The sequence below is a fragment of the Lolium perenne genome, chromosome 7 (assembly GCF_019359855.2).
Source record: "Lolium perenne isolate Kyuss_39 chromosome 7, Kyuss_2.0, whole genome shotgun sequence".
NCBI lineage: Eukaryota > Viridiplantae > Streptophyta > Magnoliopsida > Poales > Poaceae > Lolium > Lolium perenne.
In genome coordinates this window covers 25871651-25932598 of record NC_067250.2, presented here as the reverse complement: position 1 = coordinate 25932598, position 60948 = coordinate 25871651, and the positions used below count along the sequence as shown (strand labels likewise).

Here is a 60948-nt window from a genome sequence, read left to right as displayed (position 1 = left end):
ATATAGCATTTTGGGTAGTAGTGCTAGTATCCACATGAGGCTCACAAGGTGTTGCCTTCGATATGATAGTCTCATGAGCTAACTTTAGCCTATCATGGGAGGCTAGAAGATCCTTATGGGAGCTAGAAAGCTTTCCATGATTTTCTTCCAATTTCCCATAATTGCTAGTTAGCAATTCAAGTTGAGCCCTTAGCTCAACATTCTCCTTCAAGATAGATGCTTCACAAGAAGTAGAGTTAGTAGCACAAGCATCATCACAAGACATATTAAGAAGAGAAGGTAACATAGCATGCTTTTTTAAATATGAAGCTTGTAGTTGCTCATATGACTTGGTGAGGATAGAGTGTTCGCTCTCCAAGGCCTTGTGGGCCTTGTCTAGATCATCTAGATCCTTAACAAGTTTATCATGGCCAACACCAACTTTGAACTTTTCATTTTTAAGCAATTTTAATTTAGCTTTAGCATGGTCTCTTTCTTTAGTGAGTTTAGCAAATATTTCATTTTGAGACACCTCAAGGGTTTGAAGTTGCTCCTCAAGAGAGGCTACGGTCTCTTGTTCTTCTTCAAGATCATTCTTTAAAGATGCTACATCATCGGCATACTCTCGTTCAAGAGCACCCTTTTTATCAATGGTGTTCTCATGCATCCAAATAAGTTTTTGGCTCTCAATAGCGGTAGTCAAGATTTCAAAGAAGTGAGAGCTAGCAATTTTATCTTTGTAAAGAACCTTGAATACACTCTCACCTTTATCGCGTAGAGAGACAACCCAATCCTCTTCTTCATATTCATCCTCATTCTTATCACCACGAGACATATTAGGTTCCATGGTAGGAGGTACTGTGGAACCCTTGGCCATAAGGCATATATGAGGACCGTGAAATAAAGATGAGGAGTTACTTGAGGCTCCTTTCAAGATCTTGTCTTGACCAATAGAATCTTTGGTTTCCTCTACATTGTTAGACACACAACAACTAGAGGAAATAGAATCATTTTTATCATGGCCACAAGACAATGCAAGCATATCATCATTAGATTTTTTCAAGCAACTTACACATGATATGCAAGGACTATCAACACAAGCATGTAAATCATTTCTAGTGCTAGATGTGTTTAAGTCCAAAGATGAACCATTGCAATGAGATATAGATGAAGGATCATCAATAGTAAGCTCAATACCAACATTGCAATTTCCATCACCACTCACCATATCATTACCTTGTGTCTTGAAACACTTTGGTGAAGTGGATGAAGATGAGAACTCATCACGGCCGGAAGTGGAAGCAATACAATCATCCTCAATGATATTGGACACATCATATTTATCTCGAAGCTTTGTCCATAATTCATGAGCGCTCCCAAAAGGCATGATTGAAGAAGTAACTACATTGCTCACAACAATGGAAAACACATGAGAAGCAAGAGCATCGAGACAAGAGTTTTCTTCTCCTCATAAGATAAATTTTGGGGATCCTTAGGAGAAGAAAAACCCATGTCAAGAAATCGCTCCATGTTCGGGAAATACCCCGCAAAATATTAAGCACATAAATTTTCCATAGATCATAATTCGTGCCATCAAATATAAACAAGTTATTGTGATCTAATCCCCTAACCGACATCTTTACTCTCAAGGCGGTGAAGCCTAAGAATGAGAGACCTTGCTCGATACCAATTGAAAGGACACGGATGTCGCCTAGAGGGGGGTGAATAGGCGATTTAAAACTTTTACGAGATGGGCTTAACAAATGCGGAATAAAACTAGCGTTTACTTTGTCAAGCCCAAAGCATATATACTATGGTTCACCTATGTGCACCAACAACTTATTCTAAGCAAGAGTTCACCTATGTGCACCAACAACTTATGCTAAGCAATACAAGCAAGTATGTGATAGCAAGATATATATAACTTCAAGCACGATGGCTATCACAAGGTAAGGTGCATAAGTAAAGAGCTCGGGTATAGAGATAACCGAGGCACGCGGGAGACGATGATTTATCCCGGAGTTCACACTCTTGCGAGTGCTAATCTCCGGTGGAGAGGTGCGGTTGCTTAGTGCTCCCGAACGCCGCAAGAGGCTCACCTTGAGGTGTGGTTGCTCGATGCACACCAACGCCACAAAGGCCTCACCCCAAGATGCGGTACTCACACCACACACCGAACGCCACGAAGGCGCCTCACCTAAATCTCCGGTGACCCTCGCCACAAAGGCCTAGGTCACGGTTCCACTAAGGGATTTCCTTCGAGGCGGAAACCGGGCCTTACACAAAGATTGGGGCACACATCCACAACTTAATTGGAGGCTCCCAACAAATCGCCACAAAGGCCTAGAATCCGTCTAGGGTTCCAAGAACCCAAGAGTAACAACTTCCTTGCTTTCACCTCCACGAATCACCGTGGAGAACTCAAACCGATGCACCAAATGCAATGGCAAGAACACCACAAAGATGCTCAAGTCCTTCTCTCTCAAATTCCAACAAAGCTACAAAAGCTATTGGGGGAATAAGAGAGGAAGAACAAAGGAATTCACAAAGAACACCAAGATCAAGATCTAGAGAGTTCCACTCACAAAGAGATGGATTTGATTGGTAGAAATGTAGATCTAGATCTCCTCTCTCTTTTCCCTCAAATGGGGGCAAGAATCATGGAGGGATTGAGAGATAGAGCAAGCTTCTCTAGTTCAACAATGGAGGAGAGAGAGAGTGAGAGAAGCACAGCCCAAGGAGGAAGAAGGGGGTATTTATACCCCCAAGAAAATCGAGCCGTTTGGGCAAAAACGGGGGCCGGATATTCGGCCCAAGTTGGGGCCGGATTATCCGGGGGGATAATCCGACCTCGGGGACAAAACCTGGACAAAATCCGGCCAAAAATCCGGCCCCTATCCAGAGCTGCTTTTCTTCCGGTCCTTAGACGATTTCGGGGGGCCGGATATTTCCGAAATATCCGGCCGGATATCCGGCCCGGATATTTCCAAAATATCCGGCCTAAGAAAACTAGAAACACCAAAACTAAAACGGGCATAACTTTTGCATCCGGACTCCGATTTCGATGATCTTGGGCTCGTTGAAATCACAACAACGAGCTCTACAACAATATGCATAGAAACATCATAGTCCAGCAAAGGAGGATAGAAACAAATGAAGAAAGGTTTGACCTATCTCAAAAAGACATACCTGGTAAAACCTCCAATCTTGAAAATGCAACAAGTTGCCCATGGAAAAACCATTCTCAATGAACTAGAGCTTGTCATGAGAATAAGCACAAGCTCTAAAACATCACATGGATAAGATCCAAATAAAACCAAGAAAGATGATGAACCAAACTCGAAAACGCAACAAGTGATCTATGCGAAATCCGTTTTCGATGAACTAGAGCTTGTCATGAGAATAAGCACAAGCTCTAAAACATCACATGGATAAGGTCCAAATAACAACCAAGAAAGATGATGCAAGGATGCAAAGGTTTGAGCTCTCTCCGAACGATACGATCGAGTTACTCACTCGAGAGCCCTCTTGATAGTACGGCAACTAAACTATAAACCGGTCTCCAACTACACTATGAGACCGGTGAGAAACAAACCCTATCAAGAGCAAACCTTATACTTGCGCATTCCACTTGAGCTCGATGACGACGATCTTGACCTCAACAAGATGGAACGCCTTTCTTGCTTGTGCTTGCTTGACGAAGTCTTGTGGATTGCTCCCCCATAATCCACCATGGGAGAGCTTCTTCTTCGGCGCATCTTCACATATCCATGATCACCATATGGATGGCAAGACTCAAGCAAAGGATCTCTTCGAGATGGCTCATCTTGAACTTGCACTTCATTTCTTCATTCTTCATCATGTTGATGTCTTGAAGTAGCTTGAGGGCTCACTTCATCTTCATCTTCAAGACATACTTGACACTTGATATCCTTCATCAATTTCTTCTTATTGCAACCTTGAAGCCAACATATGGTTCAAGAATTGCCTATGGACAACTCCTACAAATATAACTCAATGCAAACATTAGTCCATAGGGATTGTCATTAATTACCAAAACCACACATGGGGGCTCCATGCACTTTCAACCTGGGCCGAGGAGTAGAAGGAGACCTCTGTCGTGTACTACCAGGCATCGTTGAGGAGGACGCCGACAAGGACAAGGACGCTGGTAGTTGCTCCATTGTTCTCCAAACCATCCGCATTGCTCTGTTTTTTGCTGCTCCCTTGCATATTATTGGTTCTTTTCTCTGAAAATCTAGAGCAATTTACTATTTTGTAGGAAAAAAATAGAAGATGTAAACCATGTGCAGCATAGAAGCTGGAATGTGAGGGACATTGAGGAAGAAAATAGGCTCATTTTAATGAGATTGAATGAATTAGATGTTGAAGTAAGGAAGATGAAGGCAGGGAAGAAAACAATGCAGATAGAACATAGGGATGAGCTTAGAAGTAGAGATAGGAGAGAGTTCTTATTTCTCATAGTTTTAGCTAGTTGTTTAGCCATCTATTTTGTTTATGCTTTGATGAACAGGGGCTTTCTTTGAGTTAACATGTATTTTTTATTTGATGAAATAAATTTCCTTCAGGTTGGCTGCTTACTCAAAGTGTGTTCATTGCAGTTGTAGTAGGAAAATAGATTGAAATGGCATCAACAATTCATCATTGTAATGTCTACCAAATCAACTTCTCATGCATTGTTCAGTACATAATCAAGCAATGTCATATGCATTGTTCAGTAAATAATCAGAAAACAACTTCAGTGATGAATTCTCATGTGCTGCTAGTTGTCATCTGTGGATGGTGCATTTTGTTTCTGCTTTGATGAACAAGGGCTTTCTTTGAGTCAACTTGTACTGTTTATTTGATGAAATAAAATTTCCTTGAGGTTGGGTGCTTACTCAAAGTGTGTTAATTGAAATTACAGTATGAAAATCAATTGAAATGGCATCAACAATTCATCATTGTAATGTCTACCAAATCAACTTCTCATGCATTATTCAGTACATAATCAAGCAATGTCATATGCATTGTTCAGTAAATAACCAGGAAACAACTTCAGTGATGAATTCTCATGTGCTGCTAGTTGTCAGCGGTGGATGGTGCATTTTGACTCAAAGGCATCTCATGTGCGTTGCCATCTGCACTGATTTCTTCATTCAAGTCTGGAAATGCATTGAGGTCAATCCCGTCATCACCAAAACACATGTAATAGACACTGCCAGGGCCTGTTGCATAGCCTCTTCTTGATCTTCCTCTGGTAGCTTGGTGTGCAGTGTTGGAGATATGCCCGAGAGGCAATAATAAATTAGTTATTGTTATATCATAGTGTTAATGATAAATGTTTACACCCCATGCTATAATTGTATTAACAGGAAACATTAATACATGTGTGTTGTGTAAACAACCAGAGTCCCTAGTAAGCCTCTCATTTAACTAGCTTGTTGATTAATAGATGATCATGGTTTCCTGATCATGAACATTGGATGTGATTAATAACAAGATCATATCATTAGGTGAATGATGTGATGGACACACACCCATAGTAAGCATAGCATGGGATGAAGTCATTAAGTTCAACTTGCTATAACCTTTCAATACATAGTTACCTAGTCCTTCGACCATGAGATCATGTAAATCACTTACACCAGAAGGATGCTTTGATTACATCAAACGCCATTGCGTAAATAGGTGGTTATAAAGATGAGATTAAGTATTCGGAAAGTATGAGTTCAGGCATATGGATCAAGAGTGGGATTTGTCCATCCCAATGACGGATAGATATACTCTGGGCCCTCTCGGTGGAATGACATCTAATTAGCTTGCAAGCACGTGACAAGGTCACAAGAGATGACATACCGCGTACACAACATACAATGGTGACATAGGTTTCTTAGTTGTTGCTACGTAACACATCGAAAATGTTCTTCCAAGTGATGACATTTTCCCGTTAAATGGGGACTATCCCAACGAAAAGATGTATGCATAACTATCTTGCCGTTAACATGCAACCGCCATTTCGATGCAACATGGATACTCTTGAAGATTCATTATTGACGATGCTTTGAGAGATGTTTTGTAAGAGCGCAAAAAGATTATCGTTTTGACACGATGGCAACACTCATTTAATTTGGTCACGCGTGTGCATATCACTTGGAAGAACTACTCCCTCCTATCCATAATAACTGTTACATTTTACTTCAAATTTAAGCTAGCAGATTAAAACCCTGACCCTTTCTATGGATCGGAGGGAGTACTATTTTTCAATTTGCAAATTAGGAGTAAAGATATTTGGAAAATTATTTCATTTTTTTCTATGTGTTTGTATACTACTTGGTACACGGTTGAATTCAAATTCTGTACCATTTTCATTGTTTGGTGAATCAACCGATGGTTTTCTTTGTGCAGTTGAAAACAACTGACGATTTTGCTTTAATAGTTCAATAACTCCAAATCTTTGATAGCGTAGTGTGTTTTGCTAGTTTAAGCTTAAGCAAATTCTGTTTATGCTCCATAATTCTATTTGTATCCACGGTTCAGGCACTCGAGCTATTCTACAATGCTAAGAAAAAACAATTCTTATCGCCCTATATGATGTTTCTTAAATCAATTTCGGTCCCACTTACTGTTGATTGTACATCTATCGTGACTTATGTCAACTATTTGGCACCGTTTTTGTTTTAAACAGGGATGCACAATTTGTAGGATGCAAGCATGCGGCATGCATAAGCCTGCGAAAACCGGAACTAATAGGCAAAATGGTTATAAAACTAATATGACTGATTTTAACAATGAAGCGGGGTGGGGTGGCTTCTTCGCGTCTATATCAGTTCAGGTCCATGTTCTGCTAAGGGGCATACTGCATGACAAAGGTTGTTAGAATTGATACAAGTTGAGCAAGCATATCAGTTACTACCTATGTTTATTTTTAGATGTTAGTAACAAATTTATGCAAATTCGAATATATGTAGACACTCTTTAGTTCATAGCTCCATTCAAATTTAGATGCACCTCTCGACATCCATTAATGGACAAGGGGGAGTAGAAGAAAAACCCTAAAACGTCTCAATTGATACAAGTCGGGCTGTCGTAAGAAAACCCTAAAACGTCTCTCCGAACGCCGACATTGTACACGCGCTTTTAAGGATAATAATAGGATAGGATCATAGAGGCAGCACGTGTAGCTTCTCCATTCCCCAAACAAAAAAGTCAGAAACATGGTGCACGAAACCTGCAGCAGCTGCAGGCTTTGCCGGTAGGCTGCAGCACGGTGCGCCGCCGACCCAACCCAACCACCCGCCGTCCGTCCGGCCCATCGCCTCAAAACGACCGCCCACAACAGAAAGGAAAGCGCGAAAAGAGAAAAAAAAAACAGCGGAACGGGCCGCACCTCTCGCGCCCCATTCCATTCCTTCCCGCCGCGTCGCGCGCCGCCTAGCCTCCTCAGTCCTCCCCTCGCCTTCGCCTCCCGGCGGCGGCTATGCTGAAGGGGCGGGAGAGCCTGGTCCGCCTCATCGGCCGGCGCCGCCGCTCACCTCTCCCCGCCTCCCTCGCCGCCGCCCTGCTCTCCTCCCCCGCTCCCTCCCACCAGGTCAATACACTCACGACTGACTGAACCCCAAACTGCTGTCCCATCCCACGCTTAACGTTTCCCCGTTTCCCCCCAGGCCGACGACGCGGTGGCGAGCGAGGCGGCTGATGCTGCCCCGTCGCCAGGAGGGGGCGCCGGCGCCGGCGCGGAGCGGGTGGCGTGCCCCGTCTGCGGCGAGTCCATCCGCGGCTCCGACTACAACGTCAACGCCCACCTCGGTCCGTACCCGCCTTCTCTGAACCTCCATACTCCTCCCGAATCAGTGGAACAACGCTCATTCTAGGTTCGCTAATCCGTGCTATTCCGGAATGACCATTGCATCCAACTCCACTAAGTCGTTGCTAAACAAATCACAAATGCGGGTAGCTACTTCCTGACTACAACACGTTCAATGTTATGTGGGCAATTGGGCATGTGGATGCTTGCGCAGTTGCACTTGACCACTCTCGCGCGTTGGCATTTACAGTCAAGTGTCGTTGTATGTATATATGTAGAGTGTCGTCTCGTTTCGTTTATGCTAATCGGTTCGTGTAAAATCTTACTTCAGTATAGTGGGATGCATATGTAGCAGGCCATGCTTACCAGTACTATAATGCTCTGAAGGCTCTCTGTTTGGACATGAACTGTGCAGATATATGCCTCACAAGAGGAGCGAAACGCAAGTTAACACAGAGCAGCCTTCTTGATTTCAGATTCAGTAAAAAACCAACGGTTGACCCTACTCTAGCCAGTTTGAACAATGACGATGAGGCGACCAATAAGGGAGTAACAGATGGAGGCATATCTAGTGACACAGCATTTTTATCCAGGAATAGTAGTGACCCTGGAAGCCCCGAGGATAGTGCTACCCCTTCATTAACTGCCTGCCTGCACGGTTCACCTGACATTTCCAAGATGCATGATACATGTATACCTTCAAACGTTGTCTCGCCAAATACCGAGAATGCTGAAAATGACGGCGCAGTCGAAAAGGACTCTCCCCACATGCTTTCAGCAGGAACAGCTTCTGCCAGTATTGATGCATGCCCCGACACTGATTCTAGCACCAAGGTAGTTGTTGCCACTGTCATAGTGGGCCGGAGGTTCCGTGAAAACATTGAACTGCAAGAAGGTGTGGGCATCACTGTTTTGAGAGATCCTCAGAATGCCAAGGACCCTGATGCTATCAAGGTTTGCATCATTTATAAAGAGGCTGTACTTTCTGTTTATTTCCCTTCCATGTAGCTGTTTTTCTTAATACCACCGACAGGTGCTTTATGCAGGGTCTGAATGTGAGCAGATGCTTGGATACTTGCCCCGAGAGCTGGCTAAAGTCTTGGCGCCTCTACTGGACAAACACTTTGTTGAGTGCGAGGTGATCCCCTATTATGTTGCAAAAGAATTGTAATGTAGCCTGCAGTTTCTACTTACTAGCCTACTAGGTCCTCGAGGATTATGTAGGCTGCCCTCTTGTTGAATAAACACATGGAGTCAATTTTACACAGAATGCAATACAGTGGAAGCTACAGAAACACCATGTTCTGCCTGGTGACCTTGATTTTTGATGAATAAACTAGCTTTGACTACTGTGGTAGATTGTCTTAGATATCTCACTCCATGCCATCTTATTCAATGCATGCTGATTCTAATGGACAGAGTTCATTAAATTTGTATAATTTGGCCACAACTTGTAAATTTGATGCTGGTGCTTAGACAGAACAACTATAAGATCATATATGCTTTGCCATTGTAGTTAGTTTTCTGCCTATTGGCTATGAACTTAATACTCTTCATACCCCAACTGTTGCAAGAAGAAGAGGTCTAAGTCATCTCCTGTTCTGCGTAAATTTCAGCAGAGCCATGTCGCTGTGTTAATGATTTTAAGGTGGTGGTAATGGTCTGTCTCTGTAATTTAATATTTTTTTTCAGCAGCCATCTCAGTGAGTATCCTCAGTCCTGTTAAGGGTGTTTCTCTCAAACCAGGCACACACTGCCGCTGTTTTAATCAGGATTCCAACAAAGTTCATATACAAGCTAAAATTATCTTCTAATCCAAATAGAACCCTACTCTACCCATAAATAAAGGTGCAGTTAGGATAAAGGTTTGTAGGACTGGGAGGTATATTGCCTAACTAAACACCTCAAAAGGACCAACCCAACTTCATATCCATTTATAATTAGTGCAAGCAACACTTCCGGTCACTAGAAGACTGGAAGCCCACTCTAACTGTGAAAGTAGTTTTTTTCTGCGAAAACGCAAACCACGAAAGGACCTCAAACCAGACCTTCCTGGAGAAGGAACATCCGGTGAGAATGCGTGCCATAGTCTCCTCGGACTGGTCGCAAAGCAGGCATCTAGGTGCATGTGGTAAACCACGTCGCGCCAGCCGCTCACTCGTCCAACACCTGTCGAGGCAGGCCAACCAGATAAAGAACCTCACCCTAGGCAGCACCCAGGATTTCCAGTTTAACTTCCACGACCCTGATAGAGTCGCCCCCTGAAAGAGAGCGTTGTAGGTGACGTCGGTGTCATCTTTGCTGATGACATCAATCTTGGCGGCAGTATTTTTTGAAGTAATTTTTTTCATCCTGTTTGCTATAGGAAGGCCCACAAGGTTTCTACTCCAACTACGAATCGGTCTTTGAGTAAATTTTTTTATAGCTATTTTTCTGTACAAAGTCAATAACCATCAAACTTCTGATGCTTATTTTTCTATTTTTGTTAGGGAGTTGTGGCTGGTTTGCCTGAACAAAAGCTTGACAATGTGCCCATCCATCTAACTTGCGAGAAATGTAAAGATGACAATGAGGGATACGAAGATCTGAGATACCGACAATCCTTGTGGGAAAATTTTCTTGGTGTTGTTAGAAATGGAAATTTACAGCGACCTAGCAGTGCAAGATATCAGGAAAATTTTAATACCATGCTAACGGATGTTATGGCCAACCATACACACCTTTTCAGTGATAAGGAAACATCATTTCTAGGTTTATTTCCTTCCCATAACATCTTTATGTTTCTTAATCAAGAAGTCCTAATGATCAGTTTATGTTTTGACATTCAATAGGTTCTTTTAACTCTCTATCTAATGATGGCCAAAGACTTTTTGTGAGGATTTACAGTCGAAAAGGTTAGCTTCCGGTGTCTATTGATAGTTGAATTGTTCATTTTGCTTCTTTTATGTTCCATGTGTATTTTAGAATTTTAGTGCTAGAGATGTAAGTTTAGTGCACGTATTACTTTGGTAGGTTGAACAAAATGGAGCCACTCATTGTGCAAATATAACTTAAAGTGATTAACTGAATTTCTTGCAGGGCCATGGTTTCGAGTGAGGAGTATCTCGTATCGTGAAATATCAGATGTGGAGCATGCAGCCATGGAGTTAAAGTGTAATAACCTTTACCTACTCATTTTTGGAACTGTCATGTTAGTATTGTTTAGCTATTTCAATTGGAAGCTGCTTCTTTTAAAGTGGCAGGTTATATAGAGATGCTTTCTTGCACCGATGTTCCATCTGAATACGATATTGAAGAGATTCTCGATGTGCTAAGTGTTCCAGAAATGAAAGAAATGCTAAAGGAGCTCCCTAAGGTTTCAATCTTACCTTCAACCCCTTTCTTGTTATGCACAAGTATGCAGTTTGCCTTTTACTACCCCAGCGTATTGCCGTTTAGAATCACAGTTTGTTCATATGTTGCTACCATGGACAGTTACACACACTACTTTAGAATTTATAGTAGTGCATTTATTTATTACTAGTATGCAATATATCAGTTATCAGTGCCAATTTGGTAGCGGTGCTGTTGATCTATGTTGCATTAACTTATTGTGATGCACCTATATCACATAATAATATGGCACATCCATGATAATGCATATCCTGCAAAATGGCCTAGGCATATGATCTGGCAATAATTGAATATCACCCGTTTATCCATAATATTTGCTGACTAAAGCTCAAAGCAAATGATTTGGGCATACAACTATAGTTTTTCCATTAAAATACCCTACAACTTGTAAGCACGCTAAGTGGTAGCATATAATGTACAGAAATGAGCGATAGATATTTAAAAATATGTAATCTTGGTCAGATTGTTGGAGGAAAATCCCAAGATAATGGATAAGCATCGTAATGTTAATTGTAATCACCACCAAACCTTATTTCAGGTGTACTCGAGGCATGGTTAACAGAGCGTGCCTCTGAAATGCAAGAATACAAGCATCACATCCAAAAAAGTCTCTTTGGCTCCTGAGCACCAGTGATCCTGTCGTTCTCAAAAAAATCGAAAAAAATATCTATGAGTTTCAAAAAATCTGGCTGCAGCCAAGTTCACCCTGCAAAAGTGGCAAATATCAGTTTGAGATACTTTGTATTATGGGCTACACGAAAATTAAAAAAATCTGATAACTTTTGGAGATTTGAAAATGGGAATTGATCACTATACTCAGATCCATTTTTTTGTTGCTCAAAATACGAAGTATTTCAAATTGATATTTTGTAAGCTTATGGGATACATCATGGGCTACAACCAGTTATTTTTCAGATTTTTTTGAAACTCGTAAATATTATTTTGATTTATTTGAAGTAACAGGATCACTGATGCGTGTAGTTGACACGTCCGTTGGAAACCCCAAGAGGAAGGTATGATGCGCACAGCGGCAAGTTTCCCTCAGTAAGAAACCAAGGTTTAATCGAACCAGTAGGAGTCAAGAAGCACGTTGAAGGTTGATGGCGGCGGGATGTAGTGCGGCGCAACACCAGAGATTCCGGCGCCAACGTGGAACCTGCACAACACAACCAAAGTACTTTGCCCCAACGAAATAGTGAGGTTGTCAATCTCACCGGCTTGCTGTAACAAAGGATTAACCGTATTGTGTGGAAGATGATTGTTTCCAGAAAACAGTAAAACAAGTATTGCAGTAAATTGTATTTCAGTATAGAGAATTGGACCGGGGTCCACAGTTCACTAGAGGTGTCTCTCCCATAAGATAAACAGCATGTTGGGTGAACAAATTACAGTTGGGCAATTGACAAATAAAGAGGGCATGACCATGCACATACATATTATGATGAGTATAGTGAGATTTAATTGGGCATTACGACAAAGTACATAGACCGCTATCCAGCATGCATCTATGCCTAAAAAGTCCACCTTCAGGTTATCATCCGAACCCCCTCCAGTATTAAGTTGCTAACAACAGACAATTGCATTAAGTATTGCGCGTAATGTAATCAGTGACTACATCCTCGAACATAGCACCAATGTTTTATCCCTAGTGGCAACGACACATCCATAATCTTAGAGATTTCTGTCACTTCCCAGTTCACGGAGACATGAACCCACTATCGAGCATAAATACTCCCTCTTGGAGTTACAAGCATCTACTTGGCCAGAGCATCTACTAGTAACGGAGAGCATGCAAGATCATAAACAACACATAGATATAAATTGATAATCAACATAACAAGTATTCTCTATTCGTCGGGTCCCAAGAAGCGCACCATTTAGTCTTAGAGATAGATGATGTTGTGCATGTTCGGCAGCTCACAAGACCCGACAATTAAGCACAATGGGGAGAAGACAACCATCTAGCTACTGCTATGGACCCATAGTCCAGGGGTAGACTGCTCACACATCACTCCGGAGGCGACCATGGCGGCGTAGAGTCCTCCGGGAGATGATTCCCCTCTTCGGCAGGGTGCCGGAGGCGATCTCCTGAATCCCCCGAGATGGGATTGGCGGCGGCGGCGTCTCTGGAAGGTTTTCCGTATCGTGGCTTTCGGTCTTTGGGGTTTCGCGACGGAGGCTTTAAGTAGGCGGAAGGAAGTCGGTGGGGGCCACACGATGGCCCCACACTACAGGTCGGCGCGGCCAAGGGCCAGGCCGCGCCGCCCTAGGGTGTGGCCACCTCGTGGCCCCACTTCGTCTCCTCTTCGGTCTTCTGGAAGCTTCGTGACAAAATAGGACCCTGGGCGTTGATTTCGTACAATTCCGAGAATATTTCGTTACTAGGATTTCTGAAACCAAAAACAGAAACAAAGAACCTAAGCACTTCAAAGATCTTGTTAATATGTTAGTTCCAGAAAATGCACGAATATGACATAAAGTGTGCATAAAACATGTAGATATCATCAATAATGTGGCATGGAACACAAGAAATTATCGATACGTCGGAGACGTATCAACATCCCCAAGCTTAGTTCTGCTCGTCCCGAGCAGGTAAAACGATAACAAAGATAATTTCTGGAGTGACATGCCATCATAACCTTAATCATACTATTTGTAAAGCATATGTAGTGAATGCAGCGATCAAAACAATGTATATGACATGAGTAAACAAGTGAATCATATAGCAAAGACTTTTCATGAATAGTACTTCAAGACAAGCATTAATAAGTCTTGCATAAGAGTTAACTCATAAAGCAATAATTCATAGTAAAAGCATTGAAGCAACACAAAGGAAGATTAAGTTTCAGCGGTTGCTTCAACTTGTAACATGTATATCTCATGGATATTGTCAACATAGAGTAATATAATAAGTGCAATATGCAAGTATGTAGGAATCAATGCACAGTTCACACAAGTGTTTGGTTCTGAGGTGGAGAGAAATAGGTGAACTGACTCAACAATAAAAGTAAAAGAATGGTCCTCCATAGAGGAAAAGCATCGATTGCTATATTTGTGCTAGAGCTTTGATTTTGAAAACAAGAAACAATTTTGTCAACGGTAGTAATAAAGCATATGTATCATGTAAATTATATCTTACAAGTTGCAAGCCTCATGCATAGTATACTAATAGTGCCCGCACCTTGTCCTAATTAGCTTGGACTACCGGATCATCGCAATGCACATGTTTTAACCAAGTGTCACAAAGGGGTACCTCCATGCCGCCTGTACAAAGGTCTAAGGAGAAAGCTCGCATTTTGGATTTCTCGCTTTTGATTATTCTCAACTTAGACATCCATACCGGGACAACATGGACAACAGATAATGGACTCCTCTTCAATGCGTAAGCATGTGGCAACAATTATTATTCTCATATGAGATTGAGGATATAAGTCCAAAACTGAAACTTCCACCATGAATCATGGCTTTAGTTAGCGTCCCAATGTTCTTCTCTAACAATATGTATGCTCCAACCATTAAGGTGGTAGATCTCTCTTACTTCAGACAAGACGGACATGCATAGCAACTCACATGATATTCAACAAAGAATAGTTGATGGCGTCCCCAGTAAACATGGTTATCGCACAACAAGCAACTTAATAAGAGATAAAGTGCATAAGTACATATTCAATACCACAATAGTTTTTAAGCTATTTGTCCCATGAGCTATATATTGCAAAGGTGAATGATGGAATTTTAAAGGTAGTACTCAAGCAATTTACTTTGGAATGGCGGAGAAATACCATGTAGTAGGTAGGTATGGTGGACACAAATGGCATAGTGGTTAGCTCAAGTATTTTGGATGCATGAGAAGTAATCCCTCTCGATACAAGGTTTAGGCTAGCAAGGCTATTTGAAACAAACACAAGGATGAAGCGGTGCAGCAAAACTCACATAAAAGACATATTGTAAACATTATAAGACTCTACACCGTCTTCCTTGTTGTTCAAACTCAATACTAGAAATTATCTAGACCTTAGAGAGACCAAATATGCAAACCAAATTTTAGCATGCTCTATGTATTTCTTCATTAATGGGTGCAAAGTATATGATGCAAGAGCTTAAACATGAGCACAACAATTGCCAAGTATCACATTATCCAAGACATTATAGCAATTACTACATGTATCATTTTCCAATTCCAACCATATAACAATTTAACGAAGAAGAAACTTCGCCATGAATATTATGAGTAGAGCCTAAGGACATACTTGTCCATATGCTACAGCGGAGCGTGTCTCTCTCCCACAAAAGGAATGCTAGGATCCATTTTATTCAAATAAAACAAAAACAAAAACAAACCGACGCTCCAAGAAAAGCACATAAGATGTGATGGAATAAAAATATAGTTTCAGGGGAGGAACCTGATAATGTTGTCGATGAAGAAGGGGATGCCAAGGCATCCCCAAGCTTAGACGCTTGAGTCTTCTTAGAATATGCAGGGGTGAACCACCGGGGCATCCCCAAGCTTAGAGCTTTCACTCTCCTTGATCATATTGCATCATACTCCTCTCTTGATCCTTGAAAACTTCCTCCACACCAAACTTAGAACAACTCATTAGAGGGTTAGTGCACAATCAAAATATACATGTTCAGAGGTGACATAATCATTCTTAACATTTCTGGACATTGCACAAAGCTACTGAAAGTCAATGGAATCGAAATATCCATCGAACATAACAAAACTGGCAATGCGAAATAAAAGGCAGAATCTGTCAAAACAGAACAGTTCGTATTGACGAATTTTATCGAGGCACCAGACTTGCTCAAATGAAAATGCTCAAATTGAATGAAAGTTGCGTACATATCTGAGGATCACTCACGTAAATTGGCATAATTTTCTGAGTTACCTACAGAGAAAACAGCCCAGATTCGTGACAGCAAAGAAATCTGTTTCTGCGCAGTAATCCAAATCTAGTATGAACTTTACTATCAACGACTTTACTTGGCACAATAAAACACTAAACTAAGATAAGGAGAGGTTGCTACAGTAGTAAACAACTTCCAAGACACAAAATAAAAACAAAGTACTGTAGTAAAAACCATGGGTTGTCTCCCATAAGCGCTTTTCTTTAACGCCTTTCAGCTAGGCGCAGAAAGTGTGTATCAAGTATTATCGAGAGACGGTGAATTTTCAGCGGGGTTTGGAGTTTTCTCAACCATGCATAGTATATTGGATACATAAGTTTTAGCGTCTCCCTTTTCATTAGTCTTAGGCTTGCTACTCTCATCAAACAAATTTTCAGGAACAAGCCAAGCATAGTTATTTTCTAGTGCATCATTCATCGCTAGGAGCTTACATGGTATTGGTGTTTTGATCTCCCCACCATCATTAATATTATTAGTGTACTTTATTCTATCCATATCCATCTTTTCAAGGAGACTAACAAAATTGGTATAAGAACCAAGCATATTATATTTAGCAAACACCTTTCTAGCCTCTCTTGCTATACCACAAAATTCTCTAAGAAGGGTTTCTAAAACAAAATCTTTCTTTTCCCCTTCTTCCATATCACCGAGTGTAAGAAACATGTGTTGGATTATAGGATTGAGATTAACAAATTTAGTTTCCATCATACGAACTAAAGCAGCAGCGGCAATTTAATAAGTAGGAGCAAGTTCTACCAAGTGTCTATCTTCAAAATCTTCAACAGATCGACATGATTGAAAAATTCTTCTATATTATTTCTCCCAATTATAGACCCACGTCCTACCGGTATGTCTTTCGTGGTAAAATTAAAAGGAAACATGATGAATCAAGTAAAGTAAATGCAAGTAACTAATTTTTTTGTGTTTTTGATATAGAGTGCAAGACAGTAAATAAAGTAAAGCTAGCAACTAATTTTTTTTGTATTTTGATTTAGTGCAGCAAACAAATTAGTAAATAAAATAAAGCAAGACAAAAACAAAGTAAAGAGATTGGGAAGTGGAGACTCCCCTTGCAGCGTGTCTTGATCTCCACTGCAAACGGCGCAGAAATTTGCTTGATGCGTGTAGTTGACACATCCGTTGGGAACCCCAAGAGGAAGGTGTGATGCGCACGGCGGCAAGTTTCCCTCGATAAGAAACCAAGGTTTAATCGAATCCGAGGGAGTCAAGAAGCACGTTGAAGGTTGATGGCGGCGGGATGTAGTGCGGCGCAACACCGGAGATTCCGGCGCCAACGTGGAACCCGCACAACACAACCAAAGTACTTTGCCCCAACGAAACAGTGAGGTTGTCAATCTCATCGGCTTGTCGTAACAAAGGATTAACCGTATTGTGTGGAAGATGATTGTTTGCGAAAAACGATAAAACAAGTATTGCGATGATTGTATTTCAAGTATAGAGAATTGGACCGGGGTCCACAGTTCACTAGAGGTGTCTCTCCCATAAGATAAACAGCATGTTGGGTGAACAAATTACAGTTGGGCAATTGACAAATAAAGAGGGCATGACCATGCACATACATATTATGATGAGTATAGTGAGATTTAATTGGGCATTACGACAAAGTACATAGACCGCTATCCAGCATGCATCTATGCCTAAAAAGTCCACCTTCAGGTTATCATCCGAACCCCCTCCAGTATTAAGTTGCTAACAACAGACAATTGCATTAAGTATTGCGCGTAATGTAATCAGTGACTACATCCTCGAACATAGCACCAATGTTTTATCCCTAGTGGCAACAAAGACATCCATAATCTTAGAGATTTGTCACTTCGATTCACGGAGACATGAACCCACTATCGAGCATAAATACTCCCTCTTGGAGTTACAAGCATCTACTTGGCCAGAGCATCTACTAGTAACGGAGAGCATGCAAGATCATAAACAACACATAGATATAAATTGATAATCAACATAACAAGTATTCTCTATTCATCGGATCCCAACAAACGCAACATATAGAATTACAGATAGATGATCTTGATCATGTTCGGCAGCTCACAAGACCCGACAATTAAGCACAATGGGGAGAAGACAACCATCTAGCTACTGCTATGGACCCATAGTCCAGGGGTAGACTACTCACACATCACTCCGGAGGCGACCATGGCGGCGTAGAGTCCTCCGGGAGATGATTCCCCTCTCCGGCAGGGTGCCGGAGGCGATCTCCTGAATCTCCCGAGATGGGATTGGCGGTGGCGGCGTCTCTGGAAGGTTTTCCGTATCGTGGCTCTCGGTACTGGGGGTTTCGCGACGGAGGCTTTAAGTAGGCGGAAGGGCAGGTCAGGGGGCCACACGAGGGCCCCACACTACAGGTCGGCGCGGCCAAGGGCCAGGCCGCGCCGCCCTAGGGTGTGGCCACCTCGTGGCCCCACTTCGTCTCCTCTTCGGTCTTCTGGAAGCTTCGTGGCAAAATAGGACCCTGGGCGTTGATTTCGTCCAATTCCGAGAATATTTCGTTACTAGGATTTCTGAAACCAAAAACAGCAGAAAACAGCAATTGGCACTTCGGCATCTTGTTAATAGGTTAGTTCCAGAAAATGCACGAATATAACATAAAGTGTGCATAAAACATGTAGATATCATCAATAATGTGGCATGGAACACAAGAAATTATCGATACGTCGGAGACGTATCAATCACTCAGGAGCGAGAAATCTCCACTCCATCACATCTCTATATTGAGAATATATCGGCGGCTCAAAATAAAATAGTAATCTGACAACTGATTGATATTTTGATCAATTACCTGCTATCGCAAGTTGTTTTCCCCTTTGTGCTGACATTCAGCTTATTTCTGAACTCGTCCTGGTTTTCTCAATGAATATTGCTTTCCTTTATTTTGCTTTCCAGGATAACACAAACTGCACTCGTCGACATGAGATGCTTAGCACTCTTCTCTCTGTATACAATAATGGAACCTGGTAACGGCTCTTTCCTTGTTTCATACTTGGCCATTATGGTCTTATAAGCAAATTAACTTTTGGATGTAGCACAACTCTACCAAAGCGAATTGTAAAATGGACGGGAACCTGTATAAAAACCTCCAATATGGCTGATGAACTTCTGTGGCGTGTTCAGGTGAATGAAAATTTTGCTTAGATGGTTATATTATTTACGGTATTGTTCCGTGCAACTACTGTTGTCATGTATGATGATCAATGCAACCATGCAGAGACTCTTTTTTCTAAATGGCGATCAAGATCTATCATCCTTTCTATTAGTGGATCTTGGTCTGGTGAAATTCCCAGACTACACCTGCAGCATCTCTCATCGTATTTTTCAAGAAAGAAATGATTTACTGGAGTATGAAGAGGTGAACTTTTCATGTCCTTATAGAAAACAGAAGCAGAACCTGCCAATCTTCAGTTATGTTTAATGTTTTATGTTTCAAATAGGCTATTCGAGTGGCACAGTTCATGGATGAATCTCTTGATAATGATAACATAGAAATGGTATCAAGATGCACTGATTTTTCTGAGAATCGACTATGCACTATGTTAAAAGACAAAGATGGCAGTTTAGCTGAATCTCCTCCATCATTCTATTCATGCTTTTCACCGACCTGGATCTATTCAAAAGTACTCACATTAGGTGTCTCTGTTTATGAACGCGAACGCAGGTAAGTTGTGATGAACTTATGGATCAACCGAACTGGTATCTGCATGAATTTAGATGTTCCATTCATATTTTGATTGAACTTGAACCCTTGGCTATACCTTTCTGGGTAGTGTTGGCACATCTTCTGGTCTGCTAGACGCATAATGAGGTGCTTTAGTTTACTTAGAGCTGTTAGATATTTAGTTGCATACACTTATGCTAGGTAGGTTGTAAAGTTTCATCTTGTATGCGAATTGTAGATTAATGTGAATTTTTGCATTGAAGCTGAGTTTTATGAATAAACCTAATTGAAATGGAGATCATCTTCTCAAGTCCTTTTCTTCTGCAAATTGATGGAATATACGAATGCATCCCCAGGAAGGATCTTTCCCTTTCCTGGTTGAAAATTATAATTTTATAATACCCCCGAGTCTACATTCACTCAGTACCTGACTTTGCTATTATTTTAGGGAACTAGATATACTGACTATATTTTACAGGTATGCAGATGCAGTAAGGACTCTAAAGATACTACTCAGTAACGTTTCTTCTGGTAGACGGCGAGGATATTGGACACTGAGGCTATCTGTTGATTTGGAGCATATGGGCCGCCCAAATGAGAGCCTTTCAACAGCTGAAGGAGGAGTAGTTGATCCATGGGTCCGTGCTGGGTCAAAGATTGCACTGCAAAAGAGAGTTCTGCGTTTAGGCAAACCTCCACGGCGCTGGAAAGTTCCTAGTTATGCTGATTCTCTTAGGAGAAATATAAAAGAGGTATATGTATATCACTTTGTGAGTAATAAACCACCCTTTACCGAAAAAAAATGTGTATCACTCTGAAGGTCCTCAATCAGGACAAAGTTCTTTATATCTGTCTACTGGATCAAGGTGATAACATGAAAATGGTAAATAATATATACATGGGATGCATCACGAATATTCTGATATTCTATTATCAGGTAAACATCGAAGGAAGGCCATTGAATTGTGAAATAGGAGCAAAGAATGTTTTTTATGGCTATGATGGTGAACGCTGTGGGGTAGAGCAATTAGCTTTGCAATATTATGCTGATGGAGGAGGTGGTTGGCAAGGTACCCATTCAGAAGGTGGGATATGGATGACAATCTTTGGCCTTCTGATGTGGGATGTAATATTTTCAGAAGTATGCGATGTTTTCCACTCTAAATTTCAGGTACATGACATATGGACCATTTTTTCTCGTTAAGAGTTGCATAACCATGTGCATTATGTTGGTGCATCTTGCAATGACTATGCTTTTGATATATTGTTTGCATGTTCAAGTTAAAAGTGATTTCAGTTTTTTTATCATGGTCTTTTACCTGGCTTCCTTACCACGATTTTGCATAGCTTGAGTCCTGTGTTCTCTTGCAGACAGCCCCTCTTGATTTTGAAACAGATGACTTCTACAAGTCAAGAAAGGACCTTATAGAATCACAGTTGGGAAAGATACAGGACGGAATGGCTGAAGAGATGCTTATCAGCTCCTGGGAACTACATCAAGGGACATCCTGCAGGGGTGTCAATTGGGACCGGCATTCTATGGCTGACCTACGAGCTGTTGTTGCGTGTGTTGGTGGCCATCGCTTAGCGTTGCTGCTCCGACATCTAGCCCTTGATTATAGGAGTTGGTCTGGTGGAATGCCTGATTTGCTGCTATGGCGTTTCCTCGATGAACGAGGTGGTGCTGAAGCTAAACTTGCGGAGGTTAAAGGACCAAAGGATCAGCTCTCTGAGCAGCAACGTGCTTGGATTTTTGTCCTGATGGATTTTGGATTTGATGTGGAGGTTTGCAAAGTGAGCTTAGTTTCTAAGCGGAGATAGCACCCCTCTATTCCTGGTGTAGCAATTTCATTATATTTATTTCTTTGGCAAAATGTATTCAAACATACCAAAAGCGGTGACATGTATAAGCAACATTGTTTTTGATATCTGCATCGATGTTTTCTGAAAGTAAAAGCTGTCTTACAATTTTCAATGTCTATTTCTTGGATATCGAAAAGCACAGAACCAAGAAATGCATTAGTTGATTTGTGATCCCAGTTTAAGTAGTTCACTTCTGGTTCAGAATGCGAAGTGGTCGATGAATTAATCCATCTCTGCTGGGCTAGTAGCCTAGTAAGGTGGCATTGCAGATCAGCAGCTGTCTGATTGAAATATTCAGAAATTGTACGCAAACCAAAAATTGAGTACACTCGTAAGCCAGAGGATACAATACAGTTGAAGGATCTGATAATGACCCTTTTTTTTTTGGGGGCGTTCATGGGGACAAAATTTCCATCTTAGATAAGTACAGTAATACACAGGCTGAGTATGATCTTGACCAGGAATCAGGTACAAGAAAACTACAACAAACAAATGAGGTATGGACAAAGTGATACTGATATTATATTCATGAGGAGTTGAGGTTCAACGAACAACAAAATCATGCCATTACAGAGGAACATTGACAAGTTTCACCACCGTGATGTATTTGAGAGACTAGCAAGTACATATTAGTCATTGCCACGATCACAGGTACATCAATATGCAACCTAGTTCTCAACTTGCAATGGGATGATCTCCGGGCCGCTTGATAATACTTCAGTCTCTTTGGCTTGAAGTCTAGATGTAGGCCATAACTAACCATGTTATAGCTGGACAAGTAGTAACCAGTGTGGCCTGGGGGTTGTCATGAGTTAACCATGCATCCTCCAGAACATTTGCTGTGCCTGATCTAACCTTTATATGAATATGCTGTTAAAAGCCTCCTCTAATGCTCTTCGCTTACCCAACTCAGCAGTCCAACCACCTGCTCGTGCCCCTCTCTCCGCACGTAGTCTCATGGTCTCCTCATCATATCCTTGTAGAGGATCTAAGGCACCACCAATTGGTTGTGGAGCGTTGCCAGTCGGACGAGGCTGATTCAACCCACCTGGAACGGCAGCAGGCGCATACTGGCCTTGAACTCCTGCCCCACCACTTATGCCCTGGGAGCTTCCAGCAGCCTGTTACAGTTTGCAAAACAAACATTGGCATTTGTAGCACAAAGAATATAAGAAACATTTTAAGATAGATTAAAATGCATCACATGAGCTTCAAGTGTTAAGTAGAACAGAGAACAACAGGGAAGCTAACAAGCTTAAGTTCTTTATGGTTGGCATGCAATGATGCAGGCAACTGAACAGAATAAAGTTATGGAAAATATAAGTAGCAACTAGAAACTCAGGCCACAAAATGAACATGATATTAACCAATCTTCCAAAACCTTAGATAGCTGAACAACCAATATCCAAAGCTGCAATACCTCCACAGAATATTTCTTTAAGGAGATAGGATGAAAAATAAAGATGAAATGCACATTCACCACCAACTGAAAAATGCTAGCAGAATATCCAGCTTAGTAAAAGTATTTCCCTTCCATCACCGAACGATCGTGATTGTCAAATATGTTATATTTCAGATAGATTAAAACTTGTCGACAACATTTGATTGCATAGATCCGAAATAATGCAAAGGTGAAAAATCTATAAGGTGGCCTCTCAGAACTTAGCATTATACTGATGCCATTTATAAATAAATAAATGTATTATACTTATGAATACTTCACAATTGTTAAGTGAATATTCCCCATAGAAGAAGGCTTGTAAGCACCCAAAGCTGATATAACATACATATGTACGAAAGATTGCTATCAACTAACCGTATCACTGGAACCAGCTTTAACAGGATTCGTTCTGCTCGCTTTTAGTGCCGCTGCGAGATCTTCAGCCTACACAAGAACCACATTGGCCAGAAAATAGCAACAGCTCCCAAGTCAGAATCTGAAAGCCTTACCAGAGGGATAGAATATAGTACAAGAATAACATACCCTTTTAGCCCGCGATAGATATATCTGCTCAGCATTTTCCTGCTGGTACCTAGAAATTTTAGCCTCAATCGCCTCGACATCGAATCCTTCGATCAGGTTAAATGCTTCAAAGGGACATGAATTTCAAACAAATAAACAAGCCTTGATCGAAACCTCTGCATTGTTACCGATGCTAGAACGAGCAGGCCTACAAACAGGTGATGGGCAACTCACTCATGTCCTCGACTTCCTCCAGGTAGTCGTTGTAATCTTTCAGCGACGGGAAATGCTCCCGCGTCTTGTTGAATCTGAGGCCGCAACCCACACAAAAGGATCAGAATTGACAGCGGGAGTTGGTTCAGAGGAAAGGAACCTGGGGAGTTCAGGGGGAGGGAGCGCGCACATGCTGGCCATCCTCCGGCGCAGGGTCATCTCCTTCGCCCATGCGTTCCCTCCGCCGCCGCCCCCCACCACCACCATCTCGCCGCCGCCGCCGCCGCCGACTGGACCGCGGGATCAGCTGCCGTGGGGTCGCGCCGTAAGTGAGCTAGGGTTCTGACCGGAGGGGGAAGAAGAAGGCGAGCGGGGCCCGTGGTTGCAATTTTGAGAAAAGAAAGGAGGATCTTTTAGCAAAATAACACGCGATAGCGTATCTGAACCGCCCAATATTGATCGAACAGCTGAAGAAGCACGTGTCACGTGTTTGTAACCTTGGATCCTCTTTGCGGTCCACGTCAGAAACAGCAATGGCGCACCCGCTGCGCCTTCTCGGCCGCATGGCCGGCGGCGGCGGCCGCCGGGGCCGCCTCCCGCCTCCTCTCGCAGCCCTCGCCCACCTCTCCGCCTCGCCGCACCGGATCCCCGACCAGCAGCTCCAGTCACCTGCTCCCCCGCTCCCTTGCCCCCCTTGCTTTCTCCCTTTCGCCGTGCCCACGCGAAGCTTTTCCTGGTACTCCCGCTCCCCATCCGTCCCCGCCGCCGACGCAGTCGCTGCGGAGGCTCCGGTTGGCGAGGGCGCAGGGGTCGAGACGAAAGGCATCTACTTGGATGATGCGAGTACCATCGATTACGGGGAGGTGCTCCCCGGCGCCGCAGGCGGTGCGGCGGATGCTGCCGTGGGAGTGGCCGTCGGTAGCGATGGAAGCGGCGTCTCCGGTTTCTGTATGGGCACGGTAGTCGACGCCATCGACGGGTTCCATAGTCTCACCGGACTACCATGGTAGGCATCCTGCGGGCGGAAGGCTTGCCAACTGCCGCCATTAATTCCAACTTAAGTAGGCTTAGTTTGGCGTTTCTCATTCGCTTACGTTGCTTCTTTGTGGTATTTGCATGTGTTGTGACTTGTTGCCGCTGAACACTAGATCCTTCATTTCTGTGAACAACCAAGATAACCGCTGATTTGATTTTCATTGCAGGTGGATAACAATCTCCGTCTCAACTGTGGCCATGCGACTTGTGATACTCCCTGCTCTGGTATTACAACTTCACAAGACTGCTAAAATTGGCCAACTATTTCGAAAATGTAAGTTCTGCCAGCTTCTCACTGCCCTTTCTTGTGCTAAAAAATGTTTGATATGCATGGGCTTGACTGTGGCCAGAGAGTGCCAGATTCAGAATACTGTTGTTCATCTTTCATGAAAAAATTCTTAAATTTCCGAATATTTTGAATATTCACAACTAGCAAATGTAATTCTATTGTATTCTTCAAGTAAAAATATTCACTTTATCTTAGCCTTTCAGAGTCTATTCTATTGTTGTATGATTGAGTTTATATTGTATTTGTTTCCTTTTTTTATGTTTATCTGTTTCTGATTTTACTCTCATATATCTCTTTTTTAAAGTGCCCCCTCCATTCCCCCCTCCTCTATCAGGAAGGAGTTATCGTGACCAATACTCGCTTTTCCAGAAGAAAAGGCGAGAGCTCGGTTGCCCCTCCTTTCTTTGGAATTTCGCCTACTTTTCAGTTCAGGTAATGATAAAATCTTCTATAATCCACACAGTTTGAGAGTAAATAACATCGCAATTCATTTTCTGAAGTATTGCTTCTATTGTTTTTTGTTCCTAATCCCCCCACCCCCCCACCCACCTACACCCACACACACCCTTTACCCTGATCTGTTGTTTGAAAAGCATTTAAAAGAGCATTCTATTCACTCTGGGTTTTTTTTTTCTCGTATATGCAGCTCCCTTGCTTTATACTGTGGATGGCAAGCATCCGGAGTATGTGCCTGAGTAATCACCCTGGATTGGATAATGTATGTTCAAGGTATCTCTATACTCAATTATCTACTATTACATTCCTTTCAGTAGTCCTAAGTTTCTTAAAAGAGGATGTTCTGTGAAGCTCTTGCCGTTGTAACCATACATTTACACCAATGTGCCTTTTTATTTTCTGTTTATGAGGCATTTGCGAGCTATCCTCATTTTAGTAGTTTTGCAGCTTAAAATTCTGTTACAGAGATGGTGTTTCACATTTACCAACATTTCTACTAATTTCAATCATGATGTAATGTATGTAAAAATAGTAAACTAAATGGAATAAGCTCTGGCATTGGCATGAACTCAGTTAATGTCTGTACCCCCTCTATCCCAAAATAGGATGCCTATAATATTTGGATAAAGTCAAACTTCTCAAAGTTTGACCAACTATATAGAAAAAAGTGTCAACATTTATAATCCCAAATTAATATTTTTAGAACCATCATGAAATATATTTTCATATTATGTGCATTTAAAATTTTAGATGTTGATATTTTTTTGTATATAGTTGCTCAAAGTTTAAAAAGTTTGGACTTTGACTGAAAACTATAGGCATCCTAATTTGGGAAGGAGGGAGTAATTCACATTCAAGGATGTAAATTTGATTAACTGAAGAGATAATCTGCATAATATATTTTTGTCATTGACTAGTTAAATTTGTTTTCAACGATTTAATATTAATTTTCTGTTGGTATTTGTTGACAATTATACAGGGCGGTATTCTGTGGTTTCATAACTTGACCGAGTTTCCACATGGTGCTTTAGGTCCTGTTTTTCCTATCTTAGTTGCTGGACTCCATTATTTGAATATTCAGGTAATCTACTGCTTTGTATCCAGTTTTTGTGTTTTCAAATTTTGTTTACCATTTTCCCAATTTTGAGTGTGTTACCGTTACCTTCATTATTTCAGTTCAGTGACTTGCTAACATTTGATCCAATAAAATATAAGTTATGTAAGACCAAATTGATATCATTAGATTCATATAATCGCAAAGAATCTTCTACTGAAATTTGAACGATCTTCTGTTCTTTTCGTTGCTATTTGGATGTGAACTAGTTTATATATTTTCGTGAATCTAGGACTTGTTGCCGGTTTGCAGTAAATTGTCTAACGGTTCTTTCTTGCCTTCCTCAGATATCCTTCCAGAAAAGCCATACCAAGGAGTTGCCTGGAGTTTTAGGCGTACTAGCAAAGGCACGTTCCTGCAACCAATGTCATATTGGATACAAGTTGCTAGCTGTCACAACTCAAATGCAAATCACTTGCATAACTGGCCTATTGCTAAGATCTTGTGTGATGAATGTGAATGATTGGCGACTCACTCGGCAATCTGGATATTTTTTGCTAGTTTGGTGCAATCTGTAGCGCTGGATAGATTTAGGCACTTGCGCAGTTTAGTTGGTCAGTACTACTAAAGAATACACTCCACACTCCCTCTGTCAGACGACATATCTTTATAGCTGTATCATGAATGCATTACCGTTACCCTTCTGGTTTAATACAGTACAAGCTATGATCCTGAGGCTGCTACCTGTAAATATGCATAAAACCTTGCTTAGGCATATGTCTGGTGCTCCAGTGCTCCTGACCTTACAATCTGCAATATGGGATTTGTTTTCTCTATTAAGAAACTTGCTCAACTAGGTCCATTTGAATGCCCATGAATTTGTTTCCATGATAATATGATCATGTGTATCTCCATTCTTCTTATGTTCTGAAAACGTTTGTTTCTTGTTTGCAGTACTACAAGATATACCTTGATATTCTGTCTATTCCTTTGTTTCTTATCGCGTATGTGGTCCCTCAGGTAAGTTCCTTCCAATTTGCTTCATTTGGTTAGAGATGATTATTATGCGCACTAGATATGGTTTCTTGCAAATTGTAGAGTTATAGTTTTTTGCTCCATTTCAGTATATAGAGGGAGGGAGGGAAGGAGGGAGTGAATTTCTGTACAGTAACATGCTCTGTATCTCCACATATTCATACTTTCTCTCTCACTAGCAAACCAGGTTGGATGAATTAAGCATCAGTGCCCCAATTTGTTTTAAGTAATCAAAGTTCTTGGAGCAGGGCCTGAAGCTAAAATTAAGAAAGATGTTGTTCTATTAAGAGTTCAATAGAAGTTATTCTTATTACCATTTAAACATAATCATGCTTCATCATCAAACAGACTGAAAGAAGAATCACAGTTTAGCGCCTTTTTTTTGGTTTCATTTAGGTCGCTGTTCAGATGATAGTGATGCATTGTATTTACCCCTCTTATTGGCAGGGAAGCCTGATCTACTGGACTACCAATGGTTTATTTAGTGTAGCTCAGGTCAGTTGAAGCTATTCACTTATGTAATGAAAGCCTTTTTTTTGTCAACTTTGGATATTCCTGCACCAGTTATTATAACTCCATGCTTACATATATGTACGGACTTGATGAATGCAAGGAAAGCTCATAAGGCCCACCACTAGTTCTTTTGCATTATTTTGTAGTAAAGGAAATAAAAATATTTGGTATGGACTAATTTTACACCTTATATAGAAAAAAGGAACATCAGTCACATATAGACGAATTCTCTCTTTCCTTCGTGCCTATTTTTTGTTAGTCCGACAGATGTTCCAGTATCAATGATTTAGGCATGTGCAGATAGTTATGATGCAGACTTTATGTTTATATTACTGTTCCGATGTTCACATTGCATATTTTGCATTGTATCTAATCTTTGAAATATAAAAATGCAGCAATTGTCCCTCAGAAATGATGTTATCCGCAAGATGTTGGGATTGCCTGATATTGGAGCTCACTCTGGTAATGCATCACCAAAATCTGTTCTTGAGGGTCAGAAGGCAATGCAGGTGAAACCCTCTGAAAGTATTTAATGTTATAGCAATTGGCTGTTGCAGTCATGCCAATCTAACTTCACTAATTTCGCATCCACTTTCATCTCAGAAAGATCAGATTATTGCATTTGTTCTTCTTGAGCATATGCCTGTTTTTCTGCTGAATTCTTGTTGTAAACCAACTTGCAGCAATGGCCCCTTGGAGGTACTCCCATGCAATCAAAATTGGGATCATCTGATAACGAGACTCCAAAGTTTATGTTTGAGAATAGTACGATAATGGAAGAAAATGTATCCGAGTCCAGTTCACCTGAGGAGCTTCTTCAAGTATGAATGAACACAATCTACAGAAATTATGTCTGAGATGTTATTTTGTCATTGATTCTGAAGCACATATCTGTATTTTTTTTATAGCAAGCATTACAATATTTGCAAACTGGCTGTCAAGATCAAGCTATTCCACTTATCAAGTAAGTTGGTATAACCTATCTATATATGGTTGCTTTCTTCAGTTGGCACGCATTTTCATCTGCAAATAGTAGAAATTGATGAACCATTTTTTGCCTACAGAACAGCGATAGAGAAAAACCCAGATCTGTTTGACTGTTTGATTGGAATGGGGCAGATGTTGTTCCAAAATAAGTTGTTTGCTGAATCCGCAGTTTGTTATGACCATGCTATACCAATGGTATGTTGTAATCTCAGATGTTCTTTTGTACTTTGAATATTATGGGTTGAGGCAATATAACACAGAGTGATATAAGATTTAATGCTCCCTGTTGTGTAGATTAAAGAACAGGATCCTCTTCTTATACTTGCATACTTTGGTGCCGGTCTTTCACGACAACAGCAGGTAGAGTAATATTCCGTTGTGACCCGTTTTTAAGCCATTACAAATAACAGTGAATAATATCAGCACCCGTCAATTCCCATTGTAGGGCGATAATGAGACGGCAATCAAACTCCTGCAAAGAATAGCGGAACTCAAGGAGCCAGAGAAGAACAAGCAATGCTATTTCCAAGGCTTTATTGTTCTAGCAAGGTAACCAGCCTCTTTGCAGGTCATTTTATCAACGTAGGCTTCTGTAGAGTGACAGCTTTAAGTAGTCTGCACACTTCTAAGTATTGGATTCAGCAGAGCGAAGCTAGAATCCTTGCCAGTTGTTTTCCATTTTGCATTGCATCTTCATGTGTCTTGAAGCCACATAAGCATGTGAGCGTGCATAAGTGCACATTGTTTAATGTTGTGTCATACTGTCAGCTCATGGAGCCAACTTGGTAATTTAGTTCAAGTCCAGGTTGATTCAGGTTGCCTTATTGTAGCTAACTTATGTAACTTAGCTTTTACTACATATTAAATTTAGCCTGTGAATCTATGGCTAACTTAGTGCTTCCACCATTTCATATTAGAGGGGGTATTTGTATTAACTGGGAAGATTAAGTTGGATTTTTTTTGAAACGGAGGCAAAAGCTTTGCCTCATCTATTAATTAAGAAGAAAGTGCTCAGTTTTTAGGAGAAAACCGGGCGAAACCTACAACAACAGGGCCAAGCCCACACATCAACCAACTAGAACCAACAACCCAAGAGCACAATGTCGCAAAGAAGACCCACTACAAGAACATGACACCCAAAAAAGAGTCCAACAATTAATCAGCTGCTGAAACTTTCCTTGTTACGGCTCTCTTCCTTCTTTGGATTAAGTTGGATTTGAAGGATCTCTTCCTTCTTTGGATTAAGTTGGATTTGAAGAAAGAAAGGTAGTGGGGAAAATACTAGACTATTCTCAGGAGAGTTTACCACCGAAGTTGCATCTCTCTCTCTCTCTCTCTCTCTCTCTCTCTCTCTCTCTCTCTCTCTCTGTCTCTGTCTCTGTCTCTCTCTCTCTCTCCATGCCATATGATGGTGTGTGGAGAAAGACTGCAGAATGTTGGAACAGGATGGCAAGACTTAATGTCAGCTTTAGTACTTACTAGTACGAGGCTATGAGCCCTCTAAAATGAAAAGGACAGCAAGAATCTTTGCACCCATTTACTATGAAATTGACTTATTTTCTCTTTTCACCTCTTCGTTTTGGTCTTCTGGAAGAGAACCCTAATTGCTACTGAAGTGGCTGATTGTTTGCTTGCAGTATACTACTGAATGAAGGTCGTAATTCCGAGGCTGCGAAATACCTGCGACTAGCTATGGCTTATGATCCTACTGCCGAGAGACTTCTGAAGGAATGTGAAGACTCAATGGAACACCAACCAAGTCAGCAGAATATCGAGCCACCAGACCAGAAAAGACCATAAGACATGTAGAACAGGGACATTATAGTGCTTTCTTTTTTTCAACATCAGCACAAGGTTTTCTTGGCAGTTTAATAGAGATCTGCTATATTTCCTAGTCAGGAAGTTTAGTTCATCCTTGGAGATTCTAAAATATACGTCAGATTTTGTTTTGTTTTGAAATCAGATAGGGGCAGTGACCCAATATATAAATCCATTGGAAGTCGTGAGGCATTGTTATTTTACCATTACGGTGTTAATCTTAGTATCTAACAACAGCAAGTATGGTTTGATCAAATTAATTCATAACTCTTTGGATCTGATTTTCATGTTGAGGAGGTATGTTGAAATTTCGTTTGGATCTTGAAATTGCAGCTGCGCATCTTCTATCTTGGAATTGCATGATGCAAGTGCACTGATCGTGTTGAATCAACTGCTAAACTATGCGCTGTATAAGTCAAAATCGCTAAAGCTTAGTTGGCCATCTTACAATTTTCTCAAGCTCGCTTCTGCGGCAACTTGATTTTTGGTGCCGTCACGCACGGGCACGGTGAGCGCTGCCTTCCACTTGGCGGCGACACCCTCCAACGCCCGGCGCGACGACCCTTCTGGCGACCAAGCGCGCGCCCCTGCTTGCTGCAGGTTGCCAGCCCGGCGCCGCGCGGCACGCCCCTTCTCCCCTTCCATGAGCTCCTTCACGGCGGCCGCGACTTCCTCGCGAGCCACCACGCCGCTGCCATCCTCTCGCGGTCGCGGTCGCAGCGCCACCCCGAGTCTCCTTTCCAGCACAACGGCGTTCATCCTCTGCTCCGCGTACAGCGGCCACGCGAGCATGGGCACGCCGTACACCGCGCTCTCTAGCGCCGAGTTCCACCCGCAGTGCGACACGAAGACCGCCGTCGCCGGGTGAGACAGCACGCGCACCTGAGGCGCCCACCCCGGCACGGCGAGGCCCCTGCCCTGGGTCCTTTCGAGGAAGCCATCGGGAAGCCACGCCAATGGGTCGTCTTCGTCGCCGCCGCTCCCATAGGCATAAGAGCAGCCGTCCAGGCTTGGCATCCGCACCACCCAAAGGAACCTGTAGCTGCTCGCCTCTAGCCCAGCGGCGAGCTCGGCTGTCTGCTCAACAGACAGCGCTCCAGCGCTTCCGAAGGAGAGGTACACCACCGACCTTGTCGGCTGGCGATCCAGCCACTGGAGCATGGGGCAGGAGCCTCCAGCTTCGTCGTCGGAGTTTGATCGGACCAACGGCCCCACGGGGAACACCGGCGGGAACGCGCCTTGCTTGAACGATTCCACGGTGGCAGCTTCCATCTCGTCGAAGGTGTTGGACAAGAAGCCGTCAGCAAGGCGGTATTCCTGGCCTGCCTTCAAGGTGTGCGCGTAAACCAACTTGCTAATGTCATGATACGGCAGCGGAAGGTCTGCGAGGGGCAGCGACAAGCCACCGGGGAACTCGAGTGGCATCGGGAGCTCGCGGTACTCGCCAGGGGCAGCGCCATCGTGGAGCTCCACCAGGCGGCGCATCAGGTAGATCAATGTTAGGCTGGTGGGGACGAAGACATAGCCCGGGACGCCGAGTTCGGCGGCGAGGGGCAGCGCCGCGGAGCACAAGAAGTCTGGCACCAGCGCGGCGAGCGGGGTGATGGAGCGAAGCAGGGTGCGGAGGCTGGGGAGGGAGCGGCGAATAAGCTCAACGAGCACGGTGAGAGGACGGGCGTCGGCGGGGAGATCGTCCATCTGGACGGCGGGGAGCGAGGCCGTGGAGACGGAGAGAGGGATGCTGGCTTCCGGGCCGGGGAGGCCATTGAAAGTAACGAGCGTGGCCGCGAAGCCGTGGTGCTCGACGAGCCGCGATGCAAGCTCGGCCAGCGGTATGAGGTGGCCGACGCCGGGGCAGGCCAGTAGTACAACGTGACACGGCGCCGTGGATGGCGTTGGAGCTCTTGTCAACGATTCCATTGCTAGCTAGCCTGGATACAATCGGTAGTGTTTCAGCACCGTGGGTAAACGTGGCAATGTGGTATGAGGCTGACGACGCCCCGGAAGCATATAGCGAAAATCTCATACCACTCATGGTTCACAAGCTATCGATCCATTGAATGGTTGACGTCAAGCATATTGCGAGCATCCGGTACCACATGCGTATGTGACTTTGATTCAAGCTGGCCATTTTCCCTATGGAGACGGGTACCCACGGGCATTTGTCCGCTAAGGGCATGTACAATGGTGATGACTCAGCTATCTGTAAATGATAGTTATAGGTGATTTTGGTGATGTGGAGGAAAGAGAATGAGGAGAGAGAGGAATGTTGTCTGTAAAGTTATAGACAGTTTGTAGACTTCTTACAGACGGCTTACAGACAATATTTTTATTGTTGTATGAAGGGTGTCTATAACTTATATTCACACATAGTTATGGCTAAAAATAGATAGCTACAGACAGACCATTGTAGACACTGACTGTCTATATATGATATGGAGTGCTATTACAGTCTAGACCATTGTACATGGCCTAAGAACCGGGGATGGGAACTGAATTCGCCCCGTGGGATCGTGGGGTGGGTACCCGGTAGTTTAACGAGGTGGGTATGGGGATCTAATTCTGCCCACGAACACTACACGGGTACCCGAAACCCTACATGTTAGTGTAATAGAAAATCTAACTTATCCCAACCGCTTCACTTATCCCTTGCCTCTAGCCGCCACAAGCCACAAAGCAATGAATTCCGAGTCTCGCACACCTTCTCCAAATCACTATGGGCACGTTTGGTAGCCTGCAGCTAATTCCTGCATCAGTGGCGCAGCGGGAAGGAGCCCCCTGCGTGTCCAAGATGGGCCATGGGCCATGGGCCATAAAAGCGACTTTGTTTGGTGGCCCGCACATAGAGTTTTCAGGGATTGTAGCAGCCTAGAACAACGCCAGTACTGTTTGGTTGCAACCCATAATCCGGTTCTGCTTGCCTCTTCCTCTCAGTGGTGAGGTTACCAGTGATCAACAGCACAAGTAAGAACACAATCATAGACGACAGAGAACTTAGAAGTGATCATTGACGATACAAGTTCACGACACAACATTTTGCAGATATGATCATAGTTCTGGACACGGCAGACATGATCATAGTTCAACACACTAGACACGAACGGGAACTAGACACGACATGGTACCATGTTAGCTTTAGACATGATGCTCGAAGACGACACACCTGGTGTCATTGCCATGGCACGAGCACCTGCTCACCACCTCAGTGCAGGTGTGGTCGAAGATGACCACACTGTACTCGAAGGAGGGCACCTTCCTGAAGGTGAGGAACTGGCTTACCTTGAGCTGATGGGCGACGATGAAGGCCGTCCATCCCTGGTCGATGAATGCGTCATTGCCTTCTCTTTTCGTAGTCATCCTCCAGTTTCATCCTATGTTGGTGGTGACGATAATGTTGGAAGGAATTTCTCCGAACCACTTGACGAAAGCTTTAGGGATCATGAGTTGGCCGAAGGTGGGATTGAAGATGATGCGGAGGAAGTGGTCCGGCCATGCCTCCTTGTGGAGGTGGCCGACCTTAGCCGGCCTTCCACGACGCTTCTTCGTCGGTCCCTCGCTGGGAACCTCAGCAGGTAACCCAAGCATGATCTTCTCAGTCTGCCAGAAGAACACAAGCCATTAGAGGTGTGCCTTATCACAAGTAGTTTAGATGAAAACGGACATTGATAACATTAGTAAGGCCTCATATATTTGGTCACACGGCACGCATAGGGAGTGGCCACAAACTAAGTGTAGTGTGCAACGACTGTGGCACACATGACTAAGTTTGAGGCCACCACCTAGGCTTCTATTATGCCTTTGTTGAATCATTGGCCAATGCACCAAACATACCAAAACGAGGCCTTATATGTAGCATCACACGGCAGGCAAAGAGATTATCCGCAAACTAAGTCTAGTGTGCCAGTAATATGGCACACATGACTAAGTTTGAGGGCAGCACCTTGCCTGCCGTTGTGCCATCGTTGAATCATTGGCCAATGCAGAACTAAAGAAGCAGAAACATGCAAAGCAGGGTATTAGAGGCCTCATACAATGAGGACATATGGAGGAGATGTTTGACTAGAACCAATGGCATGGTCATGTTAAGTCATGCCATAGGTTCTGATCAATCATCTCCTCATACTATGATCCTAGGTTATAATCATTGGCCTAGTTCAATCAAGAAACAACACAAGTAGCAGTTCAAATTGAGAACATTACGAGTGGTACTTAGGGTACATTACAAATTCTACTTAGACCATATTACAAATTCTCTTACAGTACATCTACATCACATTCATCACTCGTCACAAGTAGTCCTGATCCTCTTGAGCTTGTCCTTGATTGCAAAGTTTAGTTGAAGCGGATCGTATATGCCATACTCTAGTTTTCTCTTCTCAACCTCCAAAGCCTTTTTTCTGCCTCACATTCCTGTTTCTTAGCCCTCATCACGTGTTCTTGTGTTCTATGCAGATTCTTCAGCATAGCAACTTCGTTCTTCAAGTCCCCCCACTCCTCTTGCGTCTGAACAAACTAACGCCACTCAGCTTAATCTTTCACACAACAATCACAATATGCTAAATCTGAACACAAAAAAACCCTTCTCCTCTATGCATGCATAGTAGAATCTAGCAGCTTCACCAATCCAAAGCCCGGTCTATGAAGGATCTACCGCAATTGGAGATTAGATAACAGATCTAAGCAAATCGAGACTGTGAACAACAAGAACTGGACAAGAACAACAAGCAATGGTGAGGAACACGTTGCAAACATCAATCCGAACCCTATCCTAATGGAAACCCTAGCAGATTTAATGTGCATGTTGTCGCAAATTGCCCGAGAATGGCATGTTCTGGCAGAACGAGTACGAAGGTGAGAAGGAGAGGTCGTTACCTCCATTGTTCCGGCCGAGGACGAGCTCGAGGTCGCGGGCGAACTCGAGATGCCGATGAAGACTGCGGAGCAGGTTCCGGCCGATGTCACGGTGCTGATCGCCGACGTCTCCTCCTCCGGTACCAGTGCTCCTCCGTGCGGCGGTCCGGTGGATTGGTCGGCAGGAGGGGAACCGCCGGGTGATGTGGCAGTTTGGGGGAGGTGAGAGTGCGGTCGCGAGTGAGATGAAGGAGATGGGAGCGGTGAGGCTAATTATGGTGCGTGTTGCCGAAGGGACGTGGCGTTTCCACCTCCCTTCCCCACGTGTGCAGCCTTCTGGCCGCAACGGGCCTGGCCCCGGAGAAACTGCAATTCCGGATGTTCCTCCAGTGCCTGTCCCAGAGGTGCTTTGAAAACCGTGTAGTGCAACAATACGGATCGGCCCAGGCATCTAAACAAACCGAAAATTGCTAGCCCGATGTGAGCCAAGGGACATGCAGGATACCAAAATATGTGTGTGTTTTCCTCTACACAAAAGCTGCCGCCGGCGCAGCTCCATCAGGTTGTACCATCCCATCCACCGGCAAGAGCTAGGGAGCCGCATCCGTGACCAGCTGCCGTGCACGCGCACATCACTGTCGCCGGGAGAAGGGAGCTGCCCTTTCGCATCCAAGGAGTTGAGAGCCCACACGGTATTCGAAGGTGATGAGCAGAGAAGGTTGACTCCACGTGCGGCGACCAGCAGCGGGACACCGGCTCGTCCATTTCTTCTTCATCACCTACTTTTTTTTTGAACAAAGCAAGGCGTCGAGGACGCCAAATTTTCATTCAGCTCATATACACAGTACATCAAGCAGTACAAACCCCTGTATATCAATGTTTTGGAGAGAAAGAGCAACAGGGCATATGCCTACACATCTATGAGCTGAATTTAGACAAGAAAAGATAGGCAACGACTGTGATCGTCGAAGTGCCTGTTTTGCACAATCATGGGCTACTCCATTTAGACTCCTTTTGATGTGATAGATATCCAGAAGAAGCTGTTCTGAAGACCTCTTGTAATCTGCTATCTGCTGCCTGAGTTCCTAGGGAACCTGTGCATTTGTAACTGATGAAGCTGCAGCTGCTCTTGCAAGAATGAGGTTATCAATGAAGAAAGTTACTCCTTGTGCTTGGAGCTGAGAAGCAATTTTTGATGCAAGGAACAGTGCAGATGCTTCGGCAAGAAGTGGCGAAGAAGGTTGTGCTGTTGAGGCTTGTATCATGATGGTTTCTTCCCGATTTTGCCTAAGAAGCTGACAGTATAGCCCTATGCCTGTTCTCAGATTTTCTTGTGAACTCCTTTTCTTCCATGTCGCATCCAAGAAGATTTTGCTTCCTTGAATTTGTAGATCTGTCCTGATTGTGTTTCCTTGGCAAGTAAACTCCTCATGTACACCTGTTCTTGATTGTGACCTGTGAACCTGCATGATATCAAGCAATTCTAGATTTTGTTTAATAGCATTTGTCATATGATGAACCTGTAGAGGAGTGTTATCTTTTTTATTAAACAAACAGTCATTTCTGGATTTCCATAAGCACCACATAAAAGTAAGAATATTCTCAATCGAACCGTAAGGGTGATTCATACTAATGAGCCTGTTAAGGATTTGGGAGATGGAATCAGCAGGAGAAACAATTTGATCAATTCTTAGATTCCAAGGATGCAAGTACCAGGCTGCTCTAGCAAAAGCACAAAGGAAAAAGAGGTGCTGATCTGTTTCTTCCAAGCTACATCTGCAACATAGTTTACTGATGTGCTTACTATACTTACCAGCTCTTGATCCCGAAGAAATTGCTTTTCTTATAATTCTCCAACCAAATGTTTTTATCCTAGGAATGATGTTGCTATTTTCCCAGATTGCTTGAAGGAGTTGTTTAGTAGTAGTACTAACCTGTCTTGGCCTCGGCTCTCCTTGATCAAAAAGCTTTTCAAGGCAAGCTTTGTATGCGCTCTTGGAATTGCACTTTCCTGTTGGTGTAAGTCTCCAACAAAGACAATCTTCATCTTGAGTATTGATAATTGGAGTCTTTTTTATTGCTCCCGCCATATGTTCCTGAAATAAATTGTTAATAAGCTGCTCATTCCATCTTTTTTGCCCAGGGATCCATAACTCTTTAACTTGGCTAGGATAAGAATAATTTCCAGGTTGTATTATCAGGGAATCATAAATCTGAACCCACCCCTCACACCAGGGTGTGCTCCAAATAGAAATATGTCCCAAAGTGATTTGGTAAAAGGAATGGGCTTTAAGGATAGGTAAAACTTTAAGGATTGAGGCCCAGAAAGCTGACTTAGGAGCATTTGAATTTGGGCACCAAAAAGAGGAGTCAGGAAAGTATTTGGATTTCAGAACAAGATGGATAAATGTATGTGGTTGGTCTGCAAGTCTCCAAGCTACCATAACAATAAGCCCTTGATTGATAGCCTGCAAATTCCTAATGCCTAGCCCTCCTTCTTTTTTTAGCGTGCATATGTCCTTCCATGCCCTAAGGCATAAACTCCTGGAATTTGAATCTTGTCTGATACCTGTCCACCAGAAGTTCCTAATAACAGAGGTGAGTTTTGCAATAAATTTTTTTGAGAAGAGAATATTAGACATGTAGTAGGCCGGAATGGAAGAGAAAACAGATTTAATTAATTCCAATCTAGCTGCATGAAAAAGTTGGTCTGCTTTATAAGTTGAAAGTTTGGATTTGAATTTATCTAAAATGAAGCTATAAGCTGCAGTTCTATCTTTCCCAGGAATGATAAGAGGATGTCCAAGGTGGACAAAGTTTGAATCTATAATTGGCACAGGGAAGATATTGCGAATAATATGGGTAGTATAATTGTCAATATGCTTACTGAAGAGTATTCCCGATTTTGTCCAGTGCGGAGTTTGCCCTGATCTGTTGCAGAAGTCCTGGAGAATTTGTTTTATTTTTATCGCTTCTTGTTCCGTGGCTTGGCCGCACACCAGAAGATCGTCAGCGAACAACATAGAATGTATAGGCGGACAGTTTGGTCCTAATTTAATGCCCGCAAACTGGTTAGTAGTCATAGCTTCCTGCAGAGCGATCGACAATTCATTTATGGCAAGGACAAACAAGTATGGCGATAAAGAACATCCTTGTCGTATACCTCTGTCTCCTTTAAATTTTGCAAAAGGCTGACCATTAATTACTACAGAAAAAATAGGAGACGAGACACATGCATAAACGAGATTTATAAAATGACTATGCAACCCTTTACGTGCAAGCGCCGCGACAATGAAATTCCACTCAACTCTATCAATCGCTTTGGCAAGATCAATTTTTAACATGAAAGCTTTATTTTTCCAAGAACTAATGGCAAAAGAGTGAGTAATTTCTTGGGCAACGATGATATTATTGCTTATCCTCCTACCTTCAATGAAAGCTTGCTGAGAAGGGTGGATATAATCAGGCAAATGAGGCTTAAGTCTATTGGCAATGCATTTGGCTATGATTTTGTAAATTACATTGCAAAGACTAATAGGCCTATAATCCGCAGGAACGATAGGAACAAGTTTTTTGGGAATAAGCGCAATATGAGTGTCATTTATGTGGCTAGGCATGATACCTGTTTGGAAAAAGGATCTAACAAGTTGAATGACCTCTTGACCAATCCAGCTCCAAGTAGCAATGTAGAACTCGACGTTCAAACCATCTGGTCCAGGTGAAGCGTTTCTCTTCATGTCCTTGAGAGTATCTAAGATTTCTTTTTCATCAGGGATAGAATAAGTAGAATCATCTGGGTCATGAGGTAATTGAGTGTGCAAGAAAGGCCTGCCATTGTTAGTTTCAGAAGAAGCAAATATAGATCTGAAGTAATTAACAAAAGTATTACTGATTTTGTCCGGCATATAGTGTAAATTATTATTCTCATCTTTTACCGAGACAATAGTATTCTTTCTTCTCCGCTTAACAATAGCTCGGTGGAAAAAAGCGGTGTTTCTGTCACCATCCTTGACCCAATTCTTTTTTGCTCTTTGCATATAGGAATCAGTTAATTTATTCAAAGTTTGTTCGTACCTTATGCTGAGAGAAGCCTCCTTCGCATGATCTTGTTGGTGCTCTGGCTTCATTTGAATTGTTTTGATTTGATCCTCCAAATTGGTCAGTTCCTGTTGCAAAGGCTTTTTTTTTCTACACCAAATTTTTAATTGACCTGCAAGATGATTAGTTCTATTCGAGAAGTTTTTGTTTCTGGAAACATTCCAAGCCTTTTTTGCATATTCATTGAAATCATCTTCTTTGAGCCACCAATTTTCAAACTTAAAAGACTTTTTTATCCTTCTAACCGGACCCTCCGCAGAGAGCAAAATGGCAGCATGATCACTAAGAGAGTGAATAATAGGCATATTGTAAACATTAGAGATGGGAAAAACATCACACCAATCAGCATTAACAAGGCATCTATCCAATCTTTCATAAGTCGGTTTGGAAGAAAAACGCTTATTAGTCCAAGTGTAAGCAGGGCCACTAAACCCAAGATCAAAGAAACCACAATTTTTGACCAAGGATCTGAAAGCATACAAGCGACTGCGATTAATATTAGTGGAACTCTTGTCCATATCATACAAAAGCTCATTCATGTCTCCCATACAAAGCATAGGCAGCGAGGAATTTTCATGCACAAAAGCAGCAACTTCTTCCCAAATAGCACTAGTTTGAAGGTGGTACGGATCACCATATATACACACTAAGCCAAACTTGAGATTTCTAGTGCTACAGACTACAGTAGCTAGGATAACATTGAAGCTAGAACTATGCACAGTCACTTGAAGATTATCATTCCACATCAACCAGAGCCCGCCCGAGCGTCTTCGAGAGGGCACTACAAAGCTATTGGACATGTTAAATCTAGCATTTAGATCATTACAGGTGAATTTGGAGGATTTGATTTCGGAAACAAAGGTTACATGAGGTTTAGCAGAAGTGATCATCCGGGCAAGATATACCATTTTGTTACTGCCAAGGGTCCTGCCCATACCTTGGCAGTTCCATCCTAAGGCCCTCATGGCGCCCGAGGCGCCTTAAGGGCTGGCGCCGCTGCCTCGAGATCCATCTCCACACTTGTTCTCCCAGAGTCATCACACACAATCTGTGTAGTAGCATTGCTAGAGGAGCCCGGTTGAATTTGGCCTTGAACATTTGTCTGGCTTCCGGTTGCATCACTGCCAAAACAACCATCCACACCCACATAGTACTCACTAGCCACAGGAGGAGGTGAGAAACCTCCTTGGCGAGTGTCTTGCGTAGCCACAGAATGAGACGGTGATGGTGTGTGTAGTGGCCAGGGGTCATGGTCTGCTCGATCAGTAGAGCTGCTGAGCGCCGGCGATGGGCAGTTTGAAGCAGCATTGGGGACACCAAATATCCCCATAGTTTGGCCAGAATTTCCGCCACCAGTAATGCCCAGAGCCACTTCTTAAGGTCTGTGAATACAGCGCCAAGTGGAAGCACCAGGTTTATGGTGAGTAACCCCAGCAGCTCCTTGGCCAATTCCAACATTAGCGCCTTCTGGAACATCCCATCCTGAAGGTCTACGTCGATTCTTGCTCCTTGTAGCTGAAAGAGTGGGACTGGGACTGGGACTTGACCTTGATTTGTTGGAGTGGACTGGCCCTGCTCCGAGAATTCCTCCTCTTCCTCTTGCTTCGGTGATGCCTTGAATCGCAGCGGTGCGAGCTCCAGTTCCTCCTGCTCCTTCCAGATGTGCGGCAGCAGAGGAACCGGCTCCGATAGCCGCCTGCGATGCATGGGCGAAGACGATCTGGCCCTGCGTGCCTGCAGCTCCGCCGGGAGGGACCTACTTTGATTGGTGCTATCGACCAATAATCTGACGGCCAACAGAATGATTTGGATACCAATTTATTGGCATATGTTTCACTTTGCAATGTTTCAGTCGACTGAGTATTTATTAAGTCTAAGTCACCCACAACAAAATATTTCTCTTGCAATTTTCTAAAACAAAGTGTAATTACACTTTTCTACCAAAAAGTACAACTAAACTGAGTTGCATTTTTTCTAAATTGTACTTGTCCTTTCTCAGGTGGCAATCGACTGAGACACACATTCATTTTCTTTACGACATACACCTTATTCCATATTTCGTTTGGTAACTAGATGATAAAATTTAGAGCATCTCTAGCGGAGTCCGTAAACATGCGAACTATAAAACGTGAGTTTATGTCACTAAACTCGTGTTTACGGGTTGAAAAAGTGCCGGCGCAGATCAGATTCCGTAAAATAAAACTGCAAAAAACATATTCCTAAATATGCCACTTGACTCACATATCAGCTCTTTTATTTCCTTTTTTCCTTGCCTCCTCCTTCTTCTTCTTCCAACCACCCGGCCTGCTCCGCCCGCGTCGCCCCGGCCGCACCCCGCCCCGCCCGGCCCTGCACCGGCCTGCCCCGCCCCGGCCACGCCACGCCCCGTCCCGCCCCGGCTCCGCCCGCCCTGCTCTGCCCCGTCCTGCTCCGCCTCGGCCGCGCCCCGCCCTGGCCTACCCCGCTCCGCCCCGCGCCGGCCTGCCCTGCCCCGCCCCGGCCCTGTTCCGCCCCGCTCGCGCCACCCCACATCGTCGCGAGCTCGCCAGAATTTGGTTGGATTCCTGCGAATTTGGTTGGATTCCGGCGAGTGTACCGGCGGAAGCAGTTAGCTCAATCTGAAATTTCAGCGCGCCACGAGTAGAGGTTCGTGTTCAGTTCGCTCTTTCGGCCCCTACAAATACTGACCGAGTTGCGTTTTCAGGTCCGAACTGTAAAAAAATCGGGTCGAACGTGTTTACGGTTATTGTGCTGCACCGTTTTCTGAAGTGAACTCGTAAATCAGCAGTTATTATTCGGTTTTGGTTAGTGTATGGACTCTGCTAGACATACTCTTAGACCTCCAAAACGTGACCGATGGAGTACTGATGGAGGCAGGCTTTAATGTCTGCTCTTGGAGGACTAGATGTTTTTGCACGTGCGAGTAGATGTGCTCCTGTATTTTAAAATGAGTTTTAAATGCATTTCAAAATATTAAAAAGAATTGACAAAAAATGTTGCACATACATTTATATATTTTGTGTGCTCGCAAAGTCATTTCATGAAAACCGATATTACTTGTGTCGTACGTAGAGTGCTAAAAATAGCTCTTATTGCGATATTTTTTTATTTTTTCACAGGAGGCAAAAATTATATTTTTTCTAGAAAATTGACATGCACACCTAAAACATTGACATGTATGCGTGAAATTTTAGTTTGATTTTTTTAAAATATTTTAAAATGTTTTTCCGAGTAGCATGAGCATATGCATCAAGGATTAAAAGTGTATTTCTGACTCCTGGGTGGCTACAGTAAGCCCATTGGTGGCGGGTCTCCGAGATTGTTGTATGTATACTTGACTTGAGGTGTGCTCCGGTGTCCCCCTAACGGGGTTCGAAGCATACAAAACAAAAGGACAAACAAAAATACTCGTTGATCTGTTAGGTTCAATGTTTCTGTTAAGGTTCAGAGGTAACTATCAGTTTCAGTTAAACGAAAACAAGACATAGTCAATATTAACGTTAAGTCAAAGGGTGAGTCGCATGGACCAACGTCCAGAAATCCTCTCGTACGTAAACAGAATGCCCTGATCGGGAGCGTCGCTAACCAACTAATAGTTCGTGGTCCCCTGTTGCATGCACATATAAAAGGGGGAGCTCCGATGGCTAGCGATCTACCAGTTAGTCGCTTAGACTCGCTGCTCCCAAATATCCCTAAAGCTCTGCACCGATCACAGTCCGCGCACAAGCAACAGGAAGGTTGGAACCTTGTCGTGCTGTTCCAGGGCAGTGTAGGTGGCGGCCGGAGGGGATCAGGAGGATCTCCAGATCTTCGTTGATGTCTATGCACGCTTCTATTCTTGTAGACAATATTGGGCCTTCAAGTGCAGAGGTTTGTAGAACAACAACAAGTTTCCCTTAAGTGGATCACCCAAGGTTTATCGAACTCAGGGAGGTAGAGGTCAAAGATATCCCTCTCAAACAACCCTGCAATTACGATACAAGAAGTCTCTTGTGTTCCCAACACACCCAATACACTTGTCATTGTATAGGTGCACTAGTTCGGCGAAGAGATAGTGAAATACAAGTTATATAGATGATTATGAGTGGTAATTGCAATCTGAAATAAAAATGGCAGCAAGCAAACATGTAGCAGAACAGGTTATAAACGGTGTTTCAATGCTTGGAAACAAGGCCTAGGGATTATACTTTCACTAGTGGACACTCTCAACAATGATGTTATAATTCAATACATAAATATCATCACAACGCGTGAACCCTAAATCAATCAGCCTCCAACCACGAAAAGTTCCGTAGCTCCTCCGCCATCTCTGTTCCGGCACCCTGCCAGGACGGAGAATTGCCCCAGAGCCATCTCCATCGACTGCAACGCCATCTTCATCATCGTTGCTGACTCCCATGATGAGGAGTGAGTAGTTCTCCCCCGAGGTTGAGGGTTTTACCGGTAGCTATGTGGTCTATCTATATCTCCATGTATGATCTTTATGTGATCATGAGCATTGTAATCTAGTTGCATAAGTAGATGTTATTCTTCAACTATTGTGCTACTCAAGTGGTTTTATTATGTGATCTCCGGGGACACCTTGCCCAACGGTGTGAAGGTGACAGTGTGCACACCATGTTTGTGTCATGCTTAATTTATAGAAATACTTATGAATTGTGGTGACTAGTTAGTACCATCTTTGTATGCTCAAAGTGACAGTATGGGATGTCCATATATTGGGAATGCGAACTTTAAGGAATACTTATGCAGACCTACGCAATGAATTTGTGGTTATTATCAAACCGGAGAGTGGTTCAGAGTAGCGTACATAGTGAAGTGATAATATCTATGTATTCAATTATGGTATCATTGTTGAGAGTGTCCACTAATGAAAGTATGATCCCTACTCCTTGTTTCTAAGCATTGAAACATTGTTCACAACCAGTTCTACTACATGTTTGTTTGCTGCCATTTTTATTTCAGATTGCAATTACCACTCATAGTCATCCATATTACTTGTATTTCACTATCTCTTCGCCGAACTAGTGCACATATACACCTGACAAGTGTATTGGGTGTGTTGGGGACACAAGAGACTTCTTGTATCGTAATTGCAGGGTTGCTTGAGAGGGATATATTTGACCTCTACCTCTCTAAGTTCGATAAACCTTGGGTGATCCACTTAAGGGAAACTTGATGTTGTTCTACAAACCTTTGCACTTGGAGGCCCAACACTGTCTACAAGAATAGAAGCGTGCATTCACATCAAGCTCTTTTCTGGCGCCGTTGCCGGGGAGGTAAGGTAAAAGGTACTCACATCCTCTGGCTACTAAGTTTACTAGTTGCTGGTGAGTGCTCGAAGTTATTTCCTTTAGATTCTCCAATTATATCTTTTTGTTTCTTGTTTTTATTTTCACTAGTGAGGCTTAATGGAAAACAACAACAAAATTAGAGAGCCGCATTTATCTTGAGTTAGGACATGAGGTGTTTGAAGAGAAAATTAAAAAAACCTATAGAACTTTATTTGCATGCTAATAGTAATGTTATTAGTATGAATGTTTTGAGCACCATTATTGGTAATACTATGGAAAAGTCTAAGCTTGGGGAAGCTAGTTTTTATGATCTTTTTAGTCCCCCAGCTTTAGAGGAGAAAATTTGCTCTGATGATATTTTATCTCCCATATATATGTGATAATTCTAATGATGCTTATGATATTTTAAGTCAACCTACTGAAAGCATTCATTTTAAAATACCTATGAAAATTGTTGAAAAGATCATGGATGAACGATATGCAGGGGATGGAACAATCCATCCAAGTGATCACTTGTTGAAACTTAAAGAACTTTATGAGTTGTTTAAAGTTGCAGGTTTATCAAGAGAAAATGCCATGCAGAAGTTACTTCTATTGTCACTTCAGGACAAGGCAAGGGAGTGGTATCAGCTACTAGATGATCCTCATCATTCGGAGTGGAAGGAGCTTGAATATCTCTTTTACTTTAAATTTTATCCTCCTCATGAAATGCATTTAGATAGGAATTATATTTACAATTTTCATCCTCATGATGTAGAAAGTATTGCCCAAGCATGGGGAAGATTGAAGTCGCTAATGCTCAAATGTCCCACTCATGAGCTCCCCAGTAATATTGTTATTAATAATTTTTATGCAAGGCTTTCAGGACAGTACAAGGACTATCTAGATGCTTGTTTGGAAGGATATTTCACAAGTAAGGAGGTTGAAGCTAAGTGGGATCTTCTTGAAGCAATGCAAAGCAATAGCGAAGATTGGGATAACGACCAAGGTAAAGAATCAGGTATTGACATAGGTATGTCGAATAGGCATGCTGGATAAAGTACCTGGGTTATATGGAAAGGACATGAAGCCCACTGTCCGGGGGAAGACCCCGGGTAGGGCAAAGGACTGAGAACAGCCGGCTAAAGGCATGTCGGCCCGCGGCAAAGGCCGGCTGAGGAGCAGCCGGCTGGAGCCGTGGCCGGCTGGTTCAAAGTCCACGCTGGTCTGGCCATAGCCGTCTACGCTATGGCTGGGCCGGCTTCAACTTGCCATATCCGGCTTTGTTTGAATCTCCCTGACATGCTCCAAGCTGGCGAGCCTTGCAGGAGAAGGAACTGGAAAGGTGATCCGGCTCCTAAAGTCCACGATGATCTCACCTTCCGTAAAGTGCGGGGCACTATAGAGCAACAGTGCCTCTCGCTCGACAGGCCATCATGGCTCACGCCGCGCCGTACGGCTGCAGGCCACCGATGGCGACATGGACACCTCCTCTCCATACCGCTGACTTCGGCTGGTGACAAGACAAGGCTTCCACGTCCAACGGCTCCTGACAGCGGCGCCTCGGGAAGGAGCGGGAAGCCGGAGCCGGCCAGTAGGTCATAGGGACTCCTTTGTAAAGTTTCAGCGCCTATATAAGCTGCACTACCCCCTCTCGTGCGAGGTATCGATCAACCTTTACTCATTCTAGTCTTAGCGCTGCCCTGTGAGAGAGACCTTCGTCTACCTTAGCCTCCCAGGAGCAGCCGGATACAGCTCTAGGAGCACCATTGTACTGTGTTACATCTTATACACTCATAGCAGGAGTAGAGGTGTTACCTCCACAGGAGGGCCTCGAACCTGGGTACGTCGCCGTGTCGCTCGTGCCCATACCCGCATCCGGATACCGCCGTAAGACCATAGTAGGAACCACTCTCTTTAGCCACCCTATGGCATATGCCGTGACGATACCACGACACCCACGGACCCGAAGTTCTGAAGGCCCAGAAGCTTAGAGATCCTCGGGTAAGGAAAGTAGAGTCATAGTAAGAATATTGTATCAATATAGGAAAGGCCCAATATGCCTCTCGTAGTTTGTAACTTGTACGACACGAAAAGCCTCGGATCCACTGGCCTCCTATATAAAGGGGAGCCGAGGGAGAAACGAGGGACCAAATCATTGTCAACATAACCACCGTAATCTTTAGTCGATCACCATTTTCGGCTGAAACCTTCAAGATCTACTTTCCCTCTACTTTTTACGAAACCCTAAGTCTACAATTTGTAGGCATTGATAAGTTAATCCCTTGTCAACTGGCGTTGTCTGTGGGAACTAGAGGCCGCAAGGAGGTGATCTCGATGGCATCTTCAACATCATCAACATCAAGAAACACAATGGATGGAGGTAAATAAGTCCAACCTAATTTTGCTGGTTTTGTTCCTCACCCTCCCGCCCGTTTCCATGCATACGTTGATCTGGAGGAGTCGACGAAGATGACGTTCGGGAGCTTCTGCTTCCTCTTCAGAAAAGAAGGATCGCATCATCTCACGGCACCAACTTTGTCGGGACCATTGGCGGTCGAGCCAGATTTTTCGGGATCATCAACATCATCTGACGAATCAGGCGACGAAGAAGTTTTGCCGCCACGCTTCACCTAGCCCGCCATCGGCGGGTGATACGTCTCCAACGTATCTATAATTTCTGATGTTCCATGCTTGTTTTATGACAATACCTACATGTTTTGTTCACACTTTATGATGATTTTATGCGTTTTCCGGAACTAACCTATTGACGAGATGCCGAAGTGCCAGTTGATGTTTTCTGTTCTTTTTGGTTTCAGAAATCCTACAAAGGAAATATTCTCGGAATCGAACGAAATCAACGCCCAGCATCTTATAATTCCACGAAGCTTCCAGAACACCGGAGAGGCACCAGAGGGGAGCCCTGGGGCCCCACACGTGTGGGTGGCGTGGCCCAAGGGGGGGCGCGCCCCCCTAGTGTGAGGAGGCCCCGTGGCCCCTCCGACTCCGCCTCTTCGCCTATTTAAAGCTCCCTGACCTAAAACATCGACACAGATTGACGAAACACCAGAAAACCCTTCCAGAGCCGCCGCCATCGCGAAACTCCAATTCGGGGGGGGGGGGGCAGAAGTCTCTGTTCCGGCACCCTCCCGGGACGGGGAATTGCCCCCGGAAGGCATCTCCACCGCCATCTTCACCGCCATCTTCACCGCCATCGCTGCCTCCATGATGAGGAGGGAGTAATTCACCCCCGAGGCTGAGGGCTCTACCGTAGCTATGTGGTTCATCTCTCTCTTTGTGATCTAGTTGAATATCATCTATGTGCTACTCTAGTGATGTTATTAAAGTAGTCTATTCCTCCTCCATGATGTATTGTTGACAGTGTGTGCATCATGTAGTACTTGGTATAAGCTATGATTGTGATCTCTTGTAGATTATGAAGTTAACTATTACTATGATGGTATTGATGTGATTTTTCCCCCTTTCATAGCCTGACGGTGACAGTGTGCATGCTATGTTAGTACTCGGTATAATTGCTTTGGTCTATCATGCACTCTAAGGTTATTTAAATATGAACATCGAATGTTGTGGAGCTTGTTAACTCCGGCATTGAGGTGCTCTTGTAGCCCTACACAATTAATGGTGTTTGTCATCCAACAAGAGAGTGTAGAGTGGTTTTATTATGTGATCATTGTTGAGAGTGTCCACTAGTGAAAGTAGGATCCCTAGGCCTTATTTCCGAACATCGAATCTTCGTTTATTTGTTGTTCTGTTGCATGTTTGCTTGCTGCCATATTTTATTCAGATTGCTATTACCACTCATATACATCCATATTACTTGTATTTCACTATCTCTTCGCCGAACTAGTGCACCTATACATCTGACAAGTGTATTAGGTGTGTTGGGGACACAAGAGACTTCTTGTATCGTGATTGCAGGGTTGCTTGAGAGGGATATCTTTGACCTCTTCCTCCCTGAGTTCGATAAACCTTGGGTGATTCACTTAAGGGAAACTTGCTGCTGTTCTACAAACCTCTGCTCTTGGAGACCCAACACTGTCTATAGGAAAAGAAGCGTGAGTAGACATCAAGCTATTTTCTGGCGCCGTTGCCGGGGAGGAAAGGTAAAAGGCATTCACACTCCGGTCCCAGGTAACTAAGTTATTTTCTGGTGCCATTGTAAGTGCTCGAAGCTATTTCCTTTAGATCCTGCAATTGCATCTTTTTGTTTCTTGTTTTACACTAGTAAGGCATAATGGAAAACAACTGTGAGCTTTTTAATTTATTTCCTAAGTTAAGACATGAATTGTATGATGCGAAAATTAAAAAACCTATGGAACCTTATTTGCATGCTAGTAGCAATGTTATTAGTATGAACGCAATCACTGCTAATTCTATGGAGAAGTCTAAGCTTGGGGAAGCTAGTTTTTATGATCTTTTTAGCTTCCCATCTTTAGGGGAGAAAATTTGCTCTGATAATACTTTATCTCCCATATGCAATAACTCTAATGATGCTTGTGATATTTTAAATCCACCTACTGCAAGTACTGCTTTCGAGATACCCATGAAAATTATTGAACATGTTATGGATAACCGCTATGAAGGGGATGGAACTGTCCATCCTGGAGATCATTTACTGTTTTTGCATGAATTATGCGGGTTATTCAAGTGTGCAAGTATCTCTATGGATGAAGTGAGGAAGAAACTATTCTCTATTTCGCTGTCTGGTAAAGCGGCGCATTGGTATAAATTGCTGAAGAATAGTCATTCTCTTGGTTGGGAGGAAATTGTATCTCTCTTTTATTCTAAATTTTATCCTCCTCATGAAGTGCATATTGATAGGAATTACATTTATAACTTTTATCCTCGTGATGGAGAGAGTATTTCTCAAGCATGGGGGAGATTGAAGTCACTAATGCTCAAATGCCCCATTCATGAGCTCCCCCGTATTGTTATTCTTAATAATTTTTATGCAAGGCTTTCAGGACATCACAAAGACTATCTAGATTCCTGTTTGGAGGGATCTTTCACAAGCAAGGAGGTTGAAGCTAGGTGGGATCTTCTTGATCGGATTGAGGAGAACGCTGAAGATTGGGAGAACGACAAAGGTAGAGAGTCAGGTATAAATTATGATTATGAATGCATTGAAACTTTTATGGATACTGGTAAATTTCGAAATATGAGTGCTACCTATGGTCTTGACTCTCAAGTTGCTGCAAATCTTTATAAAGCTTTTCCCTCTCATTTTGAATTGCCTAGGAAGAATTTTGATAAATATCATGAACCTTTTAAAGAGGCTTGCATGAAGGATGAAATTATCGTTAATGATTGCAATAAACATGCTCAAACTCCTAAGAATGCTATTTCCTATAAGCATGTTAATTTTTGTGGAATGCATAGACCTTGTGGAATTAATCAAATCAAAGATGAATATTGTATCCATCATATTAATGAAAAAACTAGAAAGTGGTCTAGGGCTCTAGATGATCTTGGTAAAAAAGTTTGTGCCCTCTATCCTTTTATTTGTGAAGTTTGCCATAGAGTGGGTCATTTTAATTTTCAATGCTCCTCCAATGATAATTTGAACCCCATGAGTGCTGCAAATTTGTATTGTGATGATGAAATTACTCCTAATCAGCATGATGAACTTACTTTATTTTTGTGGTGTGAAGAGTTATCAAGAAAAATCTCTTTGTTACATATTAGTGATCTTGATATTGATGATGTCCTGCATGGGTGTTTTTCTTATTGCATTCATAATTGCCATACAAATACTTACATACAAAATATTTTAGAAGATGACACCTTGCCAAAATATGATAGGACCGCTGTGTGTTTTGAACTTATTAATGAAAAAGAGGAATCCTCCCAAGTTTCTTTTATTGTTTCTGGAAATAAATCAGGTTATGTGGAGAAGCCTCCCTTCAAGCCTCTTCCTCCTAAAGAAGGGAACGAGGAGAAGGAAGAGAAGAAGAAGAAGAAGGGAACGAAGAAGAAGAAGAGGGGGAATAAAGAGAAAGAGGTAACGGCATATCCCCGCGTGTATGAGATAACGCTAGGTAGCCGTAAGTATGTTGCTCCTAATGATTATTATGATAATGAATCTGAATACAATGATCTTCCTATGCCCTTTACACACATTAGTGATCATGATTTAGAAGAGCACACTACTTTTGATATTAAAAATCTCTGGGAAACTAATTCTGAAAATGATGATGTTAATAATTGCCATAGTATCAGTACTATCCATGCTTCCTCCCATAATGATATAGAAAGCTCTAAGCTTGGGGAAGAGGTGTTTGAAAATCCTTTTGCTACTGATCATTATATGTTTGATACATCTCCTTCTAATAACAATGATGGTATGGTCACAGATGAACATGCTGTGAAAGATAACTATTCTATTTCTTATGATGACACTAAGCCTCTGACCTGTGATGATTATTATAAATAATGCTATGATATAGGTTATAACTATCCTTATGAAACTTGTCATAGTTATGATTGGATTGCCAAAAGCAATTCCCTTAGTATGCAACTTGTTTACCATGTTCAAATTCTTGATAATAATCTTGCTCCAATTACTATTAATGAGAAGAACTCTTCTTATGCCAAAATTAATGATACTTCTATGCATATGAACCATGATAAGAATGTTTTAAGTGATGGGTATATTGTGGATTTCATCAATAATGATACTGAAAGTTATTATGAGAGAGGGAAACATGGTTATATGCATCTTAATAATATTAAGTTTCCCCTCTTTATGTTGAGAATCTTGAAGTTACTCGTGTTTTATCTTCCTATGCCTGTCACTTTGTTCTTCATGAATTCATTTGTGTACAAGATTCCTTTGCATAGGAAGTGGGTTAGACTTAAATGTGTTTTTAATTTGCTTCTTGATGCTCTCTTTTGCTTCATCTCTTATTTCTTGCGAGTGCATCATTAAATTTACTGAGCCCATCTTAATGGCTATAAAGAAAGAACTTCTTGGGAGATAACCCATGTTTTTATTTTGCTACTGTTTTGTTGTGTCTTGGAAGTTGTTACTACTGTATCAACCTCTTCTTATCTTTATTTTATTGCATTGTTGTGCCAAGTAAAGTCTTTGATAGTAAGGTTCATACTAGATTTGGATTACTGCGCAGAAACAGATTTCTTTCTGTCACGAATTTGAGCCGTGTTCTCTGTAGGTAACTCAGAAAAATCTGCCAATTTACGTGAGTAATCCTCAGATATGTACGCAACTTTCATTCAATTTGATCATTTTCATTTGATCAAGTCTGGTGCACCTACAAAATTCATCTTTACGGACTGTTCTGTTTTGACAGATTCTGCCTTTTATTTCGCATTGCCTGTTTTGCTATGTTTGATGGATTTCTTTATTCCATTAACTTTCAGTAGCTTTGTGCAATGTACAGAAGTGTTAAGAATGATTATGTCACCTCTGAACATGTGAATTTTGATTATGCACTAACCCTCTAATGAGTTGTTTTGAGTTTGGTGTGGAGGAAGTTTTCAAGGATCAAGAGAGGAGGATGATACAATATGATCAAGGAGAGTGAAAGCTCTAAGCTTGGGGATGCCCACGTGGTTCATCCCTGCATATTTCAAGAAGACTCAAGCATCTAAGCTTGGGGATGCCCAAGGCATCCCCTTCTTCATCGACAACATTATCAGGTTCCTCTAGTGAAACTATATTTTTATTCCATCACATCTTATGTGCTTTACTTGGAGCGTCTGTTTGTTTTTGTTTTTGTTTTGTTTGAATAAAATTGGATCCTAGCATTCATTGTGTGGGAGAGAGACACGCTCCGCTGTTGCATATGGACAAATATGTCCTTAGCTTTATTCTTAATGTTCATGGCGAAGGTTGAAACTGCTTCGTTAATTGTTATATTGTTGGAAACGGGAAATGCTACATGTGGTAAATGGTATAATGTCTTGAATAATTTGATACTTGGCAATTGTTATAGCTCATGTTTAAGCTCTTGCATCATATACTTTGCACCGATTAGTGAAGAAATACATAGAGCTTGCTAAAATTTGGTTTGCATGATTGGTCTCTCTAAGGTCTAGATATTTTCTAGTAAGGGTTTGAACAACAAGGAAGACAGTGTAGAGTCTTATAATGCTTGCAATATGTTTTTATGTGAGTTTTGCTGTACCGGTTCATACTTGTGTTTGCTTCAAATAACCTTGCTAGCCTAAGCCTTGTACTGAGAGGGATTACTTCTCGTGCATCCAAAATCCTTGAGCCAAAAACTATGCCATTTGTGTCCACCATACATACCTACTACATGGTATTTCTCTGCCATTCCAAAGTAAATTGCTTGAGTGCTATCTTTAAACAATTCAAAAGTTATTACCTCTTATTTGTGTCAATGTTTTATAGCTCATGAGGAAGTATGTGGTGTTTATCTTTCAATCTTGTTGGGCAACTTTCACCAATGGACTAGTGGCTTCATCCGCTTATCCAAATTTTTTGCAAAAAGAGCTGGCAATGGGGTTCCTAGCCCCAAATTAATTAACTTTCATAATTTTACAAATAGACACTCCTCCATGGTATGTGATTGTTGGACGGCACCCGAGGATTCGGTTAGCCATGGCTTGAGAAAGCAAAGGTGGGGAGGAGTGTCATCTAAATAAAACTAAAAAGGCACTCCTTCATGGTATGAGATTGTTGGCAGGCACCCGAGGATTCGGTTAGCCATGGTTTGTGAAAGCAAAGGTTGGAAGGAGTGCCACCCAAAAATAAAAATGTTTCATGGGAGCCGCTCTTCGAAAGTCTGTCTGGCGAGGGGGTTAGAGTGCCCACTACCATTCGTTGACAACAACAAACACCTCTCAAAACTTTACTTTTATGCTCTCTTTATGTTTTCAAAATAAAAGCTCTAGCACAAAAATAGCAATCCATGGTTCCCTCTGCGAAGGGCCATTCTTCTACTTTTATGTTGAGTCAGTTTACCCATTTCTTTCTATCTTAGAAGCAAACACTTGTGTTAACTGTACATTGATTCTTACATGCTTGCATATTTGCATTCATCATATTACTTTGCATTGACAATTATCCATGAGATATACATGTTACAAGTTGAAAGCAACCGCTGAAACTTAAATCTTCCTTTGTGTTGTTTCAATGCCTTTACTTTGAATTTATTGCTTTATGAGTTAACTCTTATGCAAGACTTATTGATGCTTGTCTTGAAAGTACTATTCATGAAAAGTCTTTGGTATATGATTCAGTTGTTTAACCATTGTATTTACCATTGCTTTGAATCGCTGCATTCATCTCATATGCTTTACAATAGTATGATCAAGATTATGTTGGTAGCATGTCACTTCAGAAATTATTCTTTTATCGTTTACCTACTCGAGGACGAGTAGGAACTAAGCTTGGGGATGCTGATACGTCTCCAACGTATCTATAATTTCTGATGTTCGATGCTTGTTTTATGACAATACCTACATGTTTTGTTCACACTTTATGATGATTTTATGCGTTTTCCGGAACTAACCTATTGACGAGATGCCGAAGTGCCAGTTGCTGTTTTCTGTTGTTTTTGGTTTCAGAAATCCTACAAAGGAAATATTCTCGGAATCGGACGAAATCAACGCCCATCATCTTATAATTCCACGAAGCTTCCAGAACACCGGAGAGGCACCAGAGGGGAGCCCTGGGGGCCCCACACGTGTGGGCGGCGCGGCCCAAGGGGGGCGTGCCCCCCTAGTGTGAGGAGGCCTCGTGGCCCCTCCGACTCCGCCTCTTCGCCTATTTAAAGCTCCCTGACCTAAAACATCGACACGGATTGATGAAACACCAGAAAACCTTCCAGAGCCGCCGCCATCGTGAAACTCCAATTCGGGGGGCACAAGTCTCTGTTCTGGCACCCTGCCGGGACGGGGAATTGCCCCCGAAAGGCATCTCCACCGCCATCTTCACCGCCATCGCTGCCTCCATGATGAGGAGGGAGTAATTCACCCCCGAGGCCGAGGGCTCTACCGTAGCTATGTGGTTCATCTCTCTCTTTGTGATCTAGTTGAATATCATCTATGTGCTACTCTAGTGATGTTATTAAAGTAGTCTATTCCTCCTCCATGATGTATTGTTGACAGTGTGTGCATCATGTAGTACTTGGTATAAGCTATGATTGTGATCTCTTGTAGATTATGAAGTTAACTATTACTATGATGGTATTGATGTGATTTATTCCCCCTTTCATAGCCTGAAGGTGACAGTGTGCATGCTATGTTAGTACTCGGTATAATTGCGTTGGTCTATCATGCACTCTAAGGTTATTTAAATATGAACATCGAATGTTGTGGAGCTTGTTAACTCCGGCATTGAGGTGCTCTTGTAGCCCTACACAATTAATGGTGTTTGTCATCCAACAAGAGAGTGTAGAGTGGTTTTATTATGTGATCATTGTTGAGAGTGTCCACTAGTGAAAGTAGGATCCTGATACGTCTCCAACGTATCTATAATTTCTGATGTTCCATGCTTGTTTTATGACAATACTTACATGTTTTGCTTGCACTTTATAATGTTTTTATGCATTTTCCGGAACTAACCTATTAACGAGATGCCGAAGGGCCAGTTGCTGTTTTCTGTTGTTTTTGGTTCCAGAAAGGCTGTTCGGGCAATATTCTCGGAATTCGACGAAACGAAGACCCAACATCTTATTTTTCCCGGAACCTTCCAGAAAGTCAGAGGGGGACCAGAGGGGTTCCCTGGGGGCCCCACACGTGTGGCCGGCGCGGCCCAGGAGGGGGGCGCGCCGCCCTAGTGTGAGGAGGACCCGTGGCCCCTCCGACTCCGACTCTTCGCCTATTTAAGTCGTCCCGACCTATAACATCGATACCAATTGACGAAACTCCAGAAAGACTCTAGGGGCGCCGCCGCCATCGCGAAACTCCAATTCGGGGGACAGAAGTTTCTGTTCCGGCACCCTGCCGGGACGGGGAAGTGCCCCCGGAAGCCATCTCCATCAACGCCATCGCCTCCATCATGCTCCGTGAGTAGTTCCCCCATGGACTACGGGTTCTAGCAGTAGCTAGTTGGTACTCTCTCTCCCATGTACTTCAATACAATGATCTCATGAGCTGCCTTACATGATTGAGATCCATCTGATGTAATCAGTGTTGTGTTTGTTGGGATCCGATGGATGATACATTATGATTAGTCTATCTATAAAGTTTGTGAAGTTATCGTTGCTGCAATCTTGTTGTGTTTAATGCTTGTCACTAGGGCCCGAGTGGCATGATCTTAGATTTAAGCTCTATACTTATTGCTTAGATTGTATCTACAAGTTGTATGCACATGTCTATGTCCGGAACCAAAGGCCCCAAAGTGACAGAAATTGGGACAGCTGGAGGGGAAGGCGTAGGTATGAGGATCACATGTTTTCACCAAGTGTTAATGCTTTGCTCCGGTACTTTATTAAAAGGAGTACCTTAATATCTAGTAGATTCCCTTGAGGCCCGGCTGCCACCGGCTGGTAGGACAAAAGATGTTGTACAAGTTTCTCATTGCGAGCACGTATGACTATATATGGAAAACATGCCTACATGATTAATAATCTTGATGTTCTGTCTTAATGCTTTGAATCCTATCAATTGCCCAACTGTAATTTGTTCACCCAACACTTGTCACTTGTTATTGGAGAGTTACCACTAGTGTAGATCGCTGGGAACCCCGGTCCATCTTTCATCACCATATACTTGTTCTATATGTCATTGGAAGTAGTATCAACTATTTTCTGGTGCCATTGCTCCTGTGTTATTGCTACTGCTACTGTGTTACTATTACTATTGCTCTCATATTACTGCTGCTTTCACATCACCCCTGTTACTAGTGCTTTTCCAGGTGCAGCTGAATTGACAACTCAGTTGTTAAGGCTTATAAGTATTCTTTACCTCCCCTTGTGTCGAATCAATAAATTTGGGTTTTACTTCCCTCGAAGACTGTTGCGATCCCCTATACTTGTGGGTTATCAAGACTATTTTCTGGCGCCGTTGCCGGGGAGGCATAGCTCTACTCATAAGTTCACCTGGGGAGTACACTTTACCTCTCTCTCTGTTTTATTTTATTTTGTTTTGCTTAGTTTACTTTTGTCTAGTTTATTTGTGCTAAGTTTATTTCTGTCTAGTATTATTTTGCTTAGTTTACTTTTGTCTAGTTTCTTTTTGTCTTGTTTTATTTTTCTTATATACCCAAAAATCCATAAAAATTTGAAAAACCGAAAAATAAAAAACTGTTGTTATGGAAGAACGCATAACTATGTTGGAGCTTATAGAATTATATAATAATTATAGAGAATCAAGAACGGGTAAAGTCATGAGTGTTGTGATAGAAGAATTGAATACAATTGCTAAAATCTTGCTTAAACGCCATGATATAAATTGTTGCTCTAAAGAGGATACTAAACATCTTAAATTTCAATGTGGCTTTAGTGAAGAAGTTTTAATTAAGAACTATAATTGGAATAACTATATTCATCTTGGGTTCGAAGAGGTAGAACAATATGTTTTGTTTATGGGAGCTTCTGAGATCGAATCCTTCATATCTAAAAATTATGAAACTTGTGTTGTTTGTAAGGACCTTAAAGATTATGTCTCTTCTATCCTTAATTTTTGCATAGAAAGTTACAGTGATAATCCTTATATCATTGATTATAAAGAGAGACTCATTAATGCACAAGAATGCACTCACAATTTGCAGGAACCTGTGGAAGAAGAAATTGGTGAACCTGAAAGCTCATTGGATGAAAAAGAGGAGGAAATTGATGAACTTGAAAGCTCATTGGATGAAAAAGAAGAGGAGAGTGATGAACAAAAGGAGGAAGAATGGATTAGCTACCCATGCCAACCTTCTAATGAGAGTAACTCTTTATCTCTTACACTATTTGATTGTCCTCCGTGCTTACCGAAAGAGGTTGAATGTTATGTTCCTGTGGATTCTCTTGAAATAATACCTATGAGTAAAACTTGTGAAAATAATTATGCTACTATTATCTATGATAATCCATGCTACTTTGATAAATCTTATGATAATGCTTTGTTTATGCATGATGTCGAAATGCATGGTACTAAAGAATTTTGCGTAGCAAATGTTTATGATAAAGCTCTAGATGATGGTCCAATGTTACTTGATAATATTAATTGTACTACTAATGAAAATGGGATTGGAGAGTTCTTGACTTTATCTATGAGTCCCATATCTCTTGAGATTGATCAATCATCTTGTTGTATTATTGATAAAAGTGGGTTCGAAAGTTTTAATCCCACTATTCTTGAACTTGATAAAAGTTATGTGTTTATGGATCATGAAAAGTATGCTGCATGTGATAGTTATATTATTGAGTTTGTTCATGAAGCTACTGAAAATTATTATGAGAGAGGAAAATATGGTTGTAGAAATTTTCATGGTGCTAAAACACCTCTCTATATGCTTAAAATTTTGAAGTTACTCTTGTTTTATCTTCTTATGCTTGTCACTTTGTTCTTCATGAATTTAATTGTGTACAAGATTCCTATGCATAGGAAGTGGGTTAGACTTAAATGTGTTTTGAATTTGCTTTTTGATGCTCTATTTTGCTTCAACTCTTATTTCTTTCGAGTGCATCATTAAAATTGCTGAGCCCATCTTAATGGCTATAAAGAAAGCACTTCTTGGGAGATAACCCATGTGTTTATTTTGCTAGTGTTTTGTTGTGTCTTGGAAGTTGTTACTGCTGTAGCAACCTCTCCTTATCTTTATTTTATTGCATTGTTGTGCCAAGTGAAGTCTCTAATAGAAGGTTGATACTAGATTTGGATTTCTGCGCAGAAACAGATTTCTATCTGTCACGAATCTGAGTCAGATTCTCTGTAGGTAACACAGAAAAATCTGCCAATTTACGTGCGTGTTCCACAGATATGTACGCAACTTTCATTAGTTTTGAGTTTTCTGATTTGACCAACGGAAGTACCTCGTAAAAATTCGTCTTTACTGGTTGTTCTGTTTTGGCAGATTCTGTCTCTGTTTTTTGCATTGTCTCTTGTGGACTTTAAGCAAGGCTTTCTAGATGTGTAGAGCTGTAGCTAATGTTTTATTGAGTTCTTGCAATGTGTCACTACAGGACCAAGGTGGATTCAAGTTTTTTTGAGTACTAACCCCTCTAATGAAGTTTATGAGAAGTTTGGTGTGAAGGAAGTTTTCAAGGGTCAAGAGAGGAGGATGATATATGATCAAGAAGAGTGAAAAGTCTAAGCTTGGGGATGCCCCCGTGGTTCATCCCTGCATATTTCAAGAAGACTCAAGCGTCTAAGCTTGGGGATGCCCAAGGCATCCCCTTCTTCATCAACAATTTATCAGGTTTCTTCTATTGAAACTATATTTTTATTCTGTCACATCTTATGTGCTTTACTTGGAGCGTCTGTATTTTTATTTTCATTTGTGTTTGAATAAATTTGGATCCTAGCAATCCTTGTGTGGGAGAGAGACACGCTCCGCTTTTTCATATGAACACTTGTGTTCTTCGCTCTTACTTTTAATGTTCAATGGTAAAAGTTGGAAGCTGTTGCATTTATTGCTATTTGGTTGGAAACAGAAAATGCCTCATATTGTCTTGAATAATTTGATACTTGGCAATTGTTTTGAGCTCTCAAGTAGATCATGATTAAGCTCTTGCATCATGTAGTCTAAACCTAGTAGTGGAGAACTACCGTAGAGCTTGTTGAAATTGGTTTGCATGATTGGTCTCTCTAAGGTTTAGATATTTTCTGGTAAAAGTGTTTGAGCAACAAGGAAGACAGTGTAGAGTCTTATAATGCTTGCAATATGTTCTTATGTAAGTTTTGCTGTACCGGTTCATACTTGTGTTTGCTTCAAACAACCTTGCTAGCCAAAGCCTTGTACTAAGAGGGAATGCTTCTCGTGCATCCAAAACCTTGAGCCAAAAAACTATGCCATTTGTGTCCACCATACCTACCTACTACATGGTATTTCCTGCCATTCCAAGTAAATACTTCATGTGCTACCTTTAAACAATTCAAAATGCTTCTCAATTTGTGTCAATGTTTTATAGCTCATGAGGAAGTATGTGGTGTTTTATCTTTCAATCTTGTTGGGCAGCTTTCACCAATGGACTAGTGGCTTCATCCGCTTATCCAATAATTTTGCAAAAAGAGCTGGCAACGGGGTTCCCAGCCCCAATTAATCAACTTTCATTAATAATTCTCCTCACATGTTTTGCTCTGATTCGTCAGTAAGCAACTTAATTTTGCAAATAGACACTCCTCCATGGTATGTGAAATGTTGGAAGGCACCCGAGGATTCGGTTAGCCATGGCTTGAGAAAGCAAAGGTGGGGAGGAGTGTCATCTAAATAAAACTAAAATAAAAAGGCACTCCTTCATGGTATGAGATTGTTGGCAGGCACCCGAGGATTCGGTTAGCCATGGTTTGTGAAAGCAAGGTTGGAAGGAGTGTCACCCCAAAATAAAAATAAATTAAACTAAAGTACATGTGAGAGATAATGTTCATGGGAGCCGCTCTTCGAAAGTCTGTCTGGCAAGGGGGTTAGAGTGCCCACTACCATTCGTTGACAACAACAAACACCTCTCAAAACTTTACTTTTATGCTCACTGTATGATTTCAAAACTTAAAAAGCTCTAGCACATGATTTAATCCATGCTTCCCTCTGCGAAGGGCCTTTCTTTTACTTTATGTTGAGTCAGTTTACCTAC

The 60948-nt window shown here is 42.3% G+C and overlaps 4 protein-coding genes across 7 annotated transcripts; 2 read left to right on the top strand and 2 right to left on the bottom strand.

The window, feature by feature from the left end:
* Nucleotides 1–7347: 7347 nt before the first annotated feature.
* Nucleotides 7348–21747, top strand: LOC127318041 (fanconi-associated nuclease 1 homolog). 4 transcript variants are annotated; one of them, XM_071823069.1, is made up of 15 exons: nt 7348–7570; nt 7647–7788; nt 8202–8740; nt 8820–8924; nt 10276–10537; nt 10618–10680; nt 10865–10939; nt 11023–11141; nt 19004–19074; nt 19144–19231; nt 19326–19466; nt 19549–19772; nt 20251–20524; nt 20710–20943; nt 21148–21348. In XM_071823069.1, the coding sequence occupies exons 1-15, from the start codon at nt 7460–7462 to the stop codon at nt 21199–21201; spliced, it is 2502 nt and encodes an 833-aa protein (XP_071679170.1). In that variant the 5' UTR covers nt 7348–7459; the 3' UTR covers nt 21202–21348. The 4 variants fall into 4 exon arrangements, with proteins under 4 accessions (XP_071679170.1, XP_051204618.1, XP_051204617.1 ...); XM_051348658.2 differs by having other exon boundaries at nt 7350–7570; nt 11029–11141; nt 21144–21747; XM_051348657.2 differs by having other exon boundaries at nt 7351–7570; nt 21144–21747.
* Nucleotides 21748–22135: 388 nt separating this feature from the next.
* Nucleotides 22136–24173, bottom strand: LOC127318044 (uncharacterized). Its single transcript, XM_051348662.2, has 5 exons — nt 24002–24173; nt 23833–23906; nt 23620–23723; nt 23452–23520; nt 22136–22756 (listed from the first exon to the last, which is right to left on the bottom strand). Exons 1-5 carry the CDS (start codon nt 24076–24078, stop codon nt 22493–22495), a joined length of 588 nt encoding a protein of 195 aa, XP_051204622.1. The 5' UTR covers nt 24079–24173; the 3' UTR covers nt 22136–22492.
* Nucleotides 24174–24307: 134 nt separating this feature from the next.
* LOC127318042 (ALBINO3-like protein 2, chloroplastic) lies at nt 24308–31204 on the top strand. The gene is made up of 15 exons (XM_051348660.2): nt 24308–24817; nt 25014–25120; nt 25440–25567; nt 25782–25853; nt 26571–26672; nt 26993–27052; nt 27600–27665; nt 28128–28175; nt 28589–28702; nt 28877–29014; nt 29102–29157; nt 29258–29375; nt 29475–29540; nt 29626–29729; nt 30818–31204. Exons 1-15 carry the CDS (start codon nt 24345–24347, stop codon nt 30978–30980), a joined length of 1815 nt encoding a protein of 604 aa, XP_051204620.1. The 5' UTR covers nt 24308–24344; the 3' UTR covers nt 30981–31204.
* Nucleotides 31205–31291: 87 nt separating this feature from the next.
* Nucleotides 31292–32991, bottom strand: LOC127318043 (hydroquinone glucosyltransferase-like). The gene has a single exon (XM_051348661.2). It carries the CDS (start codon nt 32916–32918, stop codon nt 31443–31445), a length of 1476 nt encoding a protein of 491 aa, XP_051204621.1. The 5' UTR covers nt 32919–32991; the 3' UTR covers nt 31292–31442.
* Nucleotides 32992–60948: the final 27957 nt, after the last annotated feature.

What these genes read in the sequence shown, in the direction of transcription:
- LOC127318041 (XM_051348657.2), top strand. Translation starts at nt 7,460, where the DNA reads ATGCTGAAGGGGCGGGAGAGCCTGGTCCGCCTCATCGGCCGGCGCCGC. An exon ending in TGCTAAAGGAGCTCCCTAAG is followed by an intron (nt 11,142 to 19,003) that starts GTTTCAATCTTA and finishes TTTGCTTTCCAG; the next exon opens with GATAACACAAACTGCACTCG. An exon ending in TTTTCCACTCTAAATTTCAG is followed by an intron (nt 20,944 to 21,143) that starts GTACATGACATA and finishes GTTCTCTTGCAG; the next exon opens with ACAGCCCCTCTTGATTTTGA.
- LOC127318044 (XM_051348662.2), bottom strand. Translation starts at nt 24,078, where the DNA reads ATGGTGGTGGTGGGGGGCGGCGGCGGAGGGAACGCATGGGCGAAGGAG. An exon ending in ATCTATCGCGGGCTAAAAGG is followed by an intron (nt 23,521 to 23,619) that starts GTATGTTATTCT and finishes GTTCTTGTGTAG; the next exon opens with GCTGAAGATCTCGCAGCGGC. An exon ending in AAGCTGGTTCCAGTGATACG is followed by an intron (nt 22,757 to 23,451) that starts GTTAGTTGATAG and finishes AAACTGTAACAG; the next exon opens with GCTGCTGGAAGCTCCCAGGG.
- LOC127318042 (XM_051348660.2), top strand. Translation starts at nt 24,345, where the DNA reads ATGGCGCACCCGCTGCGCCTTCTCGGCCGCATGGCCGGCGGCGGCGGC. An exon ending in CAAGCTATTCCACTTATCAA is followed by an intron (nt 29,158 to 29,257) that starts GTAAGTTGGTAT and finishes TTTTGCCTACAG; the next exon opens with AACAGCGATAGAGAAAAACC. An exon ending in GGCTTTATTGTTCTAGCAAG is followed by an intron (nt 29,730 to 30,817) that starts GTAACCAGCCTC and finishes GTTTGCTTGCAG; the next exon opens with TATACTACTGAATGAAGGTC.
- LOC127318043 (XM_051348661.2), bottom strand. Translation starts at nt 32,918, where the DNA reads ATGGAATCGTTGACAAGAGCTCCAACGCCATCCACGGCGCCGTGTCAC.